Here is a 72089-nt window from a genome sequence, read left to right as displayed (position 1 = left end):
CAACCAAGCCCCCTGACTCCGCTTGTCTCTCTCAAGCACCCAAATCTTCTCCACCTCATGCAGAATGTCATACACCACCACCTCAACAGAAAGGATTTTATGCCGAGTGCAGATCTGACACCGTGCGTTCCAGGTGAAATAACGGACTACTAGGCTAACTAGAAAAAGTGTATCCAAACAAAAAACCCCACCAGTATTGAATGCTTCATACGCCCACTCAGCATAACCCAGCCTGGAGAGGAAAGGAACATCGAGGGCCCGTCCCACCTGTTTGTACACCTCTATGTTAAAGGGGCAATGAAGCAGAAAATGGTCCATAGTCTCCTCCTCATCTGCACACTCCTCCCGAGGACAGCTTTGATCCACCCCATTGCGGAATTTCAAATTGCCCTGAACATAGAGCCTCCCATGGAAGCACAACCAGGCCAGATCCCTAAATTTAGGGGGTACTCTGTCCAAATTAATCAATCTTAACCCTACCCTCAAAACTGGGTCTGGGAAATCCCTTAAGGCCAGTGGGTCATGAAAGACTTCACTCAAGACTCGACTCATAAGGACTTTCCTCGGAACCGATCTGAGATCTTCAGGCGACAATCGCCACTGCCGCAGTAACTTCAGGCACGGAGCAACAGCTGACCACGATGACCCCTGAGATTCTTCACCTGGCCACCTTCTTCCCAAAGTCGTAGAAAAGGCCTAAACCAAGATCTAAATATGCGTACCCATCCAGGAGGTTCCACTGCAAGCATATTACCAATGTTAAATTTGAGAAATAGCAGTGAAAAGAAAAGAACTGGGTTGACCATTCCTAAGCCACCCTCCCTCCTGGATAGATAGGTGACATTCCTCTTGATGAGGTTCAGTCTGTTCCCCCACAGCATCTGGAAGAACACACTACTGACCCTAGCATAGAGAGACACTGGGAAGATGCAGACAAAGCTGACATACAAGAAGATCGGGATCAGGTAAGTCTTAATCAGATCAACCTTTTCCCTCAGAGATAACTTCTATCTCTTCCAGCTGACCACCTTAGTATTGGCAATTTCCAGGGTGCCTTCCCAGTTTTTGAGGCCATAATCGCTGGGTCCAAATTCAATGCCTCAAATCTTAATTTCCTGGGGCACTGGAAAGGTGTCCGGGAGATCAAACCCCTCACCTTCCTTTCCCATCTAGAAAACTTCACTCTTTTCCTGATTGATCTTTGAGCCTTATGCTTCAGAATACTGTGATGTCAGAGAGACCACCTCCTCTGCTTCATCTGCCCCAGTGACAATCACCGACACATTGTCCGCATAGGCAACAACCCTCAATGGTGGCTCACCCGGGAGCCCCACTGGCACCCCACACAACATGCCACTCTCTAGCTTCATAATGAAGGAGTCGATTGCAAACACATAGAGCAGGGGACTCAGGGGACAACCCTGGCGCACGCAGGAACCAACCTCAAAAGACTGCCCAACCCAACCCTTAACAAGAGGAAAGCTTTCTGCCCCCTTATACAAGACTTTTAACCAATCAACAAAACCACCCGGCAGACCATACTTACTAAGGAGCAGCCACAAGTACTCATGGTTAACACGATCAAAAACCTTTGCCTGATCCAATGTCAGCAAATACTTTCCCCAACCTGAAGCCCTGCACCGCTCCAAGGCCTCCCAGACAGCTAAAACTGCTGTGAAGGTGCTTCTACCCTGGACCGAACAGTGCTGATGGCGAGAAAGCAAAGACTCTGCTACTGATAATAGGAGCCAGAAAATAATCTTTGCCAGTATCTTTCTATCGACATTAAGAAGGCTGATGGGGCGCCAATTCTCAAACATCGAAGGATCTTTACCCTTTGGAAGAAGAATCACAGCCGAGTGCCTCATGGAAGAGGAAAGCACCCCCCAGCAAGGCAACTGTTAAAAACCTCTACCAAATGTGGAGCCAGAATAGACTTAAAGGCTTTGTAAAACTCAGCCGTCAAGCCATCCGGTCCAGGTGACTTTTTGATGGCAAGCTGTTCAATTGCCCTCATCACCTCTTCAACAGTGATTTCCTCTGTCAAATTCATCAATGGAACATCTCCACCATTTAGACCTGGAGTAGAGTCCAAAAATCAGTCCATCTTGTCACGGTAAAGCTCTTTCCTCCCAAGAAGGTCAGCATAAAAGGAGCTCACAACCTCCAGGATCACTGACATGGACTTTGTCAAGGAACCTGTACTGTCCTTAAGGCCAACAACCGTTTTAACAACTACAACTTGTTTGCAGTTCTGGTAAAGGTCAGGCGAGTGATACTTCCCATAGTCCCTCTCTAGAACCAAAGAGGCATGCCGGTCATATTGACACTTCCTGAGAAGGAGTTTCACTTCAGAGATTGCCCCAGGATCTCCTCCTCTTGAGACAAGAATATCCAGCTTCCTCTGTAAACGTTGGTAGGTCATGTATTTATTAAACTGTTTTCTATTGGCTAGGCCCCTAAAGAATCCAGTGATCCTCTTTTTGGTCAGCTCCCACCACTCAGCCTTGCTGCTACAAAAGTCCAGGATGGTCACCTGAGCCTGAAAGAATTCCTCAAAGGATTGTCTAACATGTTCTTCCTTGAGTAGAGTCAAATTCAATCTCCAGATGCCCTTGCCCCTCTGAGGAGCATCTGAAGCATTTAGGACCACAGATAGCATACAGTGATCAGAGAAATCTACTGCTTGCACCACTGGGGCGAGAAAGCAGAGGTCTCCTTAAGAAAAAAACTATCTATCCTACTCTGACTACTACCTCAATGAAAGGTGAATCCGGTGTCATCCAGGAGGTGCTTAATGTGCACATCCACAAGACCAGCATCCCTAAACATACTATTTAAAAAAATGCTATCATATCCCAGCTTGTCTTTGAAGTCTTTCCTGTCCTTGGGCCTAATTACTGTATGAAAGTCACCTCCAAAGACCACTTGCCAAGATGCTTGATCCTTGTAAAAAGGCATTTCCTGACTCACTTTGTGTGCGGCCCATAAACATTAATTAGGCGCAGGTCCTGCCCCCCCCCCCCCCCACAAGGACGTCTAAGACCGTACATCTCCCAATCTTCACCTCAATAAACCGCCGGACATTTAACATGCCGGTTTTAAACAACAACACCCAACCGCCGTAAGGCTCGGCCGCAAGAGACCAGTAAGATGGGCCATACCTCCACTCTCTCTTAGCCATATGAATATCTGCCAAGGAGGTGAGCCTAGTCTCTTGCAAAAATAAAATCTGAGCATCTAATTGGCTGAACAAAAAGAAGGCCATAGAACAAGCTCTTACTGACTTAATGCTGGCGACATTTATTGTCACCACTTTTAACGGAGGGGGAACGCACATTTGGGTTATTGGGTATATTGCTTTCTATCTCGCCTCTGCTGCTCATCACCAGAAGCCTCTCTCTTTCTTGAGACAGCCTCAAACTCCATTTCAGAATTGGAACTTCGCTCCGAAGAAGCTCCAGATGAAGAAATATACCATTCAGAGGACCTATGATGGTTGGAGACAGGCACTGGAGCCCGTTCCGTCCTCACCACCTGCTTCCGCTTCCCAACCTTCCTTCTCTCCACCAGGTACTGCATGCCAGCTTCAGAGATGCCATCATCTCTTGATTTTTTTTTTTTGAAGTCTTCACGGAAGACTCCTTTACAGAGGAAGAAGCAACCTTTTTAGTACATGCTACCACTTCTGGTGGGGGTGGTGTTCCCTAGAAGGGGTAGACACCTGGGCGGTAATTGACCTGGGGGGGCACAGACTCGAAAGGTTCTGACACAAGAGGAGAGGGTACAGTAGGTTGGGGGGACACAGAGACAGATACAGAAGGAATACTTACAGACACAGGAGGGGTGGCCACAGGAACTGGAGAGGGATCCTGAGGATAGTACACCAGGAGCCTCACCCTCCATCCTGTCCAGCCTCGACAAGTCATCCATTACCTCCTTCTCCATATTGTGCCAGGCTTCAGGACATCTGCTGTGGGGATGGCCAAGGCACAGGCACATGTTGCACCTGATCATATCGGTGCAGTCCTTGGCCATATGACCCTGACACACTGAACATATCAAGGCTGAACAGGAGGAGCTCAAATGCCCCTTTTCTCCACAGCGGTGACACAGCTTCGGCTGACCAGGGTAGAAAATAGTCATCCTATCCCTCCCTATAAAAGCTGAGGAGGGCAGGTGATGGACAACATTCCCATGCCTGGCAAACCTGACTGTTACTGACCAACCCCCAGTCCAGATGTTACTCTCATCAAGGATTTTGCTGAGCTTAATCAAAACCTCCCCATAGTTCCGCAACCAAACCTCTAAATACCGAGCAGGGACGCTCTCATTAGTCAGAATAATTGGGATTTTTTTTACTGTTGACCTCTGAGAAATCGCAACTGGGGCCAGACCTTCGCATTCAGGTCTTGACCTGTACCGAGCCTCATATCGCTCTCAGAACAGGTCAAGACCCTCTGGCCTGGTGAAGCTAACCGTATAATCCCATGTTCCAGCTACATTTATAAAGGAATACAGGTCATTTGCCCCAAAACCCATTTCCAGAATCAGATCCACCACTGCACGCCGAGCTGGAGGGACTGCACCACCTTCCCATTTCAGAATGACTACATTATGTCTGGGACCCCCAGCAGAACCCAGAGACCCAAGACCAGATCCCAGAGTGCACAAAGTGGTAGATTGTAGGGGAAAACCCCGCTTGGGAGGGGAGCTATCAGGAGCAGAGTGTACCACCTGAGCAAGTGTAGGTTTATCAGGGCCAAGGCCCCACACTAAAGTCACATTAATCTGTACTTTATTATTATTATCATTATCAACAGTTTGAAGTGAATTAGCAGAATCCGTAGCAGGACGATTGTCCATCACACTGGTGCTGGGGTGATTGTTATCAGTCACAGAAATGTTCAATCTCCCATCAGGAATGGTCACAGTCACTGCTTCAGTACCAGCTGTCTCCTGATGCTGCGCTGTAGAGTCTTTAGCAGCAGTGAAGCAAACAGCTTTGGACTCAGCTAAAGAAAGGTTAATGGGCTCTGCTGACACCTGTAGTTCCTGCACAGAAATTACACTTTTTAAATGTAACTCTTGCTGCATTGAAGCATCAGCAGGCACAACATTGCTGCACACAGCATTAGCAGCCTGACTGTCATTAGGCACATTGTCAGCATCTGTGAAAGGGACAAACACACACAGTCTTATCCAAAACATGGGGCTTAGCAGGCTTTACCTTATCAGGTACATCATCCGTAATGTGCTCCTCATTAAACACCAACTGATCCCCCCGCATAGGAGACTCCATTACCTGCTGGCCCTCAGCATGCCTCCTGAGTCCTGGGAAGGCATGGGGCTGCTTACCTCTCCCTGGGGGGGGGGGGCAGGGGGGCGGAATTGGGGGTCTCCTCCTCAACCTCCATCTTTGTCATTCTTCCATACCTCCTGTCATTTCCAAATTTCTCCTTGAAGGGCCCATCTGTACCTTCCATCATGGCCACGATGGTCTCCTGATGGTCCACACGGACTTTGGCCAATTGGATCTCTGGATCCATGGATCCTCTTTTCTGGCTGTGTAAGCCCTCACGCTGCCTTCGCAGACGCTTCAGCTCCAATTGTAGCTTGTAAAGCTTATCCCTCTCCCTATTTAGGACCTTTATCCCGACCACCACTCGCTCCCGAATGGCTTGCGAGCCTTCATCCTCACCAGGGGCAGAGAGATTGGCTTGTACACAGGAAGGCATGTCACCCGACGGCCCAGGAGATGGCTGTGAGCTTCCAGCAGGAGAGGCCCGCTGGCCTCCATGGCTTCCCCAGAAAGGAGCCAGGAGGGCTGGGATAGATTTCACCACCACTCCCCTCTCACTCAGATCACCCGGAGGAGCTCCAGAGACACCTTCCTCCTGACACACCTGTGCTCCAGTGATGGGTGGGGCACTATTCCTTCCACCGACATCTAATAATGGGACACTATTCCTCCCACTGACGCCAATAATGGGTTACTAATCCTCCATCTGACACGAACAATGAGGCACTATTTCTTCTGCTGACACCAACAATGGGGCACTATTCCTTCCTCTGACACCATAAACGGGGCACTATTCCTCCCACCGAAACCAATAATGGGGCATTAATCCTTCACCTGACACCAACAATGGGGCACTATTTCTTCCACTGACACCAACAACGGGGCACTATTCCTTCTACTAACACCATGTACATGTACATTGAACACTCAAATCGGTCCCTACCCTCAAGGAGCCCACAATCCAAGGTCCCCATTCTTATACTAGGGCCAATTTTGGACAGAAGCCAATTAACCTAACTGCATGTCTTTGGATTGTGGGAGGAAACCGGAGTACCCGGAGGAAACCCACGCAGGCACAGGGAGAACATGCAAACTCCAGGCAGGTAGTGTCGTTGTTGGGATTTGAACCAGCGACCCTTTTTACTGCTAGGTGAGAGTGCTAACCACTACACCACTGTGCCGCCTCCACTTGCATCCAAACACAAGAAGTCAGACCCTTGGCTTTGTTTTTATGTTTTATTAGAGGTAACAACTTGGATGGGGTGAAGGGATTTATGGGATTCCCAACTTGAATCAAATAACACCGGGGGCAATTTCTTCCCTCTGTACAAGCCCTCGGACACTGGCAGTCTCCCAAAATGTCATATTCCTGATATGTGCCTGCTGTACCATATGCTTGTATGAGAAAGTATCCTGTTCTTTTTTGTATTGCTTCCTTTTTGTGAAATCCCTGGTGTTCCTGCCAGTCCCAATGCTATCCTATTAAAAACTGATCACACTAAGCAGGGGAACACACCGTAGTCAGTTCTCCTTGGCACACAATGTACTCTCCTCCAATGATCAGACTTGTCCCGAGTGTGCTGCTTCTCCCCCAGCTCTTATATAGCTGCGAACAGAGGGAATGGAATAATTTATTAAAAAAATGGAAAAATGGTATTTATAATGTATTTTTATATCTATAAAAAAATGTTGAACCTTTTATTTATATTTTAAATTGAATGAGTTGTTTTACAAGTTGATCGTTTAAAATCACAAATGACTAGGAACTCCCAGTCCCTTTAGAAAGTAGCACATTGAGTTGTAAGTTGCATATCTCCCACTCCACCGTAGACACTGATCACCGGCTCTACTGCCTGCAGAAACTACCAGCCCTCCTGATTGCTTTCCTTCCTGCACACACACAGTCTTTTGTGGATCAATAGCAAAAGTCCATTACAGACTAGGAGCTCCTAGCCCCTCTTGGAAATAGCACACTAGTGAGGCAAACTGCATGCAGGAGTACATCCTCTCAGTGGCAGAACTACCACCATAGCGACCCACGTGGGCGCTATGGGCCCTGCAGCCGAGTGGGGCCCAGTGAGTCGGCATGCAAGTGAGCAGGCGCGGGTGAGCCACCGAGCAGTCAAACTGGCACTCGTACAGTCAAACTGACTGTGTGAGCATATGCAGATGGGCGGCTTGGCGGGCGGGTGAGAGAAACGGCGGGAAGCTGCCAGCTGGGAGGCTTGGTGGGTGGACTGGCCAATCAGCGGATGGCAGAGCAGAGAGATGACATCATCTCTCACCACCTGGTGCTGCCCTCTATCCCGGCAGTTCTGCCCTCACTCACTGTGCAGGCAGCAGAGAGATTGTATCATCTCTGCAGCCTGACTCAGACTGGGATACAAGAAGTGACAATCCCCATTCTCCACCTTAGCAAGAAAGTAACAATCTGCAACTTGTGGCAGGTGATGTGGCAAGTGGACAATCCACAATGTGTGGCAGGTGATGTGGCAAGTAGACTATCCGAAATGTGTGGCAGGTGACGTTGCAAATGACAACTTGTGGCAAGTGGACAATCCACAACTTGTGGCAAGTGACAATGCGCAACTTGTGGCAAGTGACAATGCGCAACTTGTGGCAGGCGACGTGGGAAGTGGACAATCAGCGATGTGTGGCAGGTAGCATGGCAAGTGGACAATCCACAATGTGTAGCAAGTGATGTGGCAAGTGGACATTCCACAATGTGTGGCAGGTGATGTTGCAAGTGACAACCGCAACTTGTGGCAAGTGGACAATGTGCAACTTGTGGCAGGTGATGTGGCAAGTGGACTATCTGCAATGTGTGGCAGGTGACGTGGCACGTGACAACCGCAACTTGTGGAAAGTGGACAATGCGCAACTTGTGGCAGGTGATGTGGCAAGTGACAATGCGCAACTTGTAGCAAGTGACAATGCGCAACTTGTGGCAGGTGACGTGGCAAGTGGACAATCCGCAATGTGTGGCAGGTGACGTGGCAAGTGGACAATCCACAATGTGTGGCAGGTGATGTGGCAAGTGGACAACGCGACAACTTGTGGCAAGTGACAATCCACAACTTGTGGCAGGTGACGTGGCAGGTGGCAATCTGCAATATGTGGCAAGTGACACACTCGGGGCTCCCACTGATTCTGCATTATGGTGAGTTGATCTATTTCATTTTATATAACAAGGTAATAATAGAAATAATGGCGGTTATTTACGAAAGGCAAATCCACTTTGCACTGCAAGTGAACTTGAGAGTGCAGTCGCTCTAAATCTAAGGGGTAGATCTGAAATGAGTGGAAGCTCTGCTGATTTTATCATCCAATCATGTGCAAGCTAAAATGCTGTTTTTTTTATTTTCCCCAGGGGAGGACTCTTTCAGGAGAAGACCTGCGCAAGGCTGGTTTCTCTGGAGGAGCCTGGAGGCTTAGTTGAAGGACGCAACCTGGATCAACAATTATACGTTATCGCCAGATAGGCTGAGAGAACCTGGAACCGTATGTCAGTTCTTGAAATTTGTCCACATCCCTCAGTAACGCTCAAGTGTATCTCACAAGTCTGTGGCAGAGACTTTGTCGAGCACCCTACCGGCTGCTAGGCCTACTGAGAGAAGTCTATCCGGGAGTTGTTAAATCCAGTTGTGAAACGCTCCCTATTCTCTGGATTTTCTCTAAAGGCTTCCATTTTTTGCAATCCAAGTACCTGAACTCACTCCTAACCCTCTACCCTTTATTGAAAGACTCTGTTTCTGTTCTAAATAAATAACCCAAAAGAAGATTCAGTGTCAGTTTCCACATTCTTTGGGCCATCTACCATGGGAACCCCAAGACATAGAAGCAAACAAGGAGGTAACAGTAAGCCCAAATGAAACCAGCAGCTCCTTCGGGGGTCAGTGCTACATGAGGGACACATGATTCCTCTGTAATTCTGGCTGTAGATGAGTCAGTGGGTTGAACAAAAAATAAATAAAAACGATCCGATTCCCCCATCCACACATTGGACCCCAGTAGGACACCCGACTTGCGTGAAGGTCAAGGAGATAGCTGTGTAGGACAGGTAGGTAGTAGCCCAGGGTAGGTCCAGGAAGCTAGCAGCAAACAAGTCCGTAAAGAGGTAAGCAAAAGTCCAAAGGCAGGCCGGGGGTCAAATACTGGCAAGAAATCCGGAAACAGATAAGAGTCCGAAGCACTGAAGACAGAAGGCAAACCAGGGGCAGGCTGAGGGTCAATCACTGTAGATAGGAGACAATCCGAGTACAGGCTGAGGGTCAAACACAAGCGAGAGCAGGAGGTCCATAAAACAAGCCAGAGGTCAGGTCCAGGGGAGAGTCAGCGTGGTCCTGAAACAATCCGGGTCACAACAGGTAAATGGTACAGGAAGCAAGGATCACAGGAGAGCTGAAAATGAACCAGCAACTTGTCTGAATGCTGGAGCTCCTTTTATACACCGGTCAGATGGTTCACGATATGTGCGCCCTTATGCGCACGGAGGTTGAACAGATGTCAACTTCTGTTCAAACACAGTGGCCACAGATGGATCAATATTCATCCGTTCCCTGCTGAACTGGCTGAATTTCGATGTATGGATAGCTTTATATACAACTCTGCTATGTTAACCACTTCAATACTGGGCATTTTCAACCCCTTCCTGCCCAGGCCAATTTTCAGTTTTCAGCGATGTCGCGTTTTGAATGACAATTGCGCGGTCATGCAACATTGTACCCAAATGAAAGCTATTTTTTTTGTTGGTATTTTATCACCTCTGCGGTTTTTATTTATTGCACTATAAACATAAGAAGAGTGACAGGTTTGAAAAAAATACAATATTTTTAACTTTTTGCTATAATAAATATCCCAATTTAAAAATATATATATATAATTTTTCCTCAGTTTAGGCCGATATGTATTCTACATATTTTTGGTAAAAATCGCAATAAGTGTATATTGATTGGTTTGCGCAAAAGTTATAGCGTCCACAAAATAGGGGATAGATTTATGGCATTTTTATTAATTTTTTTACTAGTAATGGCGGTGATCTGTGATTTTTATCATGAGTGTGACATTGCGGCTGACACCTCGGACACTTTTGACACTATTTTGGGACCATTCACATTTATAGCGATCAGTGCTATAAAAATGCACTGATTACTGTATAAATGTCACTGGCAGGGAAGAGGTTAACACTAGGGGGCGATCGAGAGATTAAATGTGTTACCTAGGGAGTGATTCTAACTGTAGGGGAAGGGGACTCACAAGGGGAGGAGACCAATCAGTGTTCCTCTGTACTGGGAACACATGATCGGTCTCCTCTCACCTGACAGGACATGGATCTGTGCGCGGCCCCCCTTTCCCCAAGGCACCCCCCATGTTGAGGGCACGTGGCCTGGTACGGCTAAGGAGGGGGGGGGGCGCTCGCTCGCCCCCCTTTCCTGGCCGGCCGGGTAGCGTGCTCGGACAAGGGTCTGTTGTGGACTTGGGGGGGACCCCCACGCCGATTTTTTTCGGCGTTGGGGGTTCCCCTTTAAGTCCATACCAGGCGGCGGGGCCAGCGACGTCTCCTTTGCGGGCCCCGCCTACCTGGAGACGTGCTCGAAATGAGCGGACTTTCCTCCGCGTGTGTGGGCGAGTCCGTTCATTTCGAAAGTACGGCGGACTTAGTATGGCGGACTTAGTACGCCGTATTAGTCCGCTGAAAAAGTGCCGTGTGTGGGCAAGTAGCCCGTTCGAAAATTCCGACGGACAGTTTGGCGGACGTCCGCCAGACTAAGTACGTCGGACAGACGGCTACGTGTGTACGCGGCTTTACACTTTCTTATTTCTGTCACCCATTTCATGACACCAAACAACAGCAATATCCCTGAACCCTAAAAAAAAAAAAAATCAGTCATATCAAGGTGTCGTAAATCAACAAGGTTATTTCAAGACACCAGCATTTCCTGTCTCAGCACTTTTTTGTCACAAAAACGCTGTCTTTTACTGTCTCTTATTTTGCACTACCCCCGCAGGAGCCGCTGGTAGATTTGGGTTCTCTGCTCTTGTCCAACCATGTGTGAGGCCTCAACCTCACTGACACCACCAGTATACCTTTTTTAAACCTCAGTAGGCACACAGGAGCTTTCTGGAATCGGCTCTGGCCTGCTTAGTTTGATTAACTGATTCTGGAATTAATCAGTTAGGTGGAGATTTCCTCCTTGCAACATGACAGGAACCATTTCTTCTATTCTGTCAAGACATATATGCAAAGGGTATCTGGATTTGTCTTTGCATCAAGGATAAACACCAAGTGGCCTGAAACCAATGCTATAAATGTCTGTCTTACTTTTGCTTCAGACCAGGTGCTCCTAGGTATATCAAGCACAACACATTATCAGTTCAGATTGGTAATTTTGTTCTTGGCCCCGCTGAGCAGTTACCTTGGGGTCCATTACACCTTCTTCTGGCTTGTTAACTGACTCACTTGCACTTGGAACAGAGGAATCCCAGACAAGCCCCCACATGCAGCATTGCGCCCTGTTGAGGGTAACATAAAGGTATACTAGTGGTGTCAGTGAGGTTGAGGCCTCACACAGGGCTGGACAAGAATAGAGGACCCAAATCTACTAGTGGCTCCATACTAGTGGTGTCAGTGAGGTTGAGGCCTCACACAGGGCTGGACAAGAATAGAGGACCCAAATCTACTAGTGGCTCCTGTGGTCCCACAGGAGCCACTAGTAGATTTGGGTCCTCTATTCTTGTCCAGCCCTGTGTGAGGCCTCAACTTCACTGACACCACTAGTATACCTTTATGTTACCCTCAACAGGCATACAAGAATTAGACTCACAACTCTATAAAAGAATAACAGACTATATTGGCAGGTGTCATGGGGGCCACATATGTGATGTGAGACCAAAGTAGTAGGGAGGCCTTCCTTGCACCTCGGGCCCTTAAAGCCTCTGGAGAGTGGCAGGGGTGCCAAGGAAGCAGAGCACCGTACAAGCCTTAGTCCGGGATTCAAGCCCAGGTCATGTCCAGTTGGGCAACAAAACATGAAAGGGTTAATCAGAAGAAGAATGGTCGGGATCCAAGTACAAAAGGGGCAAAGAAGTAGAATGGTTAAGGTACAAATCCGAGGTCAAAGGCAAGCAGCAATCAAGAGTAGTCAAACAGGTTTCCAGGTCACAACAGGCTCAGACAGATCACACACAAGCACAGGAACAAGGGGGGATTGAAGATAATCTAGCAATTTGGCAGTTTCTGGGCTAGGTTTATATAAGTTTGAGGTCACTTCCTGTGAGCCTTCTGGGTATTTTCCCATCTTTTTCCATCACGTTGATGTCATGTCCTGTGCACCTCCTGGGTATTTTCCTGCCTTTTTCAATCAGGCTGAGGTCACTTCCTGTGCACGTCCTGGGCATTTTCCTGCCCTTTTCCGTCAAGTCTTCTGCGCAGGTGCGGGTTGGTGCCCAGAGGCGTCTTTGGTGCATGCTAAGTTGGCATGGATTTCCTTTTGTGGCAACGCGCCATTTGTGCATGCGTAGAAAGCCCTGGACTCTTACAGCAGGTTAAAGTGATACCAGTATCACAGATTATATTGGCATGCTAAAGTCAACCAGCATTGACACAATAATGAATACACAATTAGCCTCACCAGGTCCCTTACAGGGGCTTCAGATTCCAGCATATACTGTGACCCCCAAGGGCATAAACAATAGTTCTCCATATTAGATGAAGTGGCCAGCAAAGTTGCAATGTGGATCAGCTACGCCACTTGAGAGCTCTCAGGGGGCCAAGTTTAGACCTGAAAGATTAAAGTTTAAAGTTGAACACAGATCTGTCCTCAGGAAAAAGTAATCTGGGTATAGTCTTTGAGGTGAATCTTCTGTAGAGTATGTTGGGGCCCTTTAAAAGTGTTGGCATGCAGTGAAATAAGGGGTGCATCTTTAGACTATTATACTGTTACAGTATTATACCTGATGGGTTTTACTTCCTCTTTGTTTCCCTACAAAGTTAAAGCATAATGGGCTACTATGCATCGCATAGTAGTCCATTATGTGTCACTTACCTGACACAGGAGCCAGCGAAGTCACCACTGTCTCCTCTTCCACGAAGCATCCATATTTCTTCCGGGTATATTTCTTGCAGGTAAAAGTGGTCTGTAAGGGGTTACAACCACTTTAAGGTCAGTTTTTAGAGTGACGAATGTTTCAAATCCCTGCTTAGTTTTTACTGCTGTTTGTGGCTTCATTACATTTCACCTCACTTCTTGTCTAGTTGACAATGTTGTAAGGCCCCTTTCACACGGGACGGATCAGTAATGATCTGCCCCGTGATGATCCGCTCGCTCAGCGGGGATCGCTCCGTTGTCTCCGCTGAGCCGGCGGCGGAATGGACGGTCTCCGCACACTGTGCAGGGACCGCCCTGTCAGCTCTCCGCTCTCCTCTATGGGGATCGGATGAGCACGGACCGTCTGTCCGTGTTCATCAGATCCGCTCTGCAGACGGATAGAAAATAACAATTTTCTAACAGCAAAACACAGAAATAAAGTTATATATTTTAAAATTAAGTAGGGAAAGGCTTTGCTGTCTGTTTGACCCATGTCCTGTTAAGAACATTGCAAAACAGGAAGAGATAGGACATCTTGCTAACTAAGCCATATCAGTAAAAGGCACACAGAAGTTAGAGACCTTTCCTGCTCCACTGCAAAAAAAGAAAAAAAATTGTAGGACATTTATTTAAGCCTGGATTTGTACTCCTAAAACAAAATACATCTATGTGCTGTTTTCAGTGCTTTGCAGAATGTGATATCATAGTTCTTTAAGCAATATCCCAAAACTGCTCATGGCTGCCAAATATTTTCCAAAAATGCAAAACACTCCCACTCTGTCCTTAAAGTGGGGTACCCCTAAAAAAAAAAAAAATTTAAAGTCAGCAGCTACAAATACTGCAGCTGCTGGCTTTTAACAATCGGTCACTTACCTGCCCCAGTGTCCAGCGATGCGGGGGAACGAAGACCCCCCTCGTTCCCCGCTCCGCTCGCGGTGCCGTCATGCATACTGTGGGCACCCGGCTGTGGCTTCACAGCCGGGCACCCACTGCGCATGTGCGAGCGGCGTAGGGCGCTGTGATACGCCGTACAGTCACCTGGGACACGTGACAGGTCCCAGGTGAATGTGCGGCGCGAGGGGAAGTGATGTCACCAGCCCGGGCAATGAAGAAGGCAGATTACGAGGGACCCCCTAGCAACCGATATTTAGAGGTGAGTAAAAAAATTTTTTTTTTTTCCAATTGTTTTATTTTTTTCGTTTTTTTACGAATTTTAAGCAGCTTTTAATTTTTTGGTGGCATCACCACTTTAAAGAGGAGGGCCGGTTATACAAAAAAAAAAAGTCAGCAGCTGCAAACACTGCAGCTGCTGACTTAATCAACACACTCACCTGTCCAGGGCGCCCGTGATGTCGGCCGCCCGAGGCCGACCCGTCCCTCGGCTCCCGGCGCCGCCATTCCTTGTAAGGGAAACAGGCAGTGGAGTCTTACGGCTTCACTGCCCGTTTCCTACTGCGCATGCGCGAGTCCCGCAGCTACTGCGCATGCGCGAGTCCCGCAGCGCTTTCTGAATGGGACGCGCTGTGTTCTGGAACACACAGTTCCCAGAACACAGCGCGACCCATTACCCAGATAGGGTTGCCACCTGTCCGGGATTCACCCGGACAGTACGGGTTTTGAAACATTTGTCCGGGTTTCTGCCCGCCTATGACCCGGGCACATTATTCAGACCCGCTGGTGGCTCCCTGTGCAGCGTGCCTTGTCTACACAGTGACAGGCGGCCTGCTATTTAACTTCCCCGGTAAATCATAGAAACGGAATGCCTGCTGCAGCTTGTGCGGGTGATCTTCGTTCCCGCACGCCGCCAATGAGCTCCATTGCCTCCACATTTCCTGACAGGGCAGAGCCGACATGTCTCCCTGCTGTCCCCAGCTCCACGGACTAGTGCAGAGAGAGTGCTGTGGAGAGAACTGAACCCGCCCCTCCTCCTCCTGCTGTGTTGTCTTCCTGTGTACACAGAGGAGGAGGGGGGAGAAGGCTCACCACGCTGCCGACAACGCTGCTGGACTGAGTTCATCTATCAACTAATCCACACAGTGAGTCTTCCAGAGGTGGGGGGCATGAACAAGAGGGTGAGGGGGGAACTAGCCTGCAGTTCACTTTGTGTGATTGGGGGGGGGGATATCTTCTAGGGGGCACTTAAGTAACTGTGCTACAAGGGGGCTTGGATATGAAATCCCCCCCCCCCCCTTAGCACATATCCCCCTCCCAATATTAAAGAGATGATGTCTGCCACAGAGGGGATGACCCTTGGCACCCCACAAGAGATGTGGAAAATTGCTCCAGGTGCCCATACTAGTCCCCCCCCCCCTCCAGGCAAGTTAGTGGAGCAAAGTGTGGGTTCCAGCACCAGGGCAGGTTCACACTTTGATAACACAGGAACACAATGTGCGATTCACGTGATACCCGGGTGCAATTTCAGCCCAATTATATATGCAGTCTCTGACTCTCCTGTAGTATGTAGGGATGAGCTCAGGTGTGTTTGCATGGAACATGTGCAGAGCCCGCCAGGAAGTCAGTGCAGCACTGCGCTAATCACAGACAGTGAGACATTGTCCCGAAGTGCGGCTGCAGAGATCAGGCAATGTCTTACTGCCTGTGATTAGCGCAGAGCTGCACCGACTTCCTGGCGGGCTCTGCACATGTTCCATGCGAACACGCCTGAGCTCATCCCTAGTATTATGTCTGCAGTCTCTGACCATCTCCTGTACCATGTCCGCACACTCTCTAACCATCTCCTGTATCATGTATGCAGTTTCTTAACATCTACTGTACTATATCTGCAGTTTCTTACCATCTCCTGTACCATGTGCTCAGACGCTCTGACCATCTCCTGTATTATGTATGCAGTCTCTGACCATTCCCTATACTATGTCTGCAGTCTCTGATCATCTCCTGTATCGTGTCTGCAGTCTCTGACCATCTCCTGTACCTTGTCCGCACACTCTCTGACCATCTACTGTATCATGTATGCAGTTTCTTAACATCTACTGTACTATATCTGCAGTCTCTGACCATCCCCTGTACCATGTGCTCAGACACTCTGACCATCTCCTGTACTATGTCTGCAGTCTCTGATCATTTCCTGTATCATGTATGCAGTCTCTGACCATCTCCTGTACTATGTCTGCAGTCTCTGACCATTCCCTGTACTATGTCTGCAGTCTCTGACCATCTACTGTACCACGTCTGCACACTCTCTGACCATCTACTGTATCATGTATGCAGTTCCTTAACATCTACTGTACTATATTTGCAGTCTCTGACCATCTCCTGTACCATGTGCTGAGACACTCTGGCCATCTCCTGTATTATGTATGCAGTCTCTGACCATCTCCTGTACTATGTCTGCAGTCTCTGACCATCTCCTGTACTATGTCTGCAGTCTCTGACCATCTCCTGTACTATGTCTGCAGTCTCTGACCATCTCCTGTACTATGTCTGCAGTCTCTGACCATCTCCTGTACTATGTCTGCAGTCTCTGACCATCTCCTGTACTATGTCTGCAGTCTCTGACCATCTCCTGTACAATGTCTGCAGTCTCTGACCATCTCCTGTATAATGTCTGCAGTCTCTGACCATCACCTGTATAATGTCTGCAGTCTCTGACCATCTCCTGTATAATGTCTGCAGTCTCTGACCATCTCCTGTAAAATTTCTGCAGTCTCTGACCATCTCCTGTATAATGTCTGCAGTCTTTGACCATTTTTTGTATCATGTCTGCAGTCTCTGACCATCTCCTGTACTATGTCTGCAGTCTGATAATTTCCTGTATCATGTATGCAGTCTCTGGCCATCTCCTGTATCATGTTTGCAGTCTCTGACCATCTCCTGTACTATGTCTGCAGTCTCTGACCATTCCCTGTACTATGTCTGCAGTCTCTGACCATCTCCTGTACCAGGTCCGCACACTCTCTGACCATCTACTGCATCATGTATGCAGTTTCTTAACATCTACTGTACTATATCTGCAGTCTCTGACCATTCCCTGTACCATGTGCTCAGACACTCTGACCATCTCCTGTATTATGTATGCAGTCTCTGACCATCTCCTATACTATGTCTGCAGTCTCTGACCATCTCCTGTACCATGTATGCAGTCTCTGACCATCTTTTGTACCATGTCCGCACACTCTCCATCTCTTGCATGATGTATGCAGTTTCTTACCATCTCCTGTAGCATGTTTGCAGTCTCTGGCAATCTCTTGTTTTATGTCTGTAGCCTCTGATCATCTCTTGTATTATGGCAGCGCAGTCTCCTAGTCTAATATAGGATGAAACGAGAGCCACCAAGCTGGAGCTCAGAGAGGACCATCTAACTGAGCCCTGCATGGTGGACCTGAGTGGTGGTCAGTGACAGCGTAGCAAGGCCTGTCTAAAGGGGATCACTGATGTAGGGGCAGTGAATATAGTAAGGTAAAGGGGCACTGATATAGAGGTTACCCCTTATATCAGTAGCTCCCCCCCCCCACCTTACCTTATTGCATTCACTCTGCAGAAGGTGCTCTATGGTGACCAGAGTCACTCCCCCCCCCCCCCCATACAATACGTATACATACTTAGGCTCATGTATCATGCACCGCCAATGCCTTACAGGAAAATTACACTGGGAGGCTCCCCACCAAACATTACATACTACATATACACTATATTGTACATTACACACACCTGCACTATTTGCAATTGGCTACACCCACAATTCAACGCTGCGCTTGCTGCGTTACTACTTCCCTAGGGCACACAGAGGTGTCCCAGGTATTTTACAATCTCATAGTCTATGCTACACAAAAAATGCTAAGCCCTGCTGAAGTGTTCGGGTTTGGCTTGAAGAAAAGGTGGCAACCCTATACCCAGAAGACGCAGCGACGAAGACAGAAGATCTCTGCGGAGGAGGAAGAGGAAGATTAGGAGAAAGTGCCTAGCAACAGGCATTTCTGGTAAGTAAAAAAAAAAAATTTTTTTCATTTTTATATTTTTTTGTAATTTTTAATATTTTTTTTTGTTTTCAGGGTGGCCCTCCACTTTAAGTGCACAGCATGAAGGTGAATGATAGAAAACCTCTTTATACAGACGGCCAGTAGGAGTCGCTCTTAGCCCTCTGAATAGCTGTGCCTTGAAAGCAGAACACCACGTGACATCAGTCCATCCTCACATTGGATAGAGTTTTGCTGTACGGAAATGAATGGAGCGATGAAGGCAGATCATAATAAAGGGACAGGGCACCGATTTCTGTATTCTGCGGATTTATGTGATCGTTGTGTTGTTATAGCTGAGGTGTATGAGATCAGTGGTGAGCTGTGATGACCAGGATCTGCCCTCCAGGAGAGCTGTCATTGTGGAGGCTGCAGGATTTATGCTGAGATGATGTGACAGCCAGTGATGGTGATTAGACCTCCTCTGTCATCTGTTACTATTCCTTTTCATGTTTGTCATAGAGAGTTTCTGATACTGGAATGGAACTGATTTGTCTCATTTCATTTGTTTTTCTCTAGAAACTCTCCCAAATCTCACATTCTTCTGTCATATGAGGGGCTTATTCATTCCTTGGCGTTTATAGGTTGGAACTGCGATGAATGATCACTTTATCTGAGGTTATGTATGAGAGGTGAGTAGCAACAGAGCAACAAAAATATTGACATTTGTTTTATATTAAAGCTGAACTCCGGAAAGTACTCAAGACTGTATAGTGTAGATGTCCGGTAACTCCTATCAGATCTGTTTATATGAGTACTGATATGAGTACTGATATGAGTACTGATATGAGTACCGATATGAGAACCAATATCAGTTCTGGCATGAGTACCGATATGAGAACTGATAGTACCAATATGAGTACCGATATGAGAACTGATAGTACCAATATGAGTACCGATATGAATACTGATATGAGTACCCATATGAGTTCTGATATGAGTGCCGATATGAGTACCGATATGAGTTCTGATATGAGTACTGATATAAGTACCGATATGAGTACCGATATCAGTTCTGGCATGAGTACCGATATGAATACTGATATGAGTTCTGATATGTATACCGATATGAGTATTGATATGAGTACCGATATGAGTACCGATATGAGTACTGATATGAGTTATGATATGAGTACCAATATGATTACTGATATGAGTACCGATATGAGTACTGATATGAGAACCCATATGAGTTCTGATATGAATAATGATATGAGTACTGATATGAGTTCTGACATGAGTACTGATAAAAGTTGCGATATGAGTATTGATATGAGTACTGATATGAGTTCTGATATGAGTACCAATATGAGTAGCGATTTGAGTACTGATATGAGTACCTAAACAACTCCCAGAGAAGAATGGTCACCTGCTCTTGTTTTGTCTTTAAGCAGAGAAGCGCAATATCTCACATGATGTCTGGGGGTTGGGGTTTTATGACAAATTACCAGAGCAGTTAACATTACAACACAATTATGAGATACACTGACTAATACCAGAACACATAATATTATGCATAAAGAATATGGTGTAGCTAAGCTTAGTAATCAATCGACTATTAACTTCAGCTTGTTCAATTAAGCTTTGCCAATAAAGGCTGGGTTCACATTGGTGCAACAAACGCTCCAACATTGGGAGCTCATGTCGCATGACGTATGAAAATCAATGTTTCCCTATGGGAGCCGTCTTAAAGGGTCCGACACAAGTCGGTCTGACTTTGAAAATGCTCCCTGCACTACTTTGGTATGACTTTGATCCTACTTCAGCCCATTGAATATCATTGAAGTCGGATCGCTGTCTTGCCTGATCCGACTTTGGCATGCGACTTGTGCTCTGATGATCTTGAGTCCCCCTCCATGCTAAATTTTAAATAAAAAACTGGCATGGACTTCCCCCCAAGAGCACACCAGGCCCTTCGGTCTGACATGGATTGTAAGGGGAACTCCACAGTCCACACCAGACCCTTATCCGAGCATGTAGACCGGCAGGGCAGTAAAGGGGTTGGGGACGAGCGAGCGCACTGCGGCCCCCCTACCCCAAAGCACCTTGTCTCCATGTTGATGAGGACAAGGACCTCTTCTCCTTAAAATCCATACAGACCGAAGGACCTGGTATGCCCTTGGAGGGGGAACCCATGCCAGTTTTTTATTTAAAACTTGGCGTGGAGTTCCCTCAAGATTCATACCAAACACAGTGCCTGGTATTGGCGGGGATCCAAGTTGTTTCCCTGTTCATTGAAGTTGGACATGTCTCTGACTTCAAGTCGCAGGGCAAAGTCGGATCCAAAGTAGGACGAGTGTCGTCTTGCACCAGTGTGAACCCGGCCAAAACCTGGAAGCTGAGTGGTTACTATGACAGCTGCACCAGATTCTGAGTGCACCAGTTTTAGTAAATCTCTCCCTTTATATCTCTCCTAAACATACAAATATGTTTGAAATGGGCTTAAAGTCGCACTAAACCCATCCATTTAATTGTCTTCCCAAAACAGTTATATTGAAGGTATGCCATGATTGACAACTGTCATCTGTCCCACCCTTGTAACCCTCTGTTCATCTGCTCTATCACTGTACTGTACTGTGCTCTTTTGTCTCACCGTTGTACCCTCTTACTCATCTGCCCCACCACTGCACCTCTGCCCCACCACTGTACCCTCTTCTCATCTATGATATGTGTGATATGCAGAGTGGTGCAAGGAAGCAGAGATGAGACACATCTGCCTGTCCTGGCACACTCATCCCCATTGATCCACCACTCACATCCAGCCCATGTGCTTGTATGTGATGTCACAAACAAGCATCTGGAATGGATGCACAATGATAAGCTCAGGTCAGGGGCATTTTCTGAAACAGTGGGCCTGTATGCAAGATCAAGCCCCCGCAGCTGAGGCTTAAAGGTACACAGAGTGCAGGGGTTCAGTAGTAAGTGACCCAAAGTTCAGGGGTCGGGTGTAAGTGACGCAGAGTTCAGAGGTTGGTGGTAGTAGATGATGCAGAGCTGAGGGGTCAGTAGTAAGTGACATATACACACAAAACACATAAATATATATAATTTTTTTGTTCAACAAAGTTGCTAGAAGCTCAACAGTAATTTCACAAACTGTCACCTAATTGTGTTTTTCTCAGTCACATGAAAATCCCTTCTTTCTGACATTGGTAGTAGGAACCATCTTTCTCCAGATGGTGGGCAGGGCTAGCAAGACTGTGATTGGCTTTGGCAGTGGCCAATCACGGTCTTCCTCCTCCTGGAAACAGGGACCGCCCCCTAGCAAAACTGCACCCAATCTCTTCCCTATCACAAGAGCTGACGGTCGCAGCTACAACAAAGTTAGATAACCAATCAATGTTTCCCATCTTTTGCAATGTGTGGGGGCACAGTGCCTCCCCTCAGTGCAGGTACAGCATGGGGAATTGTGAGATTGGAATGCATAGTGTCTCACCGACACTTCCCTGCACTGCTCTGCTGATGGAGAGGGAGTCAAGTGCTAGAAAAAAAGGCTTTGCATGCTGCTTGCGCACCAGTGCCGGGGGTTGCCTACCCCTGTGTTAGACCATCAAATGTCTGGTGTCATATTACTTTATTTGTCCCATTACATGTATTCTGATGGTAAGGCATTCCACCCACTGTATTCTTTAAAAAAAAAAAATCAAAATGAGTTTATATAGTGTGATTTATTGGTGGATAGGAGGGTTTAGCGCATTGTTGAGCTGCACACAGGGTAATGTGCATTGGGGACAGAACAGGCAGACTTAGGGTGACAAATACCACATTTTGGATAAGGCCAGTTGTCTAAAGCAGAACATTCACCCATCAACTGTAGGCAGTATGGGGTTTATTTACTAAAGGTAAGTCGGCTAGTCACTTTACCTGGGAATTTTCCTACAGCTTAATGAATAATGCGGTGTACACACGAGCGGATTGTATGGCATACTTAGTCCGTCATACAATCCGACGGACAGTCCGTCATACTTTCCACTGAACGGACTTGACCGCACACGGATAGCCAAACAGTCCGACGAAAGCTTGCGCGATGACGTGTACAGCACGTACTACGGGACTAGAAATAGGAAGTCCAATACACAGCAAAGCACCTTTCCGCCGTGTAAATCCTTTCTGAGCATGCGCCATTCTTAGTCCGTCGAACTAGCCTACTGACGAGCGGATTGTCCGCTGAAACCAAAGTACGACGGACAGAATTTCCAAAAATCCGAAATACTTAGTACGCCAGACTGCACGCTGAAAAAGTCGGCTGAAGCCCACACACGAGCGGACTGTCCGCTGAAATGTGTTTCGGCGGACTAAGTAGGCCATACAGTCCGCCCGTGTGTACGCGGCATGAGGTGAAGCTGTGCTGACTTCCATCATTCTATCATGCTCAAGCAAAAAATACTGGTTTTTTTTCCATGCACGTTATTGGGTATTCTTTGCAAATCAATTTTGATCACATTCACTAAGCTAAGGGAAAATTCCCTTGCAAAGTGAGCTGCCTGTTTGCCTTTAGTAAACCTGCCTCTTTGTGTTATATGCTGATATCTGTGTCATCAGAAACACTACAACAATGTTGTAGAGTTAGTGAAATGAACTGTACCAAATGTTATCAGGGACAAATTTTGTCCAATGCAGTACTGAACAGTGTCTTCTGTTATTCTGACCACTATGGGTATATTCCATGAAAAAATATACATATAGCTGGCGTGACAACATTTTTGATACAGGCATATTGTACATACAACTAAACAGATCCTGAATGTCCTACGTATAACATAAAAGATAACTGGCTGTTTTTTCTGATAAATCATAAAAAATAAAAAGACATGTATTTCTTGCAAAGACTAGGTGCATTATTACATGCCTTTGTCTGTGTTTTAAAGTGGTTGTAAACCTCAGGCATGAAATATGAACACAGCATATGCCTCTATAGTGTGTACTTGTCTCAATTAGGAACACTAAGTGTCATTTCTCTATGCTGCTTCATTCCTCTGCTATCAGCATGAATCACTTCTGACAAGTTTTCCTGACACCAAAAGAAAAATGGTGACGGGAGGGATCTCTAGTAGATTGACAGCCTCAGCTCTGTTCCTGTAAGCTGTGTGGAGGGGAGGCGTCTCCCTTCTCTCCAATAAGCCCTCAGTGCTCTCCTCACTGAGCTCTGCAGAGTGTAATTTCAGCTCTCCGTCCCTTTTTTCTGAACGCTCAGACAAGCTATTTAAATTCTGCACTTTCAACAGATGTATAAAAGAGAAGACTGCAGATAGACTGGTACAACGTATGTAGGGGGATTTGTTTCATCTCTGTATATCACCTGAGGCCAGTCACTTCACTGGGTATATGTACAGGTTTACAACCACTTTAAAGTCTAACTGTAGCCAAAACATAAAAATCAGCCCAAGGGACATTACTTCCAGTCAGTAGGATGTATCCCTTGTGCCGTTGTCTATTCTGTTAGCAGAAATCCTCCCCCATTCATGACATTCCTCACCCCCACTGTCATAATCTTCCAGTGTGGCGTGGGTATTAGAACTGTGGGAACTTTCACAGGTGCTCATCAAGAGAGCCCGATGAGTGCCTTTTCCATTCAGCTGCTCTGTTCAAATTTGACATACTACAGCTCCTGTGGATTAAATGGGATCTATGAACGGATGACAGCAGATGATTAAAGGGTCTGCCCTCTCCATTCAAAGATCCTGTTTCATTCATAGAATAGATCATTCATAATAGAGCCTGTTACAGCCCCTTTTATTAACCCTCATCACTCTTGAAATTTATGACATGGTAATGGATGGAGGAGGATTTCTGCTAACAGAAGAAGCATAAGCTGACTGTAAGTTACGTCCCTTGTGCTGATTTTTCAGTTTTTTCTTTTGATTGCACTTAGGCCTTAATGCATAAGCAGTGCATGATGTCATAAGAGGTATCATGGTGCATATCAATTGCTGTTTTCTCACTGAAAATAATATTCATGTTTCAAGATATTTGTGTGCTGTAACTTAACATTTTTTATTGTGCAGAATGCAGTTTATGCAGATGATATTTCTTTTAAGCCTTCCACCGGTTTTCTCAAAGCTACACTCCTATGATTACTGTGTCCTTGGAGCTGGTCCTGGAGGGCTTCAGATTGCAAAGTTTCTTGAAGATTCTGGGAGGGATTATGTAGTCTTTGAAAGGAACCATAGACCTGGTAGCTTCTTTTTTAATCTTCCACGGCACCGTAAATTAATTAGCATAAACAAACAATTTACTGGCCGGAAAAACAAAGAATTTAATTTTCGTCATGACTGGAATTCTCTGCTAAGCAAAGATGAACGGTTGCTTTTTGGGCAATATTCACATGATTTCTTTCCGCATGCGGATGATATGGTGAGGTATTTACAAAATTTCAGTATTGGAATCAATGTGCGTTATGGAACAGATATCAAAAACATCAGGATAGAAACCAACCCAAAAGCATGGAATGGACATCTATTTCTACTTATGGATCAAACAGGACAACAACATGACTGCAAGTAAGCTAAAACAAATATAGCCTAGAAAGTCAAATGATTGAAAAAATATAACTCTTATAAGAGAAGCTCTGCTATATCAGTTACTTTAAATATAATTAACTAAAAATAATATATCTAAAAATAGATATGTAGGCTTTGATCAGTGTGTCTTTAATGTGACATGTCTTTTTTAGCTTCATTGCTTCCAGGATAAGGGTCTAGTATAAGTTAATAGAATTCCTGACTGCTTTGTTTACAATCAGAATGAAGCGACAGGGAGCTGTCATTTTGCCAGCAATTTAACCACTTGCGGAACCCCCAGCCTGCAATGTACTACGATCAGGCTACCTGCATAGGCAAAGTGACGTACCCGTACATTTCTGCTTGCTTCTGGGTTTAGTGTGCCCCCCTGCCAACACCCACTGTAATTGTACACAGCGGAAGCATGTGAGCAAGTCCTGGCCAATCATTCATTGCCATGACCTGCTGATCGGCAGTGTGCAATCCCAGCCCGGAGCCCCCTGTTGGGCCCTTAGGCATACATTTAACCCCTTGATTGTCCTAGATGTTAACCCCTTCTTAGCAAATGTCAATAGAAGAATGGCAGGTTATAGTATTAGCACTGATCACTGTGTTAATGTCGCTGGTGATGTCAGTGGCACTAGTCAGTTCTCACCCCCACCCCCCCCCCCCCGTGTCGGTTAGTGTCAGATTGTCTTCTGTACTATCGCAGTCCCATGATAAGTCGATAAGTCCCTGATTGCCGCCATTAGTTGTATAAATAAAAAAAAATCCTGTATACCATAGTTTGTAGGTGGTATATTTTTCACCCAAATATTAATATACACGTACTGGGATTTTTTTTATCAAAGAGATGTGGCAGAATACATTTTGAACAAAATTTATGAAGAAATTAGATTTTCTTTTTTTCTTTATTATTGGATGTGTTTTGTAGCAGAAAGTAAAAAATATTGTTTTTTTTTTCAGAATTTTCTTTCTTTTTTCTTCTTTTTTGTTTGGTTATAGTGTTGCATGAGCATGCAATTACCAGTTAAATTAGTACAGTGCTAAAAAGCAAAAAATGGCCTGGTCGTGAAAAGGGTGAAAACTTGAGTTTAAGTAGTTAAACAAACTTTTCCTTGTAAATGTCAGTGTTGCTGTAGTAGGTTGTATACATCATATAACACAACTCCAGTGGATGAGCACACACTGGTAAATGCCAACTTCTTATTTCATAATTTAAAATATCAAACCACATCCCCAGCACAACAAGAGAGGAAAAGCTGTTAACATGTTTCATGCCGTTAAGTGCCTAATCATAGCTGCTATGCTTAGGTGTGTGAAACACATTAGCAGCTTCTCTTCTCTTGTTACACAATGGATGTGGTTTTACATGTTATAGGGATGGAATAAAGAGGTTGGCATTTACACGTGCGCAATTACAGTATCTCACAAAAGTGAGTACACCCCTCACATTTTTGTAAATATTTTATTATATCTTTTCATGTGACAACACTGAAGAAACGACAGTTTGCTACAATGTAAAGTAGTGAGTGTACAGCTTGTATAACAGTGTAAATTTGCTGTCCCCTCAAAATCACTGAACACACAGCCATTATTGTCTAAACCGCTGGCAACAAAAGTGAATACACCCCTAAGGGAAAATGTCCAAATAGGGCCCAATTATCAATTTTCCCTCCCCGGTGTCATGTGACTTTTTAGTGTTACAAGGTCTCGGGTATGAATGAGGAGCAGGTGTGTTAAATTTGGTGTTATCGCTCTCACTCTCTCATACTGGTCACTGGAAGTTCAACATGGCAACTCATGACAAAGAACTCTCTAAGGATCTGAAAAAAAGAATTTGCTCTATATTAAGATGGTCTAGGCCAGTGATGGCGAACCTTGGCACTCCAGATGTTTTTGAACTACATTTCCCATGAAGCTCATGCACTCTGAAGTGTAGCCGAGCATCATGGGAAATGTAGTTCCAAAACACCTGGGGTGCCAAGGTTCGCCATCACTGGTCTAGGCTATAAGAAGATTGCCAAGACCCTGAAACTGAGCTGCATCATGGTGGCCAAGAACATACAGCGGTTTAACAGGACAGGTTCTCTCAGATCAGGCCTCATCATGATCAACCAAAGAAGCTGAGTGCATGTGTTCAGCGTCATATCCAGAGGTTGTCTTTGGAAAATAGACATTGCCAGCATTGCTGCAGAGGTTGAAGGGGTGAGGGGTCAGCCTGTCAATGCTCAGACCATACGCCGCACGCTGCATCAAATTGGTCTGCATGGCTGTTGTCCCAGAAGGAAGCCTCTTTTAAAGATGATGCACAAGAAAGCCCACAAACAGTCTGCTGAAGACAAGCAGACTAAGGTCATGAATTACTGGATGGTGTCAAGCGTGTGTGGCCGCAACCAGGTAAGGAGTACAAAGACAAGTGTGTCAATCCTACAGTCAAGCATGGTTGTGGGAGTGTCATGGTCTGGGGCTGCATGAGTGCTGCCACCAGTGGGGAGCTACAGTTTATTGAGGGAACCATGAATGCCAACATGCACTGTGACATACTAAAGCAGAGCATTATCCCCTCCCTTTGGGCCGCAGGGCAGTATTCCAACATGATAGCAACGCCAAACACACCTTCAAGATGACCACTGCCTTGCTAAAGAAGCTGAGGGTAAAGGTGATGGACTGGCCAAGCATGTCTCCAGACCTAAACCCTATTGAGCATCTGTGGGGCATCCTTAAATGGAAGGTGGAGGAACGCAAGGTCTCTAACATCCACCAGCTCCATGATGTCATCATGGAGGAGTGGAAGAGGACTCCAGAGGAAACCTGTGAAGCTCTGGGGCACAAGAGGGTTAAGGCAGTGCTGGAAAATAATGGTGACCACACAAAATATTGACACTTTGGACCCAATTTAGACATTTTCACTTAGGGGTGTACTCACTTTTGTTGCCAGCAGTTTAGACAATAATGGCTGTGTGTTGAGTTATTTTGAGGGGACAGCAAATTTACACTGTTATACAAGTTCTACACTCACTACTTTACATTGTAGTACAGTGTCATTTCTTTAGTATTGTCACATGAAAAGATATATTAAAATATTCACAAACAAACGTGAGGGGTGTACTCATTTTTGTGAGATAATGTATCTACTGTATCTGCTGCAGTAATGAGCTGGACCTACACTTGGACTGTGTGGTACGAGCTGCTCATGGCACCACCTAGAGCGGTACTTTGTATTATATAAACAATACAGATGCGCCACTTCACAGGCAGGGTGAGGGCATCTCCCAGATATAATATTTAATGACGTTTTGCATTTTTAATGTTTTATTTTAAGCATTACTAAAATAACCTCCCTCAGCCATACAACATTTTTAAATTTTTGCTTTGGTAAATATTCCCCATGGCAGTACCCAGCACCTCATGCCGTTTTACAGTTCCCTGCCTGTTAACCTAGAAAATAGTCAGAACAGTTGTTTCACATTTGGTTCCCACTGAATTTTATTGGGTTTCAGAATTGACACCCTAACTTTAGCCATGTTCGCTGAACTCTGCTCGAACTGAACCCGGGTATGTTCAGCTCATCAGTAGTACTGATGTCACCTTTGTAATATATATATAACAAAGCTACTGTGTCTTGTATTAAAGTATGATTTATTTCCAAGTTGTATATACTCGAGTATAGGCCGACCCGAATATAAGCCGAGGCCCCCAATTTACCCCCAAAAAACTGGAAAACTTATTGACTCGTGTATAAGCCGAGGGTGAGACATGGCTGTCCATCCCTGTGTGTCCGTCCATCCCTGTGTGTGTGTCCGTCCATCCATCCCTGTGTGTGTGTCCATCCATCCATCCATCCCTGTGTGTGTGTCCGTCCATCCATCCCTGTGTGTGTATCCATCCATCCATCCATCCCTGTGTGTGTGTGTGTGTGTGTGTGTGTGTGTGTATTCATCCATCCATCCATCCCTGTGTGTGTGTGTGTGTGTGTGTGTGTGTATCCATCCATCCATCCATCCATCCCTGTGTGTGTGTGTGTGTGTGTGTGTGTGTATCCATCCATCCATCCCTGTGTGTGTGTGTGTGTGTGTATCCATCCATCCATCCATCCATCCCTGTGTGTGTGTGTGTGTGTGTGTGTGTGTGTCCGTGCAGCCTTGTGTGTGTGTCCAGCCTACCTGTGTCCCAAGCCTCCGTCCCGAGCCGCCGTCGTCCCGAGCCTCCTCCGTCCCGTGCCTCCTCCGTCCCGTGTCGTGCCGATGGATCGCCGCTCCAGGATCGCCGCTCTTCTCGGCGGCCATTCTACAATTCAAAAGCCGCGCCTCCGCCTCCGCCTGTGATAGGCGGAACACTGAATTTCCCAGCAGCCTGTGTTCCGCCTATCACGGACATCCTCTCATACTCGTCCGTAGTATGAGAATGAACGGATGTCCGTGATAGGCGGAACACTGACTGCTGGGAAATTCAGTGTTCCGCCTATCACAGGCGGAGGCGGAGAAGGAGGCGCGGCTTTTGAATTTTAATGTCCGCCGTCTGTCTGCTCGATACGCTGATCGAGCAGTCAGACAGCGGTGACTCGAGTATAAGCCGAGGGGGCACTTTCAGCCTCAAAAAAGAGGCTGAAAATCTCGGCTTATACTCGAGTATATACGGTAATATATACCTACTGGCTCACATAAAGATATGCACATAATCATATTTGCTTGTTTTTATATGTATTTGTGAATAATTTACATTTTGTTGATTTTGTCAGTGTGGATTATCTGTATAATTATTGGTTTCTTGTCTGTTTCAGTGTTTTGTTGGTGGCCAGTGGCTTATCTCTGCCTAATGTGGTAAACTTTCCTGGTGCAGAATATACGGAGGGTTATGAGACTGTGTCTGTAGACCCTCAGAATTTTACGGGACAGAGTGTTCTTATTCTGGGGCGTGGGAACTCTGCATTTGAGACAGCTGACAATATCCTGGGATATACCAATTTTATACACATGCTTGGTCGCTCAAGAGTTCGTCTTTCTTGGTCTACACACTATGTGGGGGATTTAAGGTGAGTGAATTAAATGCCATTAAGTAAAGAACTGAACACTTTTACTAATTGCAGTGTGTAATAAATAAAAATCTATTTTTTTTCCATGGCAGTCATAGATAACAGAACCTTCCAAAAACACTTTCTTCTTTTATGCTTCTTTCTGCAGAGCTATTAACAATGGACTTTTGGACACATACCAGCTGAAGTCCTTGGATGGACTTTTAGAAGGCGATATATCTGACCTGGCATTAGTCCGCGATGAGTCTGGAAAACTCTACGTAACCCATAAGCATTATCTAAAAAATTCTATTAACTCTACAAATAATGACACAATTAATCCTCCTACCATGCTTCCAAAGGATGATCTAGATAACTTTGCAGCTCGAGAACCATATGACCGTGTCATTCGTTGCTTAGGATGGAGATTTGATTTCTCAATATTTGATAAGTAATAAAGAATTATTTCTTCTCTTTATTGATATAGAGCATGATATGAAAAATCATTGTGTGTGTATATTATATAAATATATCATACACACACTCTTCACTAGTTAGAAAGTGACAGCATTTTTAATATCACTCAATTCTAAAATGGCTTGTGTGGTAATTTTGTATACTATTTTTTTCTTAAACGAAAATGGTTTTCCCCTTTAAAACATTTAGATATGAACGATATCTTACTGGCACCTGAAGTTATATAATGTGTGATTTCTTTGAATTTGCTTAATGTATTTTTACAACTTGTATTGTAAAGGTAAACAATTATTATTTGCTATACTATGATGTAGCTTGGCAATCGTAAACATTTATAGACAGCTTATTATATGTGCGTAATTTTGTGCAATAACTTACAAGGTTTAAAGTTCAATTGAACCCTTGTTATTTATTACTGTGATGCCACCAGGTTGCATATACAGTAATACATGAAGGGCTTGTTTACTTCTTTTTTACACTACTAAGTACAGCAGCAAGGGTTAAAATACCCTGTCAAATAGTGTTCCAAGTAATAGTGCCACTCAGGAAATAAATGTGCTGTTGATTACAAAAGTGGAAGTAAACCCATGGATTTAAACAGTTAAAAAAAAAAAAGGTATGCCGGGAATGCTAACTGCACATTGGCTGTGCTCTCAGCCAAACTATCAAACCATCCAATGGCTGGTGTCATAACGAATCACATGTGCAGCACCATAGCAGTTGAAGATTAAGCCTCATGCACACGAGACGCAGTTAAACGCGCGTTCAGATGCAGTTGGACAGTTTTTTCAACTGCACCTGAACTCATTCAATGTTATCCTATGTGTCCATGCACACAGTCTCGTTTTTTTCCGTTTATATGCAGTTGCGTTTAATCTCGTTTTTCCAGAAGCAAAAAAATGCGTTCAGAAACAAAAATTTCTGCGTTTCAGACGCAAAACGCGGTAAAACGCGGCAAAACGCCGCTACCGCGTTTAGCCGCGTTTGCGTTTATATGCGTTTTTAAAGGTGACCTTTTTTTTTACATTAAAAATCTCAAAAATGATTGCAAATGATGAAAAACCATTAGAAAAATATTTTAAACAATTGCAATTGCAAGTGGACAATCCACAACTTGTGGCAAGTGACGTGGCAAGTGGACAATCCACAACTTGTGGCAAGTGACATGGCAGGTGGCAAGTGATGTGGCAAGTGGACAATCCACAACTTGTGGCAAGTGACGTGGCAGGTGAAGTGGCAAGTGACGTGGAAAGTGGACAATAGACAACTTGTGGCAAGTGACCTGGCAGGTGACGCGGCAAGTGACTTGGCAGGTGACGTGGCAAGTGGAAAATCAACAACTTGTGGCAGGTGACTGGCATGTGACGTGGCAAGTGGACAATAGACAACTTGTGGCAGGTGACGTGGCAAGTGACCTGGCAGGTGACGCGGCAAGTGACTTGGCAGGTGACGTGGCAAGTGGAAAATCAACAACTTGTGGCAGGTGACTGGCATGTGACGTGGCAAGTGGACAATCCATAACTTGTGGCAGGTGACGTGGCAAGTGACGTGGCAAGTGGACAATCCACTTGTGGCAGGGGACGTGGCAAGTGACGTGGCAAGTGGACAATCCACTTGTGGAAGGTGATGTGGCAAGTGACGTGGCGAGTGGACAATCCACAACTTGTGTCAGGTGACGTGGCAAGTGGACAATCCACAACTTGTGGCAGGTGATGGGGCAAGTGATGTGGCAAGTGGACAATCCACTTGTGGCAGGGGATGTGGCAAGTGACGTGGCAGGTGATGTGGCAAGTGACGCGGCAAGTAGACAATCCACAACTTGTGGCAGGTGATGTGGCTGGTGACGTGGCAAGTGGACAATCCACAGCTTGTGGCAGGTGGCATGGCAGATGACGTGGAAAGTGGACAATCCACATCTCGTGGCAAGTGACGTGGCAGGTGATGTGGCAAGTGACGTGGCAAGTGGACAATCCACAATTTGTGGCAGGTGACGTGGCAGGTGATGTGGCAAGTGGACAATCCACAACTTGTGGCAGGTGATGCGGCAAGTGATGTGGCAGGTGATGTGACAAGTGGACAATCCACATCTTGTGGCAAGTGACGTGGCAGCTGACGTGGCAAGTGACGTGGCAGGTGACGTGGCAAGTGACATGGCAAGTGGACAATCCACATCTCGTGGCAAGTGACGTGGCAGGTGATGTGGCAAGTGACGTGGCAAGTGGACAATCCACAACTTGTGGCAGGTGACGTGGCAGGTGATGTGGCAAGTGACGTGGCAGCTGACGTGGCAAGTGGACAATCCAAAACTTGTGGCAGGTGACGTGGCAAGTGACGTGGCAGGTGACGTGGCAAGTGATGTGGCAAGTGGACAATCCACAGCATGTGGCAAGTGACGTGGCAAGTGGACAATCCACAACTTGTGGCAGGTGATGTGGCTGGTGACGTGTCAAGTGGACAATCCACAGCTTGTGGCAGGTGGCATGGCAGATGACGTGGAAAGTGGACAATCCACATCTCGTGGCAAGTGACGTGGCAAGTGACGTGGCAAGTGGACAATCCAAAACTTGTGGCAGGTGACGTGGCAAGTGATGTGGCAGGTGACGTGGCAAGTGATGTGGCAAGTGGACAATCCACAGCTTGTGGCAAGTGACGTGGCAAGTGGACAATCCACAACTTGTGGCAGGTGACGTGGCAGGTGACGTGGCAAGTGAACAATCCACAACTTGTGGCAGGTGACGTGGCAAGTGACGTGGCAGGTGATGTGGCAAGTGACGCGGCAAGTAGACAATACACAACTTGTGGCAGGTGATGTGGCTGGTGACGTGGCAAGTGGACAATCCACAGCTTGTGGCAGGTGGCATGGCAGATGACGTGGAAAGTGGACAATCCACATCTCGTGGCAAGTGACGTGGCAGTTGATGTGGCAAGTGACGTGGCAAGTGGACAATCCACAATTTGTGGCAGGTGACGTGGCAGGTGACGTGGCAGGTGATGTGGCAAGTGGACAATCCCCAACTTGTGGCAAGTGACGTGGCAAGTGGACAATCCACAACTTGTGGCAGGTGCCGTGGCAAGTGACACGGCAAATGCAAGTGTACAACTGCTCTCTATGCTGCTGCTGCTCACTCTGATCAAAATAGCAGAAATAGTTTAAAAAAATGCTTTGAGAGCTTGGGGAGGGTCTACATGATGTTATCTTTATAAACGCGTCTAAACGCAAACGCGTCTAAACGCGACATGCAAACGCGGCAAAACGCGCGTTTCTAAACGCGCGTTTCAGCTTTTTTTTAACAGAGGTTTCATCTGCGTCTCGTGTGCATGAGGCCTAAACAGAGGCAAAGATGGCAGCTTCCTTGGCTGAATACGATAGGGGAGTTTACTTCCACTTTAGAGCCGTGTTCCTGGAGGCATGTCAGGCCTCTGGAGAGTCAGACTGCTGCTGTGTGTCAGAGAGCCATGGTCAGACTCTCCTATGCCCTGGCAGCACAGAGTATTTTTTAAAAAAAGTAGTAGTTTAAGAAAAAATAAAGTAAAAAGACCTCTATATGTATTACTGTATATGCAGACTGGCTGCATTAACGTAATAAAAAATGAGGATTCAGTTTAGCTTTGAACATTTAGAAAACAACATGCTGCTGAACCACAAGTAGGTGTGATGCAGCTTTCCAAAATACTAAACACCATTTATTATAACATGCGCATTGCGTGTAGATTATCCATTTGTTCAGGTTCCAGTGCCTTTTCAGTGACTGTAGGTGTACGTAAAAGGCTAGTCACTGCACGTAAGCAGTGGGCACTGGTGCACACATTTATTTGCACACTTCAGCCTTTGTTCCTGTAGTTTCAAATTCCCATGGGCATACATACATACATGTATACATGCAGCTTCCATGGATATGTGTGCAGGTGGCGGTACCTTCAGGTGTGTGTAGGTGCTTAAAAAAGCCTAAAATGGAGAGATGCAACTCTTGTTGGAACTCAGGTACTAGAGTACCCATTTGTGGATTTCTGGGGCCACACATCTGGTGCTGGGAGTATCCTGCCATCTGTAGGACAGATTGGGGAGGAGAATGGTGTCAGCAGATGAAGTGGTGGGCATTTGTTTGAAGAACAGAACACATAATTTTAATTAATTGGGAACACTGGTGCATGGGGACCTTTTTGGAAAATGTGTTTAAAGGGGAGCTTACCCTTTAAATTGTATTCCTCTTGAAGATAAACAGAGCTCCCTAATTATTTATTGAGCGCTCTTTAGTGTAGTAGAATGTCCTCTAATGTGCATTTTCGGGCACAAAAAAATGCAGAGGTGTAGATAAATTCACTTGCTTAACGATATATATTTCATCATATTTTATTTGTGTTTTTATATTCATTTATATCCTGTAAACACATTCTGTAGAATTTTACAAACTGTTACAGAACTCTTCTCTGCCATTAAGAGAGTTTTTACATGAAGAAAACATACATACTCCATGCAGTTAGTGTCCCTGGTGTAAATTTTAATCTGAAGCCCATTTACTACATATATTATCACTCTCAGTTATTAGTATGTCTGTTTTTATGCTTTGTCGTTAAAGACGTTTGTCATATTATGTTTGTTATAAGATGTTGTATCTGTTCTTCAGGTCTATTAGACTGAAGTCTGGTATTGGCCTAAAGAAAAAATATCCCTTGTTAAATGCGAACTATGAAGCGAGACATACTCACGGTTTATTTGTGGTGGGTACTGCTAGTCATGGTATTGACTTTCGCAAATCAGCCGGTGGATTTATCCATGGTTTCCGGTATACTGGTGAGCAAATTGACTTTTTTGTTTCTTTTACTGCTTTCTTCACTTAAAACATATACATGTATATTTATAAAGCAGTGACTGTGACATTCAACAAACATTCACTGCAGGTTAAATCACAAAATGTTAACTTGTACATTTTTAACTAAATTTTTTTAAATGTGTTTTATATTTTTACACATTTTTTTCAAAGACAAAAATATGTGTGTTGTAAATATAACAATTTTTTTATAAGGGTCAGCCTAAAACAAATTTTTGATGGATGCTGGAGAGTTAAACTACCTGATAAGTGTATTTTGCCAGGGTCTGCATATTTGTTGTGACCATTATGAGGGGTTCCCACTTCCCTTATTGAATGCAGCAGGAGTTTCTGAAGCATGCAAAGGTGGGTGGAAATAACCAACTCTTACCCGGTAGACGGGGAAAAAATTCAAATCATGACAAGGAGATCTTACTGAAGAATCTATGAAGTGATGGCTAAATCGATCAGGCTCTAGCTATAACCAAAATATCATAACATATTGCACTCCCTATAAAAAAAAAGAAAAGTCACATAATTATCAAGGTAAGAGTAATACTGTTTTATAGATATTGTTATGCCCTGTATTAGTTGTCATGCAGCCCACTTAGCAAAATGTTCTTTGAGACATCATTACTTTTGCAGGTTGATAAAAGTCTATTCACTTAAATGGGCATACAGTGCATCTGGAAAGTATTCACAATGCTTCATTTTGTTATGTTACAGCTTTATTCTAAAATGGATTAAATTCATTATTTTCCTCAAAATTCTACAAACAATACCCCATAATGATAACGTTAAAGAAGTTTGTTTAACGTTAAGTTTGTTTGAAATCTATGCAAATTTATTAAAAATAAAAAAATCCCATGTACATAAGTATTCACAGCCTTTGCTCAATACTTTATTGAAGCACCTTTGGCACCAACTACAGACTCAAGTCTTTTTGAGTATGATGCTACAAGCTTGGCACACCTAATTTTGGGCAGTTTCTCCCATTATTCTTTGCAGGACCTCTCAAGTATCATCAGGTTGGATGGGGAGCATCGTTACACAGCCATTTTGAGATCTCTCCAGAGATGTTCAATGGGGTTTAAGTCTGGGCTCTGGCTGGCCCACTCAAGGATATTCACAAAGTTGTCCCATAGCCACTCTTTTGTTATCTTGGCTGAGTGCTTAGGATGGTTGTCCTGTCGGAAGATGAACCTTCGCCTCAGTCTGAGGGCCAGAGCACTCTTGAGCAGGTTTTCATCAAGGATGTCTTTGTACATGGCTGCATTCATCTTTCCCTTGATCCTGAAAAACATCCCCACAGCACAATGCTACCACCACCATGCTTCACTGTAGGGATGGTATTGGCCAGGTGATGAGCCCTGCCTGGTTTGCTCCAGACATGACGCTTGCCATTCAGGCCAAAGAGTTCAATCTTTATTCCATCAGACCAGAGAATTTTGTTTCTCATGTTCTAAGAGTCCTTCAGGTGCCCTTTGGCAAACTCCGGGTGGGTAGTCATGTGCCTTTTACTGAGGAGTGGCTTCCGTCTAGCCACTCTACCATACAGGCCTGATTGGTGGAGTGCTGCAGAAATGGTTGTTCTTCTGGAAGGTTCTTCTTTCTTCACAGAAAAACGCTGGACCTCTGTCAGAGTGACCATCGGGTTCTTGGTCACCTTCCTAACTAAGGCCCTTCTCCCCCGATCGCTCAGTTTGGCCGTGTAGCCCGTTCTAAGAAGAGTCCCGGTGGTTCAAAACTTCTTCCATTTATAGATGATGGAGGCCACAGTGCTCACTATGCTGCAGAATTTTTTCTGCACCCTTCCCCAGATCTGTGCCTTGATACAATCCTGTCTCGGAGGTCTACAGACCATTCCTTGGACTTCATGGCTTGGTTTGTGCTCTGACATGTACTGTTAACTGTGGGACCTTATATAGACAGGTGTGTGCCTTTCCAAATCATGTCCAATCAACTGAGTTTAACACAGGTGGACTCCAATCAAGTTGTAGAAACATCTCAAGGATGATCAGTGGAAACAGGATGTACCTGAGCTCAATTTTGAGTTTCATGGCAAAGGCTGTGAAAACTTACAGTATGTACATGTGATTTATTTTATTTTTTTATGAATTTGCAGAGACTTCAAACAAATTTCTTTCACGTTGCCATTATGGGGTAATGCTTGTAGAATTTTTATGAAAATAATTAATTTAATGCATTTTGGATTAAGGCTGCCCACTTGGAAAATTTCCAAATAAAAAAAGCTTAGTTCTATGCGCAAGAATAAACATAATTATACTACTTTATAAGTACAGTACCACTATAACATGAAAATATATCTGTTCTTCTTCTAGCTCAGTCTGTCCATCGGTTGACTGAAAATCGTTACCATAATATGCCATGGCCAGCAACTCATTACCCCATCTCCCATCTCCTGAATTTACTGGTCAAACGTATGAACGAAGGATCGGGTATTTATCAGATGTTTGAAACCTTAGCCGATTTCATTCTTCTTGGGGAGTAAGACATTTTTTAATGAATGTATGATTGAAGTTAACTGTGGGTTGCAATGTTTATTTTAACGATCACAGTACAAATTTGATTGAGCATATGGGGATTTGGATCAGGAGGTACCAATTGAGAATCTAGAAAGAAAGAACTCCCCACTTAGCATCAGATATTAGAAGAAAAGCTTTGTAATCAAGGAAGAATACTTCTTTTTTCATAAAAAAAAAATCAGAATTCACTGTGATAAGGTTAATCAGAACATGATGGCGTTTGAGCATGAATGCCAAGAATTATCACTCTGTATTTTAAGGTCTAATGAGTAGGGCCCTTCTATCCTTTCTGTATTTAATTGTATTCTAACTGTACCGTGTCCCCCTTATTTTGCAAAGCAGAGTGCAAACTGTGTTGGCACCATTTAAACGCTGTATGATAATAATAATAAGACCGCGTGTCTCCCAAGAGATCTTCTGACCCTAATACATGCTTTTGTTACACCAGAGATTGCAATGCACACTACCTATACCAGGGATATGTAATTAGTGGATCTCCAGCTGTTGCAGAACTACAAGTCCCATGAGGCATAGCAAGACTCTGACAGCCACAAGCAAGACACGCAGATGCATGATGGGACTTGTAGTTTTGCAACAGCTGGAGGTCCGCTAATTGCATATCCCTGACCTATACCTTCCAAAGAAAGATCTTCAGTTGGTGCTGATTGCAGCAGCCAGAACATTAAAATGGACCTAATATCAGATATTTTTTTTTCATTTAATTTATGTTTATGCTTTACTATGTAATGTGTAAGGGTAACTTTTACTGGTGTTTGTTACCTCTCACCAAGAGTACATACTCTCCCTGATAATGCCAGGTGGTTCCGATCTGTGTCTTGTGGTGGTCTGCCATTCATGTGCCTTCACTTGTCTCTGATTCATCGGGGGGTGAGGGCTCTTGAGAGGAGTACTAAGGCAGGATGCTGAAACGTTTCCAGGCAACTATGTAAAGTACCCTTCTGGCCCTTCCCACCGGCCATGCTCTGCCTATATTACATAGAGAAACACTGAGGCTAATTTCACACTGAGTCGCCTTACAGGCGCTACGTCATTAAAAATAGCGCCTGCATTGCACCTGTAAAGAGCCTCTCCTGTCTCTCCAGTGTTAAAGCCTGAGGGCTTTACCACTGGAGTAGTGCGCTTGCAGGATGGAAAAAAAAGTCCTGCAACACTGAAGAAATGGCTGCACTCCAAGATCCACTCCAAACATCCCAAGTGTTACAAACAGTTCAAATGGTAGACGCGTTTCACACACTAACAGGTGCACTTATTTATTAGCAGCGTCTTTGCGGCACTGTAGGAGTGGTGTATACACTGCTCCTAAAGCACCCCTGCCAGTGGCGGCTGGTGAAGTTTTTGGATGGGGGGGCGCCAGACCCCGCCCATCATGACCCCGCCCATCATTTTGGCCCCTCCCACTTCTCATAAAACACGCCCCTTATGTAATCTGAAAAAAAATTTGACGTGGGTTCCCCCTCCGAGAGCATACCAGGCCCTTAGGTCTGGTATGGATTCCAAGGGGAACCCCCTACGCCGAAAAAACGGCGTGGGGGTCCCCCCCAGATCCACACCAGACCCTTATCCGAGCACGCTACCCGGCCGGCCAGGAAAGGGGGTGGGGACGAGCGGGCGGCCCCCCCCTCCTGAGCCGTACCAGGCCGCGTGCCCTCAACATGGGGGGGTGCCTTGGGGGAGGGGGGGCGTGCGGCCCCCCCACCCCAAAGCACCTTGTCCCCATGTTGATGAGGACAAGGGCCTCTTCCCGACAACCCTGGCCGTTGGTTGTCGGGGTCTGCGGGCGGGGGGCTTATCGGAATCCGGGAGCCCCCTTTAATAAGGGGGCCCCGGATACCGGCCCCCCCACCCTATGTGAATGAGTATGGGGTACAATGTACCCCTACCCATTCACCTGTGAAAAAAAGTACAAAAAAAAACACAACACAGGGTTAAAATATTTTATTGCACAGCTCCGGGGGTCTTCCGTCTTCGGGGGTCTTCTCGCCGGACTCCTCCGCTATCTTCATAGTTTCATAGTTTCATAGTTCATAGTTCATAGTTAGTTAGGTTGAATAAAGACACCAGTCCATCCAGTTCAACCTGAGTGAGTGTCTACAATGGTTTCCTTTCCCTGTACATTACTACACCCACATCGGTCCCTATCCTCAAGGAGCCCACAATCATATACTAGGGCCAATTTTGGACAGAAGCCAATTAACCTACCTGCATGTCTTTGGATTGTGGGAGGAAACCGGAGTACCCGGAGGAAACCCACGCAGGCACAGGGAGAACATGCAAACTCCGGGCAGGTAGTGTCATGGTTGGGTTTTGAACCAGTGACCTTCTTACTGCTAGGTGAGAGTGCTAACCACTACACCACTGTGCCATCTTCTTGTAGCTCTTTTGCTAGCGGAGGAGTCCGACTTTCTTCCTTGCCGCCGGCCTCTTCTCCCGACTTCGGGGGTCTTGTCCCCCTCTTCGGTTCTTCTGCCGGGCCACCGCGCCTTCTTATAGCTCTTTTAGAGGCGGTGGCCCGGTCCCGCACGCCCCCCCTCCCCCAAGGCACCCCCCCATGTTGAGGGCACGCGGCCTGGTACGGCTCAGGAGGGGGGGGGCGCCCGCTCGTCCCCACCCCCTTTCCTGGCCGGCCGGGTAGCGTGCTCGGATAAGGGTCTGGTGTGGATCTGGGGGGGACCCCACGCCGTTTTTTCGGCGTAGGGGGTTCCCCTTGGAATCCATACCAGACCTAAGGGCCTGGTATGCTCTCGGAGGGGGAACCCACGTCAAATTTTTTTTCAGAAATTTGGCGTGGAGTTCCCCCTTCAGAGCTCATTCTCTGATTGGCCACGGCAAAAGTCGCCTGGCCTGGGGAAACCTTTCTGGCTGTGAAAGCTTTTTGCATTCATTCAGCTAAATGCACGAACATTCTCCACAAAGTAGAAGCTAGAAAGCCTTTATGCGGTGACTCACCTCTCACTGTCTGGCAGCTCCGCTCGGGCTAAGGAACGGAGCTGCCTACGTCACTTCCGGGTTTCGTGAAGCAGCCGAAAGCCGGAAGTGACTGCCTGTCTAAGAATGACAATGCTCCCGCCCGTAGAATCACAGTGATTTTACGGGCGGAAGCTAGTCGGTGTTCTGCAGTGCGCCTCAAGGCGGGTTTTTAACCCGCAAATGAAGCGCCATGGATGCAATCTTGTGATTGCATCGACGTGGCGATTCTCATAGTGCACTGTGACCGGCGCCACAGTACACTATGTTAAATTGTTAAATGACATATTTTTTTTTTTTTACTTTTTTTTTTTTTTACACCTAGGGAGAGGGGGGGCGGCGCCCGGGCGCCCCCTATGGGCGGGCCGCCACTGACCCCTGCCCATTGAAATCAATGAAGCAGCGCTGCCAAGGGTTTTAATCCTTTTTCGGCCACTAACGGGGGTTAAAACCACCCCGCTAGCGGCAGAATAGCGCCACTAAAACAACAGTTAAGTGGAGCTAAAAATAGCACCCGCCTGCCCCAGTGTGAACGTAGCCTTAGACATAGTGATGACTATGCTGTGTCCAAAATATGGCATGTAATGAAAATAGAAAAGTTTGATTCAAAAATGTCATTAACATATTGAATAAGGGGAAGAGGAGTGATCAGGGAACCATCATTAAACCTTTTGCTACTATGAGCACCATCCAGTTTTTTCCATTGTTTACATACATTTATAAGGCTTGAGAGCCATGTACTCTTTGAAAGTACAGGACCCTAAAGCAGCCCATACATGGAGCGAATTTCTTTCCTGCAACCACGGATTGACAGGGGAATTCCTCCCATGGAGCCATTGTATTCTCCCGGTGGGGACGCTGTCCCCACCGGGAGAAGGCAGTGATTATTATAGTGGCAATAATAGCTATAGGCTCTCATAAATTTACAGGAGTTAGGATTGCAGAGACACTCTGATGGGAGGAAGATCCTGCAGACAGAGGACCCTCATGGGAGAAAGAAACTGTATTTTAGGCAGATTATATATGAGGATCTGTTGAGTTCAATATCCAGAGGGAGAGGTAATCACGAGGTGCAGTGATGGTATTTATGGACTGAGTTTGTAAATTAACCCCGATTAATCCTGATTGGTGTGGAACACTCTAGGACTCATATGGTGTAGGTCACTTAAAAGCCCCATACACACTATCAGTTTTTCTGCTGAGTTTTTCCTTCAGATTTACCAAAACCATATAATATGAGGTCAAACCTTAGGAATTTCAATTTGTATGCAATCAGGCATGCCCTTGTACTACATGGTTTTGGTAAATCTGAAGGAAAAAGTCAGCAGAAAATCTGATAGTGTGTATGGGGCTTTAAAGGCACACAAGGTGATATTCACCTGAGGAGCACTCCTCTAATGCTATTAATGAAGAGGATTTAAGGCATATGATAATATGGAATATATATATATATATATATATATATATATAATATATGTCTATATGTCTCTATGTCCTCTATATGGTAACTACATACACCAATCATCATTTTTATCTTTTTATTTGTAGGGACGCCAACTCGTTTGAATATTTAGAGGAAGTGCCAGTAGGCATTCTTCCCATGTTTGAGAAAAGCACTGGCAGGAAGGTATACAGCGCAGGTTTTTTTGTCCTCATTATGGAATATGGAAAGAATTTTTCAGGAGCAGACAAAGATGTCTTTCACTACAATCGTGCTATAGGAGATGCAAAAGCAGCATGGCGTTCCAACTTTCTTCATCCTGTGATATATTTTTACAAACAATTGCCAACAGGTAATGAGAGCTTTGACATTGCTGTTGCGTTTTGAACATATTATTTTGCTTCTGTTAACTCAAAAGGTGAGAACATGGCACGTAATTTCTGCACAAAAGTGTGTACTTTAAAATGACCATACTTACCTTCCCTTTCCCTGCTGCAGTGCTAGAGAAAGTAAAATGGCTGGTATAAATAGCAGTAAAGGTAAGAGAAACACTCCTGATATTTCCAGGCAGTAAACTCTGCCCTTTGGCCGACTACTACTGTATATAGGCTTTTATATATATATATATATATATATATATATATATATATATATATATATATATATATATATATATATATATATATATATATGTATATATATATATATATATGTATATGTATATATATATATATATTTATGGCCCAGAGCCCTCTGACCGATACGGATAAGGATGACAAACAAGGATAACACAAAACTCGCTTACTTGAACCGGACCTGAAAGTGTGCCCTGGCCTAACGTAGGGTATACCAAAATAAGGGGGCATACCCTTGATAGAGAAATGAGTAATGAATGAAATGAAAATGAAATGGAGTGAAATGAGTACTCGCCCGGGAGTATAATGCTTGAGAAATGCCCTGACAGGGGATGGGTGGGTGGGTATCGCGCACCGGAACCGACAAGGGAGCCAGGCGAACGGGCTGGTTATATACTCCACCGGGCTCCACCCATAATTCCAGGCCACCATACTGGCCTTTCCATTTATGGCCCAGAGCCCTCTGACCGATACGGATAAGGATGACAAACAAGGATAACACAAAACTCGCTTACTTGAACCGGACCTGAAAGTGTGCCCTGGCCTAACGTAGGGTATACCAAAATAAGGGGGCAAAAACATACAGGTAGGGAATGCCTTTATTGATTCGAGTTTGTTACTGGGTGAGCTTGATGAAGGCCTGGGCCATCTCTACTTGCGGATTGGGTATGTAACGGGCGAAGCAGGCGGATTTCCACCTACCCAACTTTTTGATGATGTGGACCGGGACCCCTTGGCGGGAGGCAGTTGAAGCTGCTCCGATCCGAAACGAATGTCCGGAGTAGTGAGCCGGATCGAGGTGAAGGATGCCCAGGAGTATCCTGACATGCTCCATGAACTGGGCTGCGTTCAGTGGCTTACCGTGGAATGGTAGAAGCGGGCCAGTTCCTGGTTGATCGGCCAGAAGGGTCAACAAGCGGGTGAGCATGGCGACCGGGCACCAGCGGTTGTTAGTTTTATAAAAATGTATGTCCGTCCCCGGGCCAAGTTGTTGCGTCTTGGACACTGCTATATGCAGGATGAAATGGTCTCCGTGCCTGACCAGGTGGTGCTTGCATAGCGTGCGAGCTGAGGGGCTACTGGAGGTAAACTCGCCTGGCCGCAGGAAGCCGTAGAAGGCCAGGTGTATGGCTGCTTGTATAATGGTACTAGTGTGGAGTCCGAAAGGTGCAGTGGCCAAAATATCGGACATGTTTCTGAAAATGTCTCCTGTGATAGGCAAGCGTTTGAGGGAGGCCGCAGGCTGGCGTTTCTGGATGCCACGCATGACGGCCCGAATGGCGTGGAAAGTGAACAAGGAGGGTTCAGCGGGGTCCTGGAGGGACGTAAAATGTTGTACCCCGGCCAGGTATAGTCGGATCGTGTTGACGGATAGCGCCAAGTCCGAGTGGCAATGGGCAACGAAGGCCAGAACTTGCTTGACCCGGGAGGTCTCTGTGGAGTGAGACGTTAAGAAGCGGTTAAAGGCCCTCCAGGCTGTTTGGTAGGCCTTGCGGGTATTGTCTGCGAGGGAGTGATTGATGAGTTGAGTCGCGGCTACTAGGTGAGGGGTTAATCCAGGGTCAGTTGAGACCAGTCCGGGATAACTGCTGACGTTGGTCCGGCTCCGGGCACCTGATCAAAAAAGGAAACTAAGTTAAAGCGGGAAAGGGCGTCCGCTGCCCGGTTACATTTACCGGGGATAAAGGCACAATGGACATTAAATTGAAACAATAACGAGAGCTGGACCAGTCGCCGCAGGAAGGACATAATCTCCAGAGACTTGGACCTGCCTTTGTTAATGATTTCCGCAGTGGCGAGATTGTCCGTTGAAAAGGTCACTGTTTGACCGGACCAACTGCGGCCCCACGTATGGGCAGCGGCTACGATGGGGTACAACTCAAATAGGGAGGACGTCTCGGTGAAGCCCGGAATAGCCAGTATCTGAGGAGGCCAAGGGGCTGCAAGCCAGAGGTGGCCAAAAATTGCCGCGAAACCCGTGGAGGCCGCTGCGTCGGTCACGACCTGCGGCGATGAGGAGGACACGGAGGGAATGAAGAGGGACACGCCATTCCAGGACGTCAGGAATTCTTCCCACATGGCAAGGTCTGCTATAGCTGCGGGGTCCAGGCTGAGGATATGCTCCGGGTCTTGTGAATGAGACAGTAGGACTAACAGGCGTGATATGAAAGCGCGACCTTGAGGGATGATGCGCATGGCAAAATTAAGCATACCGAGAAGGGACTGTAACTGCCTCTTGGTACAAGTTCTGGTGCGGGTGAAGTCCCTCATGACCGACCTGATGCGGCTTAGTTTATCCGGGGGAAGGCTGGCCTGCATAGTGCTGGTATTTAAGCTGACCCCGAGGAAGGTGATTGCCTGCGCAGGGCCCTCTACCTTGTGCTCAGCAATCGGGACGTCAAGATTATTGAAGACCACCCTTAGTTTATCCAAATCCCCTGGAAGGGAGCCAGGTGACTCGACCAGCAGGAAGTCATCCAAGTAGTGTATGACTCCCTGGCACTGGGCTACGTGCAGCAAGATCCATTCGAGAGCCTGCGCGAACGAGTCGAAGAGCCAGGGGCTACTCTTGGACCCGAAGGTCAGCTTAGTGGCAAAATAGTAGAGCTCCCTCCATTTGATGCCATGCCAGCACCAGAGAGATGGATGGATAGGAAGGAGCTTGAAGGCGTCCGAGATGTCGGCCTTGGAGAGCCATGTACCTGTGCCTGACTTGAGAATGGCCTGGATGGCCATGTCTACGGACGCGTATTTGAGGGAGAACTCCTCGGAGGGGATAAGAGAATTAAGACTGGGGACAGAGGAAGAATAAGGCGCTGACAAGTCGTAGACCAACCTAAGTTTATTTGAGAACTTGCCCTTGACAAGCCCAATAGGGCTGACTCGCCAGGTGTTAAATGGGGGCTTCGTGAAAGGGCCTATGATGAAATTCCGGTCTAGTTCTGCCTGTAACAGCTGGTCGATGGCCTGTACGTCGGTGGCTGCTGACCGCAGGTTCTGGCACTCGTGTGTGAGGTGAGGGAGGGAAATAAGTCCTGTATGAAAGCCCTGAGTAAAGCCCTGGACTAGGTAGGTGGCAAGTGAGGGGGTGGGGTGATTGGCGAGGTAGACACCGAGCCACGACACGTTGACCCGGCTCAGTCATGATTTCCTAGCCTGCTTAAGCTCGCACATGAGCCTGGGATGAGCTCTATTACACCGTGAGCATACATGGAGCAGCCTGCACTGGCTGAAATTGCACGACCCACTGTTATAGTTGTTACAGATGGCTGCGCCACCCAAGGTCTTGACCGGGCGCCCCAGTTTATCTGTCTGAGGCAGGCGTGCCGGTGCTGGTAGGGCCTGGGCAGAACCTGAGGTCGATGGACCGTCTACAGGCGGGGTTGCCACCGAGCTGGCACACCAAGTCGCGGTGTGAGTAGCTGACTGGCAGATGGCACAAAGAGGAGACCGCAGCCCTGCGAAGTGTCGGCAGAACAACTCGGTGTCCAAGGCACTCCAATCCGTAGGTAACTGAAATTGAGAGAGCCTGGCGGCCGCCTTAGCGGAGAAGGAGCGGTGATAGTCATAAAAAGCGAAACCGCCGTATTTGTACCCCAGGTCGACTACTACGTGGAGGTAACGATCCAGTTCCTCCCTTCTGCCGGGGGAGGCCGAGCAGATGACATCCCTCAGCATGCCGAAGGCCAGGGTGAACTCGGTGACTGACAGCTTTCTGTCCAGCCTGGGGTCTTTGGCTTTGAGGACCACCGACACGTCCCCCCAAGTATAAGCTTTATTTTCTGCCAGCTCGTGAATGGATATCAGTAGCGAGGCCAGATTGACGTCCTTTCCCTCTAGGATGTCCTTCCTGATGTTGGCTGATATTAAATGGGAAGGGTACACTACTGGTGTACACCCGGGGGTACCTGCGCTGGTGTTCTCCACTGCTTGTGAAGCTGGTATAGGAGGAGAAACGACTGGGCGGGTCTCGAGGAGGGCCACCCGACTCTGAACTTCTGACATTGAGGTCGTCAGGGATGACACCAGCGTGTGAAGCTGCGTGATGGAGGCAGCGATGGAGCCCAGGGAGGCCTGCTGGGCACTATCCTCAACCGCGGCTGGGGGAGGAAAAAGGAGCCTGAAGAGCTCGGCCTTTCTGGCTGTAGCTGGGAAGGGTACACCCCTACGCCTCAACTCGGCCGTCAGCCTGGGGATGGTCCATGTTCTGAAGGACCTTTGGCTGCCGCTCTCTGAGAAAAGAGACGGAGACAACGGAGCCGTGTAGTCCTCGCTGCCAGCCTGGGACATGGTGGCAAAATCCGGGCTTGGTAAGCTTTATTAATCCCTGGGACCGGGTTTTTCTCCTATACGAAACCTAAGAGGGTGACATGGATTACAAGACTCGTAGGAGACTCCTAAGCAAACTTTTTTTTTTTTTTTTTTTTTTTTGAGAAGGGTACTACCGCTTATGGGCGTTTCCCTTCCCGAAGATTCTCTTACCTAAGGAGGCACCGTCCGACCCGGTGCAGGTTGGACCTACTGAAAACTCGACTGATCTGAGGAGATGAAGGTAAGTTTGTATGAGACTCCTATGCCTGCAGAGAGATGTCTAGCTAAATCGTGGAGGTAAGACTGGAAAATGTGAAGAAAGACATAACTGAAACGAGCTGCATAAATGAAACGAGCAGACAACCGAATTTAGAATAATGTGCGTATGGCGACAGAGGCGTGACTTGGTTGCGTCGTAGATGCAAAATTTCCTTTTCCCTTCCCCGTTTTTTTTTTTTTTCCACGCAGATGCGCATAGAACGTGGGGCTTAAGCGGAGGTGGACCCGCCACGTGGAGCTCAGGCGGAGGTGGAGCCTGCCACGTGGAGCTCAGGCAGGGGAGGGGGGGGGGGGCTGCCGCGTGGAGCTCGGGCGGGGGGGAACCCCGCCGCGTGGAGCTCAGGCAGGGGAGAGGGGGGGGGGATCTGCCGCGTGGAGCTCAGGCGGAGGTGGAGCCCGCCACGTGGAGCTCAGGCAGGGGAGGGGAAGGGGGGGGATCTGCCGCGTGGAGCTCAGGCGGAGGTGGAGCCCGCCACGTGGAGCTCAGGCAGGGGGGGGGGGGGGGCCTGCCGCGTGGAGCTCAGGCGAGGGGTGAACCCTGCCACGTGGAGCTCAGGCAGGGGAGAGGGGGGGGGGATCTGCCGCGTGGAGCTCAGGCGGAGGTGGAGCCCGCCACGTGGAGCTCAGGCAGGGGGGGGGGGGGGGACCCTGCCACGTGGAGCTCAGGCGAGGGGTGAACCCCGCCACGTGGAGCTCAGGCAGGGGGGGGGGAGGGGACTTTGCCGCGTGGAGATCAGGCAGGGGGGGGGACCCTGCCACGTGGAGCTCAGGCAAAAAGGGGGGGGGGGTACTGAAATGAGGCGTGCAGCTGGGCGCACCAGAACGAATCGATGCATGAGGAATGCGATGGGATTCGAATTGGAGCGTAATAAGTGACAGAAATGATATGCCATGACAAAGAAAATTAAATGATCCGACATCACCGACTGACATGATTGAAGTGACTGCAATGATTAACATGAAAGGAAATGACATGACGGACATAGTACAAACGGTATGACATGATTTTTTTTTTTTTTTTTTTTGGTTTTTGAACAACCTGAGATTGACATTGCCCGGACTGCTCAATTTAGCGCGACAAGCAGACGGCTGTGATTTCGAGATGGTTCGATCGGTTCGAACACAACAAGAGTCATTCGGTTTAGCAACGACGTGCTACGAAACGAAGTGCCAGTTGGCACGAACGACATGTATCGAAAAGGTGACAACGACTTCTACGAAGAAGGGGTAGTGACAGTGAGGTACCGAATACAAGTGTCGCGGTTAAGCCGTTCGTGTGACCTAGAGTGAGTGGTTCGTGAGTTCAGGAATCTAATTTTCGTGACTTTAATAACACATGAAACGAAAAGGGTGCCGAAGCCCTACCTGCGACAGCCGGCCCAGACGTGTTGTACGACAACGAAACTTTCGATTAGAGTATAGCGACTCAGACGGCGACCGGACGGACGCTGATGAACGACAAGGTTTTGTCGACACGAGGCGGACGAAAACGTAGGAACTCACGAACCCGGCTCACTGTAAAGTCTCGTGGATAGTCGGCCCTTGATTTCTGACGTATCAGATATCGCGCACCGGAACCGACAAGGGAGCCAGGCGAACGGGCTGGTTATATACTCCACCGGGCTCCACCCATAATTCCAGGCCACCATACTGGCCTTTCCATATATGTATATATATATATATATAGAGATAGATAGATAGATAGATAGATAGATAAATGCATTGCTTTCTCTACACCGCATAAAAGGTTAACTAAACTAGATACTTTCACCTGAACATTTACTGCAAACATACAAGCATAGGCTCACTGTTTCTGTTTAGTCATACTTGAGAGCATTTAAAAAACAACCTTTTAATATGTTATGTTTTTAAAGCCTTTTACAGTCAGGTCCATAAATATTGGGACATCGACACAATTCTAATCTTTTTGGCTCTATACACCACCACAATGGATTTGAAATGAAACAAACTTTAACTGCACACTTTCCGCTTTAATTTGAGGGTATTAACATCCAAATCAGGTGAACGGTGTAGGAATTACAACAGCTTGTATATGTGCCTCCCACTTTTTAAGAGACCAAAAGTAATGGGACAGATTAACAATCATCCATCAAACTTTAACTTTTTAATACTTGATTGCAAATCCTTTGCAGTCAATTGCAGCCTGTCTGGAACGCATAGACATCACCAGACACTGAGTTTCATCCCTGGTAATGCTCTACCAGGCCTTTACTGCAACTGTCTTCAGTTCCTACTTGTTCTTGGGGCATTTTCTCTTAAATTTTGTCTTCAGCAAGTGAAATGCATGCTCAATTGGATTCAGGTCAGGTGATTGACTTGCCCATTGCATAACATTCTACTTCTTTCCCTTAAAAAAACTCTTTGGTTGCTTTTGCAGTATGCTTCGGGTCATTGTCCATCTGCACTGTGAAGCGCCGTCCAATGAGTTCTGAAGCATTTTACTGAATATGAGCAGATAATATTGCCTGAAACACTTCAGAATTCATCCTGCTGCTTTTGTCAGCAGTCACATCATCAATAAATACAAAGGAACCAGTTCCATTGGCAGCCATACATGTCCACGCCATGACACTACCACCACCATGCTTCACTGATGAGGTGGTATGCTTTGGATCATAAGCAGTTCCTTTCCTCCTCCATACTCTTCTCTTCCCATCACTCTTGTACAAGTTGATCTTGGTTTCATCTGTCCATAGGATGTTGTTCCAGAACTGTGAAGGCTTTTTTAGATCTTGTTTGGCAAACTCTAATCTGGCCTTCCTGTTTTTAAGGCTCACCAATGGTTTACATCTTGTGGTGAACCCTCTGTATTCACTCTGGTGAAGTCTTCTCTTGATTGTTGACTTTGACACACATACGCCTACCTCCTGGAGAGTGTTCTTGATCTGGCCAGCTGTTGTGAAGGGTGTTTTCTTCACCAGCGAAAGAATTCTTCGGTCATCCTCCAAAGTTGTTTTCCGTGGTCTTCCGGGGTCTTTTGGTGTTGCTGAGCTCACCGGTGCGTTCTTTCTTTTTAAAGATGTTCCAAACAGTTGATTTGGCCACACCTAATGTTTTTGTTATTTCTCTGATGGGTTTATTTTGTTTTTTCAGCCTAATGATGGCCTGCTTCACTGATAGTGACAGCTCTTTGGATCTCATATTGAGAGTTGACAGCAACAGATTCCAAATGCAAATAGCACACTTGAAATGAACTCTGGACCTTTTATCTGCTCCTTGTAAATGGGATCATGAGGGAATAACACACATCTGGCCATGGAACAGCTGAGCAGCCAATTGTCCCATTACTTTTGGTCCCTTAAAAAGTGGGAGGCACATATACAAACTTGTAATTCCTACACCGTTCACCTGATTTGGATATAAATACCCTCAAATTTAAAGCTGAAAGTCTGCAGTTAAAGCACATCTTGTTCATTTCATTTCAAATCCAATGTGGTGGTGTATAGAGCCAAAAAGATTAGAATTGTGTTGATGTCCCAATATTTATGAACCTGACTGTATGTTTAAAATCTCTGAAGGCATGCAGTGCATACAAAAAAGGTTACAAGGGGTAGACATACAAGCAAACCCATTACAGTATTTGAAAATAAAAGTGTATTTAAATTCAAATCAGGATTCGTATGTTTTCTACCAAAAGCACCTAGAATTGTCAACAGAAGAACATGAGTATTGTAATCTGTGGTATGTCAAGTGTCAGATGCATGCTAGTGAGGTGTACTCACTTTTTTTAAATTTGACACTATGGGGTGGATTTACTAAAGACAAATAGACTATGCAATCTACAAGTGCAGTTGCACTTATTTTCCTTAGTAAATGTAAATGTAGTGAAGCTTAATTTTGTAAAGAACACCCAGTCAGGGACAAGGAAAATAATAAAACAGCATTTTTGCTTGCACACGATTGGATGATGTTAATCAGCCTAGCTTTACCACATTTACTAAGCTCTGGGGAAAACATATTCAACTGCATTTGCCTTTAGTAAATCCACCGCCACAGTATGTCTGTCAACAGTTCTGGCTTCCTCAGGCATTATACAGTTATACAATTCATACATCTTTATTAACTTAACCCCTTCCCGCCCGAGCTATAGCCAAAAGACTTAAAATGCCAGGAGGGCTGCCCGCACGCCAGTGCCATCTATCAGTGCTGCCAATCAGTCCCTCATCATCATTGTCACTTTATCAGTGTTGCTTATCAGTGCCGCCTGTCAATCATCAGAATCTGGTGCAGCTGTGCTTAGAAACCAATCATCTTCCAGGTTTTGGGCCCCTTTCACACAGGCGCCACTGCTAAGCAGAATCCGCTTGCTCAGCAGGGGATCTCTCCACTGATCTCCGCTGAGTAGACGGATGACAGGTCCGAGTCCCCCCCTCCACCCCCCGGTCCCGCTGACCTGGATGTGGCAGTCTCCCATTCTAAGCCCCGGTATACAAGCGTTAGAGGAGTTTGGGGCTTAGAAATCCCTTAAGCTGAATGTCCAAAACTTACCTCGTCCGGAGGGATGTTTTGGAGCATTGTAATTGGTTAGCGCTGTCACTATGGACTCCTGACGCAAGTATACCTGGGCTTAGAATGGGAGATTGCCGCGGTCCAGGTCAGCAGGTCAGCGGGACCAGGAGGACGAGGAGGGAGTCCTGTGTAAGTTCACCTTACAGATTTTTCTGTAAAGGTGAACTTACACTTTAATGAATGAGCTGAAGTTAGAAGCTGATTGGTTACAATGCACAGCTGCCCCAGATTCTGTGTGCACCAATTTAAGACCCCTTTCACACTGAAGTGCCTGAAAACTGCCTCCCATTCTGTGCAGTGTGTGCTTTCACACTGGGGCGGTGTGCTTGCGGGACATTAGGCAAACTGCATCTTTGGGGTGACATGGGAGCGCTGTATTTAGCACTCCCAAAACGCCCCTGCGTTGAATGGGCAGTGCTTCCAAAGGGCCTTAAAAGCAATTTGAAAGCTCTGCAAAACAGGACTTTTTACCTTTTTTTAAAGATAAAAACCAATCCAGCTAGTGGCTGAAATGTGCTGCTAAAACACTGCAAAAAGGAGCGGCGCTTTAGCGCTAACAGTACGGCGCTGCAGTGTGAAACGGGTATTGGTATACTAAACTTCAAGATTTATGTTTGGGTGTTGGTATTGGTATTCATATTTGTTTTTTTTGTATTAGGAAATTGTATGTTTGAACTTTTTTATATACCATTTCTTGCATTTCCTTTAGGCTACTTACACACTGGGGCGGGCGGGCTATTTTTAGCAGTGCTTTTAGCACCATTGTTTTAGCGGCGCTATTCGGCTGCTTGCGGGGTGCTTTTAACCATCGCTATCGGCCCAAAAAGGGTTAAAACTGCCTGCAAAGCGATGGTTTGGCTGCCCCATTGATTTCAATGGGTAGGGGCGCTTTAGGAGTGGTGTATACACCGCACCTACATCTCTGCAAAGATGCAGCTTGCTGGACCCTTTTTACCGTGCTGCCAGCCCACCACTCCAGTGTGAAAGCACTCGGGCTTTCACACTGGAGAGACAGGAGGGGCTCTTTACAAGTGCTATGCAGTCGCTATTTTTAGCGATGTAGCGCTTGTAAAGCGCCTCAGTGTGAAAGTAGCCTTACTTTATTGCATTTCATTTTACACATTTTGAATTGGTCCCTTTGCCACTTGGACCATGGAACATCTGTTTGTATTCCAGAGGTGACATGTATATATTAATAAAATAGTCTAAAAATATCAAATAACAAATCACAAACACCAATGATAATTGTCCATATAAAGTTCTGAAGTTGAACAATTATATAAGTGACTTTGTGAAGAGCCTCCACTGCTGGTAGTATTAGCAGCTAACCTCTCAGAGTAGACCCCTGTAGGAATAGGGTCACAAGCGCTTTCCCCTAGATGGGGTGAGTAATGCTGTGTAGATGGGTGGAATCACCAGGATGGGCAAATAGGAGAAACAAATCCTTCTCTGCATGCTCCAAATCCCTCCAAAGGCCAAACTCTCTGGTATCACGATTAAGCATGTATATACCCTTAACTTACGTTAGTGTTGGAAAATAGTCCTTAAAGTGGGGTGCCACCTAAAAAAAAAAAAAAAAAATTAGAAGTCAGCAGCTACAAATACTACAGCAGCTGACTTTTAATAATCGGACACTTACCTGTCCCGGGGTCCAGCGATGCAGGGGAACGAACCCCCCCTCGCAACGCCATCATTCTTACTGTGGGCACCCGGCTGCGGCTTCACAGCCAGGCACCCACTGCGCATGCACGAGCGGCGCAGGGCGCCGTGATTCGCCGCACAGTCATCTGGGACACGGGACAGGTCCCAGATGACTGTGCGGCGTGAGGGGAAGTGATGCCACCAGCCCAGGCAAGGAAGAAGTAGACTACAAGGGACCCCCTAGCAACAGGTATTTAGAGGTGAGTAAAAAAAAATATTTTTTTCAATTATTTATTTATTTATTTATTTTAACCACTTTAAGACCGGACCATTTTGCTGGTAAATGACCAGAGGTCTTTTTACACTTTGGCACTGCGCTGCTTTAACTGGTAATTGCGCGGTCATGCAATGTTGTACCCAAACAAAATTTGCGTCCTTTTCTTCCCACAAATAGAGCTTTCTTTTGATGGTATTTGATTGCCTCTGCGATTTTTATTTTTTGCGATATAAACGTAAAAAGACCGCAAATTTTGAAAAAAAATGATATTTTCTACTTTTTGTTATTAGAAAAATCCAATAAACTCAATTTTAGTCATACATTTAGGCCAAAATGTATTCAGCCACATGTCTTTGGTAAAAAAAAAGTCAATAATTGTATATTTATTGGTTTGCGCAAAAGTTGTCACATCTACAAACTAAGGTACGTTTTCTGGAATTTACGCAGCTTTTAGTTTACGACTGCCTATCTCATTTCTTGAGGTGCTAAAATGGCAGGGCAGTACAAAACCCCCCCAAATGACCCCATTTTGGAAAGTAGACCCCCTAAGGAAATTGATAAGAGGCATGTTGAGCCCATTGAATATTTTATTTTTTTGCCTCAAGCGATTGAATAATGACAAAAAAAAAATTTTTTTTTTTTTTTTACACAAAGTTGTCACTAAATGATATATTGCTCACACATGCTATGGGCGTATGTGAAATGACACCCCAAAATAAATTCTGCTGCTTCTCCTGAGTACGGGGATACCACATATGTGGGACTTTTTGGGAGCCTAGCCGCGTACGGGGCCCCGAAAACCAAGCACCGCCTTCAGGCTTTCTAAGGGCGTAAATATTTGACTTCACTCCTCACTACCTATTACAGTTTTGAAGGCCATAAAATGCCAAGATGGCACAAAACCCCCACAAATGACCCCATTTTAGAAAGTAGACACCCCAAGCTATTTGCTGAGAGGCATGTTGAGTCCATGGAATATTTTATATTTTGCCACAAGTTGCGGGAAAATTACAAACTTTTTTTTTTTTTTTTTTTTTTTCACAAAGTTGTCACTAAATGATATATTGCTCACGCATGCCATGGGCATATGTGAAATGACACCCCAAAATAAATTCTGCTGCTTCTCCTGAGTACGGGGATACCACATATGTGGGACTTTTTGGGAGCCTAGCCGCGTACGGGGCCCCGAAAACCAAGCACCGCCTTCAGGCTTTCTAAGGGCGTTACAGTTTTGAAGGCCATAAAATGCCAAGATGGCACAAACCCCCCCCAAATGACCCCATTTTGGAAAGTAGACACCCCTAAATTTAGGGGTACACTAGTGAGACTAGGTAATAAATGGCGGGTGCCCTGAAACTATAAAAAAATAACTAACCAACCAGCGTCACCTGTAACAGTTATATGGTGATCACTGGTGAAAGGGTTAACTAGGGGGCAATCAGGGGGCTTTATGCGGTAGTATATGGGGGTCCCTGGCGCTATAAAAAGCTGCGGCGAACCTAAATACCTACTTGCCTAACTAGCGTCACCTGTGACACTAATACAGCGATCAGAAAAACGATCGCTTATTAGGCTGGGTTCACACTGGAGCGATGCGGGAACGCCACGAATGCGCGGCGGGTTCCCGCATCGCATGCCTCCCGGCGGCAGTTCACACTGCCCTATGCGAACTGCTGGGAGTGTCAGTGAAATGTTACTGACACCCCCAGATCAGTTCGCATATCGCAGTGCGATCTGAAAACTCGGATCGCATGGTGTGAACACCCATGCGATCCGATTCTGCTGCGGGCCAAAAAAAGGGTCCCGTGCGAATTTGCGGCGGGTGCGGCGGGTGTGGCGGGTGCGGCGAATGGCTGAACTCGAATCGCACAGAGATCGGATGTGATTTGCACTGCAGTGCGGTGCGAATCACATCCGTTCTCAAACCGCTGCAATCTGAACCCAGCCTTAGTGACACTGGCGACGGGGGGTGATCACGGGGTTAAACCTTTATTGGGGGGGTTAGGGGGGTACCTTAGAACTAAAGGGGGCTAACCCTAACTGCCCTAACAGTTATTAGTCACAAATGACACCCGCCGGGTGATCAGGGGGTTAAACCTTTATTAGGTAATAAATGGCGGGTGCCCTGAAACTATAAAAAAATAACTAACCAACCAGCGTCACCTGTAACAGTTATATGGTGATCACTGGTGAAAGGGTTAACTAGGGGGCAATCAGGGGGCTTTATGCGGTAGTATATGGGGGTCCCTGGCGCTATAAAAAGCTGCGGCGAACCTAAATACCTACCTGCCTAACTAGCGTCACCTGTGACACTAATACGGCGATCAGAAAAATGATCGCTTATTAGGCTGGGTTCACACTGGAGCGATGCGGAAACGCCGCGAATCCGCGGCGGGTTCCCGCATCGCATGCCTCCCGGCGGCAGTTCACACTGCCCTATGCGAACTGCTGGGAGTGTCAGTGAAATGTTACTGACACCCCCAGATCAGTTCGCATATCGCAGTGCGATCTGCAAACTCGGATCGCATGGTGTGAACACCCATGCGATCCGATTCTGCTGCGGGCCAAAAAAAGGGTCCCGTGCGAATTTGCGGCGGGTGCGGCGGGTGTGGCGGGTGCGGCGGGTGCGGCGAATGGCTGAACTCGAATCGCACAGAGATCGGATGTGATTTGCACTGCAGTGCGGTGCGAATCACATTCGTTCTCATAAACCGCTGCAATGTGAACCCAGCCTTAGTGACACTGGCGACGGGGGGTGATCACGGGGTTAAACCTTTATTGGGGGGGTTAGGGGGGTACATTAGAACTAAAGGGGGCTAACTCTAACTGCCCTAACAGTTATTACAGTCACAAATGACACCAATGCAAAAAAAAAAAAAAAAAAAAAAAAATGACATTGGTGTCACTGTGACTGGGGGGCAGGGGTAATTGGGGGGGTGATCGGGGGGTAAAGGGGGGGTGTGAGTGTGCCTGGCATGTTCTACTGTGTGTGTAGAGTGTTGGTGCAACTCACCGATCCGCTCTCCTCCGTGTCGGAACGGAAAATACCGACACGGAGGAGAGAATACATCACTTCCTCTCCTGTGTTTACATTACAGGAGAGGAAGTGATGTCACGGGGGATTTCCATTCGTCGAGAGCGATCGCGAGGGGGTGGCCATGAATGAATGGCCGTCCCCTCATCCCTGATCTCTCCCGAACGAATGCCGACCGCCGCAGGCACCGGGGGGGGGCCCGATCGGGCCCCCCACCCGCGGGCAGGCATGGACTTATATATACGCCAATATGCCTGCCCGTGCCATTCTGCCGACGTATATCGTCGTGCGGCGGTCGGCAAGTGGTTAAAGAATTATTATTATTTTTTTTTGTGGCAACACCACTTTAAACCTTTTAAAAAAACAAAACAAAAAAAAACCCACTTTTTTTGACTTTGACGTTTCCATGTGAAATAAGGATTGCATTATTACACATGTATGCGAATGGGGTCTTAAGACTAGACAAATCTATATATCTTAAAGTAACAGGATAAATCAATTTCTCCGAGACTAGAGTACTGGTAGAGGGTGGTATCAAGTATTTTTGCATACGTTCACGGTAATCATGTGTGTATTATCTTATGTTGATAAAGCTGAACAATGTGTATTTTATTGGTATGTGACATGTTCCTTCCTATCTTTTACACTACAGAGGAGCAAATGGAGGCACGTCCAGAAAAGTGGTCTTTGCCACGTCCTGAAAAGATTCATCATGTGGTAGAGGATTTCCTTACAGACTGGACTGCACCTAGTGCTCACTTGTTGCCACTTCGTCGTTTTCTAGAAAACTGTCTACAAACAGACCTCAGAGCTTTCTATGCAGGTCTGTATAAGGAATGCAGTGGTAAAAGAAGTTTCAGAATTCTTGGGAAATTTCTGGATTCCTATTTAGTACAGTTTTGCCTTGTTTAATAATAACAAATTTTATTTAGGGCCCATTCACACCAACAGCTGTGTTAGAACATAGCTCATGGCGTTCCATGTGATGACAGCAGTACTGTGCATTATTTACATTTTTTTCTGTGGAAATTTTATTTAATTGTCACAAAGTGGAATGTGGTTTAGCTGCATTTTAACCATCTACTCAAAGCATAGCATGGTAAGGGGCTCAAACACATGGAATGGCCAAGATGCTTTGATTTGTGGGCGCAGCAAATTGAATTAGGCTTGTCAAGTTGACAGTCAACACCACCTGCCAAACTCGCCCATCAATTTTGTTTGGACAGAGCCACAATTGTGAGCCAAGCGCTTGGCGAAAATCCCCCGTAAGAGGGAAAACTCCCGGGGGATTTTCGGTATGCGTTTCTGTCTGCTCTGGATGACGGCAGTTGTGATCTGGATTCACTGTATCTTATAGACAATCCAGCTTCTATTTAGTGGCTGTTTTTGACTGAGGGATTTTTAAACCTTCCATGTCAACGATCCATGGCTGTATCCTGTTTCCTACTAGAATCCACTCTGATATGACATCCCCTGTTTGCTAATACCATACTTAGACATTTGTGATCACTGGCCCACAGATGGCTTCCATATGTCTTTGCCTTGTGATTTGCTCCGTCTTTGAGCCACCCCTGTATTTCCTTTAGTGCAAACCACTTTTTCGATCATTGATTGACTAATATGTGACTCCCCTGCAAGATAGTGAGACCTCTTTTTCTTCCTTGCAACTATTGAACCCCAAATGTGTCCTGAAGAAGTGTACAACAAAATGTGTAGACACATTAGGGCTCACATCATATATAGATTGCTTTTTGTATATATGATTATTTATATTTCTTTCATATCTCTGTCTTTTGTAATTTATGTATTGTAGAGGGTCAGCCTGGGGCAGGGTTAAGAGGGGGTTAATTGAAGAAGGCTGGCACTTCTCCTTCAGCCCTGCTTATTATCAGGTGTGCTGAAAGTGTCAGTGTGGAGTTGTTGAGTAGGAGAGAGAGAGACACAGCAGCACTGTCATGTACCTGGTTGGAGAGCCCAAACGTGCAGGGAGCGGCGCCTCGTAAGCCTCCGGCTCGAGAGCCCCTGGAGATGGAGACAGGGATTCAGGAGTCCGGAGGACACAAGTGCCAGGCCGGATAGCAGATAGCGGGCACAGCCGGAACAGGTGGTAGACTGGAACGGCAGGCGCAACCAGCGCTGGACGCCGGGCGGGAACTGCTGGACAGCTGGCACGGGTGGACAGGCAGGAGCCACAGAAGTAGTCGGTACTGGACTTCAGGTAGACAGGCAGGCGTGGTCAGAGGCGAGCTGGGTCGGCAACAATCGGGCAGCAGAGGTACAGAGCAGAAGGCAGAAGCGTGGTCAATCAGGCAAAGGGTCAGAGGCAGGCGGCAAACAGGCAAGGTCCAGGAACAGGCTGGGTACAGTATCAGGAACACACACACAGGAATCAGGTAGCAGAGGTCTCAGGAACGCTGTAGACAGGACAGCACTGAGGAGCAGGAGCTGGTCCCTTAAATAGGCTATTGGGCGCCAAGAACGGTCGCACGGTACGTTTGCGTACCCCCGCGGGTAACCGTGCTCCCGTTCGTGACCCCGCGTACCCGCGTACGCCTGTTCGGCTTGTCGCGCACCCGCGTGCGCCCGCTCGTGTCAACGCGCACCCGCGTGCGCCTGTTGGGGACTACATGCACTCGCGTGCGTTCGTTTGCGCCAACCCGCTTCCGAGGGCACCGACGATCCCCTTGTACAGGAAACCTGCGGGTAAGTCTCCTTTGTACGATCGGGATAGTGGAACGACCGTGACAAGCACGCTGTGTGGAAACGTCCATTGCTGGAAGTGCGTTCCAGCACCCGTGTGCCTCCCGGTGATCGCATAGTGGCTGTTTGGAGGGATAATACAACTACCAAGAGCACCACAGGACCTAAGCTTCCAGTGAACCGACAGGGGGAACCCCGTGAGGTTTGCTGTTGGTCCTGCCAACAACTGGGTCATCTGGCGGCCTAGTGCCCAAGTCAGGAAGAACCGATGGAGTGCAACATGGGTCACCGTTGCTCCATGTATATCCATGCATTATGTGCTCTAACCAACCTAAATCCGCATGAGTGTGTGGTGTGGGTCAATGGACAGGAGGTAGTAGCACTCCTTGACTCTGGGAGTGTCGTTACCCTGCTCCGAGCAGACGGGTTGCCAAGAAAGGTGGTACCAAGGGAACAGGTTGGGGTCATCTGTGTGCATGGTGATGTTAAAAACTATCCGGTGGCCTGTGTGACCCTGTGTACACCAGCAGGAATGGCTAAACTAAAAGTGGGGGTGGTCTCGGGACTACCTCATGATTTACTAATTGGGCGAGACTGCCCCATGTTTTGGGACTTGTATGAGCAAAAGCTCAAAAGGTTCGGGGGTTTCCCCCAAAAAGCAAGAACCCACAGAGGTGTGCAGGAGGTTGTTACTAAGGATCAGTACCAGGTTGCTGAACCTGCAGAAAGTGAGCCCGGTCCCCTGGAGGTGTTTGCGGGATTGGAAGCAGAAAGTACCTCCTCTGAGCCAGACATGTCAGATCTCGGGGGCTCCCGAGAAGATTTCCTTAGTGCTCAGGTGAGGGACCCCACTTTGATCCCCGCCAGGCAACAGGCCACAGTCTTAAACGGTGAATCGCAGCACCCTGGGGCGGATGTGAAGTTCCACCATTTTGCTATTAATCATGACTTGTTGTACCGAGTAACTAAGGTCAATCAAGAAGTGTTGGAACAACTGGTGGTACCCAAACCTTTTAGGTCTAAGGTGTTGCATTTGGCTTATAGTCATGTACTAGGGGGTCACCTTGGAGCGGCTAAAACTCAGGAACGGGTTTTACAGCGTTTTTTTGGCCCGGCGTATATAAAGAAATTAAGGACTACTGTGAGTCCTGCCCTACCTGTCAAAGAACCGCTCCAGTACCCCATTTTCGCAGTCCGCTGGTACCACTTCCAGTTATCGAGGTTCCCTTTGATCGCATAGCCAAGGACTTGGTGGGCCCCTTACCTAAGTCAGCTAGGGGACACCAATACATTTTAGTTGTCCTTGACTATGCCACCAGGTATCCGCAGGTGGTCCCTTTAAGAAATTGCTCATCCAAGGTCATCGCAGGGAGTTGTTTCAGATTTTCATGAGAACAGGGCTCCCATCCGAGATCTTGACAGACCAAGGTACCCCGTTCATGTCAAAAGTGATGAAGGAACTCTGTAATCTGTTTCAGATTAAACACTTACGGACTTCAGTGTATCACCTACAAACTGATGAGTTTGTGGAGCAGTTCAACAAAACCTTAAAGAGAATGCTAAAGAAAGCAGTTGAGGAGGATGGTCAGGATTGGGATTGCTTGTTGCCTCCCTTGTTGTTTGCCATAAGAGAGGTACCCCAGGCCTCCACAGGGTTCTCCCCCTTTGAGCTGGTTTATGGGAGACACCCCCGTGGACTACTGGATATAATGAAAGAGACGTAGGAACAAGAAGCTTCCCTGTATCGGAGTGTGGTAGAACACGTGTCCCAAATGCAGGACTGAATAACAAAAGTTATGCCCATAGTACGGGAACATTTTCAGGCTGCGCAAAATACCCAGAGTCGTGTATACAACCGATCTGCCAAGATTAGAGAGTTTAAACCTGGGGATCGGGTGCTGGTCTTAGTGCCTACCGTCGAGAGTACGTTTCTCGCCAAGTGGCAAGGACCCTTTGAGATAGTTGAGAGGGTGGGCAAGGTCAACTATAAAGTCCAGTAAAATAAAATTGGCTTTTATTCAGCAAAACAGCAAAACAAAACATAAGACCAGACAGACTTGTCTTATCACACGGATGTGCACACAGGTACAGCTCACAGTTCATCAGCCCACAGGCTTAGAGGTAACAGTTTATAGCTCTAAACACAGCTAAAGTATTTTTGTGGTTTAACCACTTCAATACCGGGCACTAATACACCTTCCTGCCCAGACCAATTTTGAGCTTTCAGTGCTGTCGCACTTTGAATGACAATTGCGCGGTCATGCTACACTGTACCCAAATGAAATTTTTATCATTTTTTTCCCACAAATAGAGCTTTCTTTTGGTGGTATTTGATCACCTCTACGGTTTTTATTTTTTGCGCTACAAATAAAAAAATACCGAAAATTTTGAAAAAAAAAATGTTTTTTTTTGTTTCAGTTCCAAAACTTTGTAAATAAGTACATTTTCTCCTTCACTGATGGGCACTGATGGGGCTACACTGATGGGCAATGTGGCACCAATGAAGTGGCACTAAAAGGGGGCACTGATAGGCGGCACTGATGGGCGGCACTGATGGGCGACACGGATGGGCGACACGGATGGGCGACACGGACGGGCACTGATAGCTGGCATGGATTGGCATGGATGGGCGGCACAGATGGGCATGGATAGGCAGCACAGATGGGCATGGATAGGCGGCACAGATGGGCATGGGTGGGCACTGATAGGCGGCACAGGTGGGCACTGATAGGCGGCACAGGTGGGCACTGATAGGCGGCACGGGTGGGCACTGATAGGCAGCACAGGTGGGCACTCATAGGCGGCACAGGTGGGCACTCATAGGCGGCATTGGTGTTATACTATAGTAATGGATGCCAATCAGTGCCAAACAATAATGCATGCCAATCAGTGATGCCCATTGTGGGCACTGATTGGCATCCATTATGGGCATTGATTGGCACCCATTGTGCTGACTGGCATCCCTGGTGGTCTAGGGAGGATTACCTTTTCCCTGGTGGTCTGGTGGCGTCCCTGGTGGTCCAGTGTGGGCATCCTCGGGGGGGCTGTGCTGATAATCGATCAGCACAGACCCCCCCTGTCAGAGGAGCAGCCGATCGGCTCTCCTCTACTCGCGTCTGACAGACGCGAGTGAGGGAAAGCCGATTACCGGCTCTTCCCATTTACACTGTGATCAGCCGTGATTGGACACGGCTGATCACGTGGTAAAGAGTCTCCGTCGGAGACTCTTTACCGAGATCGTAGTTGCCGGGTGTCAGACTGACACCCCGCAACAACGATCGCCGCGATGCGCGCCCCCGGGGGCGCGCAGCGGCTCATAATCCTGATCACGTCATATGACGTCCGGTCAGGATTATGCAACCACTTTGCAGCCGTCAATTGCCTATAGGGCGGGCGGCAAGTGGTTAAGCTCACCCAGCAGGTACACCTTCCAGCAATGGACGTTTCCACACAGCGTGCTGCTGTGTCTCTCTCTCTCCTACTCAACAACTCCACACTGACACTTTCAGCACACCTGATAATAAGCAGGGCTGAAGGGGAAGTATCTGCCTTCTTCAATTAACCCCATCTTAACCCTGCCCCAGGCTGACCCTCTACAGTATATTTTAATAAATGCTAATATTTTTGTATATCTCCATTGTCCGTTGTGCCTTTAAAGTCCGACCATAGGTTTTCTTTCTTTGGAACCTTTTTTCTTTATTTCTCCATTATTTACGGATGAAGCAATCTGAGTTTTTTTGTATACCTGTTAAGTCCCACCTATATATGCTCTTTCTTACAGCTTTTGCCCATTTAAAATTAGCCATACACTGCTGGCTAAAAAAAAAAAGAAAACAGATTCGCCCATCCACACAAAGGATTGACTTCTGTTGAGCAGGGACAGCCACTCACCGATCAGAATTTGGCTGGTCCCTGCTAAACTGGCTGAGTTCTGATTAGTGTATGGTCAACCTAAGGTCCTGTTAATGTTCAATCTTGCTGTGTTCGGCTTTTTCTGTGTTTTTTTTTTGTGTTTTTTTTGTGTTTTTGTGAAAGAAGTTTTTATCTGATATGCTCTTAGTTTTTACTTTCTTTCTTCTTTTGTAGATTCATGCTTTGCACTGTCTTTGTTGCATGGGAGAGTACCTGTCTTCTGCCAGTTGGGTTATCTACAGAACCAAGGACTTTTAAGAAAAGAGCAACAAAGACAAAACTCTAATAAGACCTACACACTGAGAACTGACATAACAGCTGAAATACCATATAAAATGCAACAAAAGGATGAACTCTGACATTTCCAAAAATGGAATTGGGATCTTTCCAGCAGGCAGTACTATAAATGATCATTTGTTAAACTCAGGAAACTGCATTCATTATTGCTGAAGTAAAATCAAGGTTCTCATCTCTAAATGAATAAAGCGAGTGCGATCGGATCTTGTTGTCGGAAAATTCGATGTGGGCTCCATCGGACTTTTTCTGTCGGAATTTCCGACACACAAAGTTTGAGAGCAGGATCTAATATTTTCCAGCAACAAAATCCGATCATTTAAATTCTGATCGTGTGTAGACGATCGGATTTTCTGACAACTTTGTGCAACCGTGTGTATGCAAGACAAGTTTAGGCCAAAATCCGTTCGTCAGAATGTACGACCGTGTGTACAGGGCATTAGACAGAACAACGAGGCTGTACAAATAGCAGTATACTAAAGCAACCAATCATTTATGCACTCTCTGCATAAGTAACCTTGTGTGCAACTAAAGGAGACCTGTCACTTTCAGAGGTTTAAATACAGTCTCTTAAAGCCTCTTGAGGAAAGCAAAAGAAGGAAACATTAGCGGTAGAGCTGAATAAAGATTTATTAGAAGAAGAGGCTTTCAGTGGTTAAATGTTCCTTTCACAGAGACAAACAATTCCACAGCAGTGCATTATTTATTTTTGTGAACTGAACTTTTTGGTGCAGATATTATCTAGAGATAATAGAACAAAAGAACGTCAAATAAAGCATACGTTATATTTTATTCGGTACCCTTGTATAATACCTCAAGACATTGTTATGTACTGTGTAAAAAAGAGATTATATTTCTGGTTTACTGCATTAAAAAAAACTATTAAAAATTGTCCCTCTTAGGGTCACTATACTTGTTACAATCTGACCATACAATTTTTGTACAATTAACTTTGGATTTGTAATGGGACCAGGCACCCAAGCATTGGAGAGGATACCCCAGGCACGCCAGCAGCACCCAGGCACTGGAAAGAGAATTCTGCAAGTCTGTAAGCACTGTATGCAAGCAGTTGAAAGATGGCAAGTGGTTCTTATGTGATGTTTGCAATTGCAAAGCTGAACAATGCCAATTACCAGCTGTGGGTATTTAAACTAGAAATGCTTTTCAACAAGGATGATTTGTGGCAAGTGCTAAATACAGACAGACCCACAAATGGAGAGACAGGGGACTGGGAAAGCAAGGATAGGCAGGCAAAAGTGACCATAAGCTTACTAGTGGAAAATGACCTGCTTATCCACATAAGAACTGAGAAAACGGCCACTGGTTTTATTATGAAAAATGCATAAGCATTCAAGCCTCAACAGTAAGCTGTTTCTACTAAGAAAATTGTACAAGATGAGACTAGAAAAAGGCCAGCATAGGTGTGACCACGTGAAAGCTATGATGGAAATCATAGAGCAACTACGTGCCTTCAGAGAGGACATCAAAGATAACCATATTGCTTCCCTGCTCCTCTGCAGCCTTCCAGAGACATACACTGTTCTTATTAACGCTTTAGAAACCAGACCTGAGCAGGAACTGACACTGGAATATGTCAAAGGCAAATGAATCAATGAATATGACTGAAGGAAAGAAAGTACGCACCATGATGACAAAGCTCTTAAGATGTACAAAGGCACAAAGCACAACAAAGAAAGTAGAGCCTGTTTTCGCTATAAAAGGATTGGTCACTTAAAAAAGGACTGTTCTATCTGGAAAGCTGAGCAGCAAAAGCTACATTTATCCACAAAAGAAAGAGTCAAAGCAACCACAAAGGAAACTGCTGACACAGCATGGAATTACGCTTTTAAAGTGACACAAAGCGGAAAGCTATGCAGCTGGTGCATAAACTCAGGTGTGACAAGCCACATGACTAGCGATGAGACCTTCTTCACAAACATTGATTACAGTGCAAAAGACAACGTTTTCCTAGCATCCAGAAAAGCATCACTGCTGAAGGTAAAGGCCAGGGCTTCCTGAACTGCATTACACCAAAAGGCAAGCAGAGTATCATTGTAAAGAAAGTGCAGTATCTTCTAGAACTAGAAGGCAGCCTTCTATCAGTGAAAAGTCTTGCAAACAATGGTCTCACTGTTAAGTTCCAGGGTGATGAATGCACAATTCACAATAATAGGCGATTCCTTGCAAAAGAAAACTGGATGATCACCTATACAGTCTTATCACTAGAGACCAGCAAGCCAATATCGTCTCTAATTACCTACACAGCAAATGTATTCACTTATGGCACAGAAGTCCAGAAGCTATGCAGGACATTATAAAGACACGCTTATCAGTAGATTTGACAATAGCACCTTGCAAAGTGCTCATGAAATGCAAGTGCTGTATTGAAGCAAAAGCCACACATGCTCCCCTTCCACAGGCATTTCAAAGAAAAACTTTCCACCCCCCTGCAGCTCATACACAGTGACGTATGCGGTCCAATGAAAACTCCCACATCAGGTGGGAACAGATATCTACTGACTTTCATTGATGATTATTCCAGGTGCACAACTACTTAACTGATGAAACATCATAGAAATTTCAAGAGTTCGTTGCCATGTCTAGCAACAAATTCCAACAGAAACCAGGAATAATACGCTGCAATAATGGGGGAGAAAACATAAGCAAAGAAGTGGCCTCATACTTACCGCACCATACACTCCTGAACAAAACGGTGTAGCAGAAAGGAAAAGCTGCACAAGTACTGGGGAGAAGCAGTTGTGACTGCAACCTACCTACAGAACAGACTACCCTCAGGAACCATTAAAATACTCCCATTTGAAATGTGGCATAGACCAAAGCCTAGCATAGGACACATCAGAGTGTTTGGATGTAAAGCATATGCCTATATTCCAAGTGAAAAATAATCCAAGCTAGAGGGCATTCTTGTAGGCTAAAGCAAGCAAACTAAGGGTTACAGAATCCTACACCCAAAGAATGACAAAGTGAAAATAAGCCGTAGTGTTTATTTTGTTGAGAGTCCATCACCAGAAACACTGATCCCTGAAAGCTGTGAAGTGAATATACCCATCAAACCAGAAGGAAAGGTCGACCAAAGCAAACCCGTGCAACAGTCAGAACAAGAGGTGGAGCTCACAATGCCTAAATCAAGTTCTCCACCAGATCCTGCTGAACTGCCTGAAGTTAGAAGATCCACTTGGATTACAAAGGGAATACCGCCCTGTAAGCTGTCATACACTGTCAAAACACACGGCATACTTGAACCAACATCCTGGGAAGACATAGAAAAACTGACAAAATGTGAAGCTAATAAATGGAGAAAGGCAGTAGAAGAAGAATTAAAGTCACTTCAAGAAAATAAAACCTGGACACTCATAGAGCGCCTCCTAACTGCAAAACTATAGGAAGTAGGTGGACTTTTAAAATGAAGTCGAATGCTGAAGGGAATATCCACAAATACAAAGCCAGACTAGTTGCCAAAGGTTACTCCCAGAAATTTGGTGAAGATTACGTTGAAATATTCACTCCTGTTGTAAAACACTCCACCATCAGAGCATTGCAGCAGGAAAGGGCATGCAAGTGATGTTAAAGAGATGTTAAAACTGCTTTTCTATATGCAGACATCAAGGAAGATCTATACATGGAGCAACCACCAGGGTTTGAGCGGGGAGACAATCTTGTGTGTAAACTTCGGAAAAGCATCTACAGTCTTAAGCAATCTGCAAGGATGTGGAATGAGAAAGTGAACAAAGTACTTACCAGAGATAGATTCTCAAGCACTAAAGCCTCTATTTCAGGAATCAAGAAGACAGATGAATATATAGTATATCCTTATCTTATCGATGACATTATAACTTGTTTTGAACAAGAAGGGGATTACAATCAGAGAGTTCACAAGCTGAAATAAAATTTGGAAATCAACGAGCTAGGGAACATTAGCTACTATCTAGGAATCCAAATAGAGAGAGAAGCAGATGGAAGTTATCTTATCAATCTCATAAAATGTCAGAAATCTTGGAATTTCATATGCAAGATGCAAAGGAAGTGAAAACTCCTATGAAACCAGGCTATCAAAAGAGCAATGAAGCAGAAAGCTACCCAACAATATATATTGCCACTATGACAAGACCAGACATAGCCACAGCAGTGGGCATTGTCATGGTTATGCAATAGAGTTTGTCTGCTTACCTGTTTCCATGTGTTCATCTCTAGAGACCAGCCGACCCTCACCTGACTGCTTTTGTAATCCATCCTCTGGCATGACTCCACCCTAGCTCCTATCAGAGAACTCTATATTAACCTGTGCACTGCAGGCCAACCTGGCTGATCAACCATTGTGTATTCCTTTGTGTGTTTAGCTTCCTGTTACCTGCCGTGTGCTCTTCTGTTGTTCAGTTACCGACTTTGGAGTGTCCTTGACTATCCCTGTTTGCCTGTGATCCTGACCTATTGGCGTGTCCCTGACTATTCCTGGCTGCTTGTGGCCCCGACCTTGGCTTTATCCCTCACTATCCCTATCCTATCGCCTCAAGGTGACCTGACACCCTTCCTGCTGATCTGGACAGTATCATCACCTTGTGTAACCAGATCGATATTCGCTTTCAGGAGAGGGCCCTGGAAAAAAGACGCCAGCACTCCCCATTCTTTAGGCAGCCTGAGCCCCCAGTCCCTTCTCTTCGATCCGAGGAGCACTCCCTGCCTACTGAGGAACCTATGCAGTTGGGCTGGACTAAGTTATCTCCCGAAGAACGTGCTAGGCGCAGAACTCTGGGCCTATGCCTCTATTGTGGGGCCAAAGGTAATTTCCGTGACACTTGTTCTCTTCGTCCGGAAAAACGCTCAGGGCTAATACATCTGGAAGATGGAGTATTAGACCCTGAAATATCACCTTCACCTTCTCGTCTTCTCCTTTCTGTGTTGCTTCATGTCGGTGCTTCCTCTCGTTCGGTCTCAGCACGTCTGGATTCCGGAGCCGCTGCCAATTTCATGGATTGGGAAACTGCATCCTCCATGAGACTTACCCTTTTGCCCCTTACAACGCCATTGGTGGTCTTGGCAATTGATGGCACTGTTCTCCCAGGGGGCCCTATCTGCTTCCAGACTCTTCCTGTTAAGATGTCAGTAGGGACACTCCACCAGGAGTGGATATCCTTTCTTGTCTTACCTAAGGCTTCATCTCCTATCATATTAGGTCTTCCTTGGTTACGGCTCCATTCTCCACACGTTGACTGGTCTGCTGGACAGATCCTGGCTTGGGGTTCCTCATGTTCCTCTTCCTGTCTACTCAAGGGTACCCCAAAAGAGAAACTTCCTGTTATCACCATCCCAGTATCTTCTGCTCTTCCTGCTGTATATAGCGATCTCTGGGATGCGTCCTGCAATAGTCGGACTGATGCACTCTCTAGGTCATGTGGTACTCTGGATGAGGGACCCACCTATGAACCTGAGTCGATCATTCACTCCACTTTGCATAACCATTTTCCTTTGCCTGTCCCTAATCTCCCTTGGATGCACAGCCAGGCTAACTTGTCTGCAAATTCCACAGTTGCTATGCCCTATGATGCGATTGAGATGGTCGCTACACCTGACAATACTATTCAGTCGGCCTCTGCACCAGTTATGCCAGTCCAGCCCATGCCCAATGAGCTTCCTGCTTCTTGTTCAGGACCTTCTGTGACCCGGCCTCACCCTACTGCTACTATGTCCATTCAAACCCGTTTAAGAGGCTCAATCCATCCTTTGGATAGACTGCCTCATTCGGCCAGGTGGGGTTTTAAATCTTTTTCTCAGGGTTCTCTGCATTCTGTTTGTGTTTCAGCTATCCAGCTTGACTCTTGTGACATGTCACCTTCTAACCAACCTGACCTCAGGGATCCACTGACCTCTGCCCAGTCTGGTGGTCCTGTTCTAGATGCCCAGCTCATCTTTAAGGGTCTGGGGGACCCTGCTCAGGCTCTTGATCTTCTCATGCCCTTACCCATTTCTGAAAAGCCTTTAGTCCTCAAGTCCTCTCGTCCCCTCCGTACCTTGGTTCCAGTCTCTGAGGATAATCTAAAATACGAGATTAGTCAAGTTTTGGATTCCCGGCTCCGTAAGGGCATTCATCAGTACCTCGAACATTGGAAAGGGTTTGGCCCTGAGGAGAGGTCTTGGATCACTGCATCTGAGGTCTTTGCTCCTAGTCTGTTGAGGGGGTTCCATCTGGAGTTTCCCTTTAAGCCTGGACCCAGGCGGGGGAGGGGGAGGCCTCGTAAGAGGGAGGGTACTGTCATGGTTATGCAATAGAATTTGTCTGCTTACCTGTTTCCATGTGTTCATCTCTAGAGACCAGCCGACCCTCACCTGACTGCTTTTGTAATCCATCCTCTGGCATGACTCCACCCTAGCTCCTATCAGAGAACTCTATATTAACCTGTGCACTGCAGGCCAACCCGGCTGATCAACCATTGTGTATTCCTTTGTGTGTTTAGCTTCCTGTTACCTGCCGTGTGCTCTTCTGTTGTTCCGTTACCGACTTTGGCGTGTCCTTGACTATCCCTGTTTGCCTGTGATCCTGACCTATTGGCGTGTCCCTGACTATTCCTGTCTGCTTGTGACCCCGACCTTGGCTTTATCCCTCACTATCCCTATCCTCCTGTTGCCTACTGTGGGTGCGAGCTGGGGGACCCTGGGGGTCGTGACCTGGAGCCAGTTGCAGTCAAGTCCATCCTCACCACTCGAGGCTCTGGTGAACACCTGCTGGCTCTTAGACTCCGCGCCCCAGGGAATCTTACGCTCTAACCTCGGTGGGATCTGTCTCAGTCTGCAGCAGTCAGCCTTAGGGTCCACAACCTTGCGGTGCATTCCTGATCCCTACGGTGTGCATCTGTCACCTCACCTCAAGGTGACCTGACAGGCATACTATGAAGGAAACTCTCAGCTCCCTGTCAGCGTGACTAGAACGCAGTAAAAGGAGTGATGCAATACCTTACAGGAACAATTTGGATGAAGTTACAGTTACCAGCAACATCCAATCCAAAAGTGGTCGGGGACTGCAGAGACCGCAAATCCACGAGTAGATTCATCTTCCAGTATGGGGAAGGAACCATAAGTTGGTCTGGTCGAAAGTAAGCAAGTGTTGCTCTATCTTCAACTGAAGCAGAGTACATTGCAGCAGCAGACATATGTGAAGAAGCGATATGGATTCGTCAACTTTTTGTGGATATTGGGATAGACATATCAAAACCAATCCCCATTTTTGAAGACAAATAGGGATCTATAATGCTTATCCAATCAGAAAGGGTCAGTCCTACGACCAAACACATCGACGTCAAGTATCCCATACTAAGGAACAATCAAGAGCAAGGTGTTATTGACATACAATACTGCCCATCAGAGGAGATGATTGCTGATGCACTCACCAAGCCTTTAAGGAATGTCATAGTTATTTGCAGAAGAAGCTGAATAATTTGTCAAAGCACATGCTGTTGAAAAGGGGTGTTGGAAGAACAACAGCAAAGTTGCTTATATAAACTGAACTATATAAATCCTACCTTTCTATCCAGCAGGTGGCACTGCAGTGTTATGTGCATTCTATGGTAATGTAATTAGAGGAAGTGTACGTTCTGTTTATGCCCAGTGTACTTGTATACTTCTGCTTCCTGTGTTCCTGTTCCATTATGATAAAGACATGTTCTGATATTGCTCCATATTCTCTGCATCAAAGAAGCATCCAGCACATGATTTCAATACTTTGCTAATATCCTGAGGAAAAACTGAAGATTGAGGTCAGTTGAGGTGCAGGTAAACCCGCAGTGCATCAGTGTGAAGGCAGCCTTAAGCCCCATACACACTATCAGATTTTCTACTGATTTTTTCCTTCAGATTTACCAAAACCATATAATATGAGGTCAAACCTTAGAAGTTTCAGCGTGTATGCAATCAGACAGGCCCTTGCACTACATGGTTTTGGTAAATCTGAAGACAAAAATCAGCAGAAAATCTGATAGTGTGTATGGGGCTTAAGGTACGATCCCCCTTCATGCGATTGGTCCGATCAGGTCCGCCTGTTCGTTTTTCGGGCGGACCCAATCAGACCCTCCATTCACCTCTGTAGACTTATGATTTGTGGCCAGAAAATTTGATAAGGGCGGCGAGCCCTCCCCCCTCCCTTTATTAATTACTTAAGTCTCTAATTATGGGAGAGCTAACATTAAAAACACTAGATCTTAACGGATCTAACAATAGCATGATCTTCTGATATTTAACAGAAGTGAGAACAAATATTTTATTGAAATGTCTCTTTCTTGGTATAGAACCTAAAACATATTTATAATAATATTAATGCATACACAGGAGAATTGC

General features: G+C 46.2%; 1 protein-coding gene across 1 annotated transcript; it reads left to right on the top strand.

Annotated features, from left to right (window-relative positions):
• Positions 1–18526: 18526 nt before the first annotated feature.
• On the top strand, positions 18527–64668 carry FOXRED2 (FAD dependent oxidoreductase domain containing 2). The gene is made up of 10 exons (XM_077452593.1): positions 18527–18771; positions 18882–18994; positions 24368–24862; positions 29646–29897; positions 30046–30327; positions 34979–35145; positions 37504–37669; positions 42241–42485; positions 57493–57663; positions 63627–64668. The coding sequence occupies exons 2-10, from the start codon at positions 18963–18965 to the stop codon at positions 63809–63811; spliced, it is 1995 nt and encodes a 664-aa protein (XP_077308719.1). The 5' UTR covers positions 18527–18771; positions 18882–18962; the 3' UTR covers positions 63812–64668.
• Positions 64669–72089: the final 7421 nt, after the last annotated feature.

The sequence above is a fragment of the Lithobates pipiens genome, unplaced genomic scaffold, assembly GCF_037356315.1.
Source record: "Lithobates pipiens isolate NorthernLeopardFrog02 unplaced genomic scaffold, aLitPip1_a1.2 Scaffold_23, whole genome shotgun sequence".
NCBI lineage: Eukaryota > Metazoa > Chordata > Amphibia > Anura > Ranidae > Lithobates > Lithobates pipiens.
This window is presented reverse-complemented; position numbering and strand designations above follow the sequence as displayed.

Excerpts from the sequence above, each read along its gene's own strand:
- FOXRED2 (XM_077452593.1), top strand. The coding sequence starts at position 18,963 with ATGATCACTTTATCTGAGGTTATGTATGAGAG. Across the intron at positions 18,995-24,367 it reads TCTGAGGTTATGTATGAGAG|AATGCAGTTTATGCAGATGA; the intron begins GTGAGTAGCAAC and ends TTTATTGTGCAG. Across the intron at positions 29,898-30,045 it reads CACTATGTGGGGGATTTAAG|AGCTATTAACAATGGACTTT; the intron begins GTGAGTGAATTA and ends TTCTTTCTGCAG.